The sequence below is a fragment of the Silene latifolia genome, chromosome 1, assembly GCF_048544455.1.
Source record: "Silene latifolia isolate original U9 population chromosome 1, ASM4854445v1, whole genome shotgun sequence".
Classification (NCBI taxonomy): domain Eukaryota; kingdom Viridiplantae; phylum Streptophyta; class Magnoliopsida; order Caryophyllales; family Caryophyllaceae; genus Silene; species Silene latifolia.
Window position 1 is genome coordinate 22731838 of NC_133526.1, and position 71529 is coordinate 22803366.

Sequence of the window (71529 nt, forward strand, 5' to 3'; positions counted from 1 at the left end):
GTTGAGGATGACTAGGCGTCCGGTATTGGTTGATATAGATCTCTTACAATGTTCTTCCATGAATTCAGGACTAGAAATTAGGACATTGAAGGATTTGCAAACTAACTTAAAGTTGGGAAGGGATTCTGCAGGCAATCTAGGTAATATATTGGTTTCTATAATTGCTATGGGAACTCCTGCCATTGAAAGACTTTGTAGGGTTTTCTACTTCTTCTTGGGTCACAAATTCTCGTTTACAACCGTTGTAATGGGAAGGAATTTACAAAGAATATTTTGTCAGTATATATACAAACTTCTTTGACCGGGAAGCTACGAGTATTTCCAATTCTATTAGATTTTGGTGACTTCTTTATGGAAACTCCTATGAATCAATATTCTACTACGGTTATGGAAAGATTATTGGCGCATCAATCTTGCCAACAGTTATCATATCATAAACGATGTATATAACCAATCCATCAGAACAAATATCGAAGACGACTAGGACACTGAAGTCGACCGCCAACTAGGACATTATTTCCTGATTATCTCTTCTCTCTTATACAGTAACATTTTCAGTGTTCCATATATAACATCAGTGCATCACAGTCAACTAGGAGTCTAGGACATTGAAGTCGAGCCAACAGGACCTTTGAGTTTCATCTCGCTAGCATGGAGTTTCAGAAAATGGTTCTTACCATTAAGGTGCAGGGTAAAAGCATTAGTATCAGTGCACCAGATCTTACACAATTCACAGAACAGCTGCTTATCATTTGCTTCGGACATTGTCGTTCCTCCAAGAACTTTGTTAGCTTGTAAGTTTCTCAAAATAGTCTTGTGCTTATTACCCTTCAGGTGCATTCTGAAATTGATCTCACTAGTGCAGTCAACTTTACACACCTCACAGTAGAAATCTTCTGGTGAGTGAACTTTAACGCGTTTGGCTTGACAATGGATTGGTGGTTTCCTGTGTTGATGGGCCTGATACGCCGGTCTTGGAGGTCGGGTTATTCCAGGATGTGGTGAGTTGGGCCTGTATGACGGAACGTGTGCAGGTCGGCTTACTCCAGGATACGGTGGGTTGGGCATGTGTGGCGGAGCCTGTGCAGAGGTAGGTCCAGTGAGAGGAGCTGGCCTTGGGTTGGGGATGGTCACTTGGGTAGGACGACATGGAATCTGATTGAGCCCCGGAGTTAGTGCTGTCTGATTGAGCCCCGGAGTTAGTGCTGTCGGAATTTGGGTCAAAGTTGATGACTGTACCTGCTCAGTGAAACGCAAACTGAGAAAGCTGTAGGTAGCCACAATCATATTCAAGGAGGCAGGCATTGTAGCCTCTGAATTAGCGGATGATATTATTAATCAAAAATCAATATGAAGGCTATACAAATTTCAACAATTGCTGATCAACCATGTCAATAATGGAGTAGTACAGTATACATCAATCAATATGTTGCATAACTCTCATATCCATATCAAAGTCTCAAGTATCGGGTAGGGTACAGGAATAATGCAAAGAGACGGAGTACAACAAGCTCAAACAAAATGAGAATGCTAGAGATGTGACTTTTATAATGCACAAGATAACAGATCAGAAAGTGTACAGAACTTGACTACCTGAGAATGCAATGGATTTCTCTGAGGGATGATAACTGAACTGTTACTGCACTCTTCTGCTTTCGGGTTCTCCAGCTTTTTCCTAAATGCCATTTCCCTTTGCATTGCCATCTCTACTGACATCACATACTTCTTTCTGTCAGCTCCCATTTTCCTCCTCTAATCAAACCCTGTACTTTACTCATAATAGTCGCACAATAAAATTATTATCTCAAAAAAACGCAGTCTTTCAACCAGTATAAATGTAACAAGGGGTTTCCTAGAATTTCGTAGTTTTAAACATTAACACCAACTTTCCCCAATAACTAAAGCTCCTACGGCTATTATACGGGTCAAGTGATCAAATGTAATGGCATAAGCTTATTTGGAGAAAATTGAAGTGGGTTCAAATGACCGACAATGAAACCATCCTGATAAAATTATGCTACGAAATAATTATGATGATGGGTCCAAAATTCTCTTGAATATAAACGACACCATACGTATAGATACAAATCCAAAATTCTCAGATCCTGATCGGTCAATATCGGTCTAATCTTACAGAATTCGACCTTTAACAAACCCAATTCCAACCTGTATCCATAAATTCCAAACATTGGGATCCAATCTCATCCATGTAGTAGTCTAGAAAATCTAGATCTGATCCAGATCATATTATTATTACCAAAAAATAACGAGTCTTTTACTTATTTATAAATACGGAAAACATATTCGGATATAAGATGCTTAGAAATTTTGCAGTTTCTAACTAAAGAAATTGAGAAAGCTTGCAACTTTTAACTAAAGGGATACACAATTTCTCATAGATAATAATAACTACTCCCTCCGTCCCAATCATTTGTTTATCTTTGATTAGTACCCCTCACAAAGAATATAAAAAGTAAATGATTGATTGGAACGGAGGGAGTACATAGAAAAGATGGAAACATTATACTATAATAAGAAACATTCTTACCAGTGACGCAGAATTTGTAGGTGCCCAGAAATACATGCAAGTATAAAGTGAATATAATCAAGTAAATTGAGTGAAAAATAAATAGTGGTTGGTGACACCATATAGTACAAATTATAAGGGTATTTTGTCCTTTTCTCTGAATAAGCCGTACAGAATCTGATTCCACATTTTCTACCTGTTGTTAAGGTATATCATCACACTTGCATTGGCAAATGACTATATATTCAAATGTCGGACTCGACTATTTTAATTCTTACTTAAAACGTATTTTGTTTAAAATGAAGTATGCAAGTATCATTACGTTCAACTGTCAAGGTAGGACACGGGTACATAGGGCGATATGAAGTGTCGGAGTAACATATCCAACTGAACCACCTTACGCTGTCGCTGTCGCTGCCCAAGTGACAACAACAGTAAACTTTTATCATTAGTTAGTGACTCAGGATTCAGGAAACAGGATCTAATGCTACTACATAGAAGTAGATTTCTATCAGCAGAGTGGCACCATGAAACACAGTGAGTAAAAGATAGGTAAATAAAACGTTACTGTCAGTAAAAGTCTTATAAACAAAGTTACTGTAAGAAAAAATCTCACAAATGCTTGATTTGCATGCTTCTCTGAACTGTTAAAATTTCTGTCACTCTTATTTTTGAAAACAAAAATTGATACATTAGGACTTTTATTTTCTTTTTTTTAAAAAAAAAAACATTTAGCAAATTCTCCTAGTATACAATGAAAAGATGAATGATACAATGTACCCGTTGTAGTCGTCGACTTGTAGAAGATCTACATATCGAATGATCTTCAGGGACTTGACGGTTACTGATCAAATTCTTGGCTTCTTATTCTTCTCATGTTCCTGGAGTGTAAGAAGATGGTTCTTGCATTGGAGGTGGAGCCTGAAAACAAACTCATCTTTACACCAAATCCCGCAGAACTTACAGTAAAGCCGGTCTTTGGCAGTCGACAATGCACTTCCGCTTCCACTTCCACTCGGGATTTTCTTTCCCATAGGCTGTCCCAAAAGCTTTGCCATGTGCCGTTGACCCTGGTAGTGCATCATTAGATTGTAGGAAGTTGTGCAGTCAATTTTACATACTAAGCAGTAGAAAGTTCCTAAATGAGCTAGGTGATCCGGATTTATTGGCGCTTTTCTTTTTTGATCAGTTGGGTTTATTGGCCTCCATATTGGGGTTGACATTGATGTCTGACTAGTTGAGAGAATCGGGGTCCAAGTACGGGTCAGACCCGTATGGGGTCTTGGAAATGGAGGCGGTACTGAACCTTGAGGCATCCCAGATCTTTGACTTGAGATTTGTGCTGGTACCTGAAGAAGAGAAGACACAAAACATTACCTTAGTACCTCAAAGACGATGTTCATTTGCACGCACCCTCCCTGTATTGAAACAAAAAGAGATTGTTTCCAGATGATCAATACTGAAAACCTTACTGAGAATTACATCGACCCACTGCGACCTCGTGGTATAAAAGGCACAAACAATATAGTGAAATAACAGTAACTAAAGAAGACGGAATGATTAATGAAACCCAGAGGAACTAGTCATCATTGTTCTCTTCCAGGACCATATACCTACAGTTTATTAAGTCTACTCTCTGATCTAAGTTGAACAATTGATACGGTGAATAATCATTTAAGCTACTGCTGACTAATCGACACATGAAGATGCAGGTTTCCAGTTGATGAGTTTGCGATTGTGTCTTGAATATCAGAATCAGAGTTCCACCATACATAACTACAGCTTTGCCATTGCATTGAAACAACACAAATAATGAGATTATTGATTTATTACCACACGACCCACGGTGAAATTGCGTTATAAATTTCATTAACTTACTGGTACTTCATAGTATATAACTTTGCGAGTCATTTTGCTTTATTTCATCATGTTCCATTGCTAAAAAAATTAAAATTCGGAGCCATTCTAACAAGTCTAGTTAGTAGGATTGAACATTGTTATTTGTTAGTCTATGATTGCAAATAAGATGCAGTGATGCACAACTGTATGCACAGAATAGCTGATCTCTGCAATTAGCAAAAGTTCATACTCCCTTAGTCTCAATCATTTGTTTACCTTTATATTATTTGTGAGCTGTATTTAATAAAAGGTAAACAAATAACTAGGACGGAGGGAGTATTTTTCCTCTTAACCTCTTTAAATCAAACCTTAAAAAGCCCACCATCAATCTGTAAACCATGACAAAAGCAAAGCACTGTTCAAGTTCAACTAATATCACTATCACAATCACAAACAGTAGAGCATTGATACATTGACTTGGAAATGGTAGACTAGACCACACATAACCTGATCCGATTCTCATTCTAAAACCAATTGGCAATAAGACTGGCCTACTAGGCTACCACCAACCCGACTTATAAACTAGTCACTTCACTCTTATCTCGACCATTAAATCCGAGAACAAAAATAACAAATTACACAAAAAATGATTAATCAAGGAAAAGGGTATTGAGTTACTTGAGAATGGAATGGATCAGTGCTGCTGCAACTGGACTCCATAGACAATTTTTGAAGCTTGTTTTTGAATGCCATTTCTCTTGCCATTGCAATCTCAGCTGACATTACATAATTCTTCCTGTCTACTCCCATTTTTTCTTCTTAATCTTACCTTAATTAAACTTCTCAAATGGAGTAACTATTTAACATTCACAGATCTTGTAACGTTTATTACTCCTATATACTGTATGCTTGGTACCCACATACAAAAGATTGCTTATTTTTATACTGTTCTATCACATTTATCTGTGTTATGGACCCCCTCTAAAGCTTCTGTTGCAACTTGCATATATATATATATAAATACGTAATTTTTAAGTACCATTTCTTGTTTAAAACCGTTTAACGATTCTCAATCTCGATTAAAATAGAGTGGGAATAAAACCAGACCAACTGATCTTTAAGAAGCAAAGAACATCCTTTGACTCTAAATTATAATAGAATAAATTAAAGCAAGAGTTTTTTTATCTGTCGTTTTACCATAAAACCGTCTATGTACATATAAGAATACATTATTATTCTATAATAGTTATAAATGACTTAAACAAATTAATAGAATATGTAATATTCTTGTTTATATGGTAGATATTTTATATAGTAGATATTTTATGTAATGTACATATTCTAGTATGATATTATTGTAATCGTAGAAGATATGCTAGGTATATATACGTTGATTATTCATTCAATGAAAGATACGGGATTACATTCAATAAAAGAAAATTTGTAAGACGATCTTATCCTATAATGTGCTTACGACACGGAAAACAATGTATAGATGATGTTGGAAATGCATGAGAATACCTAATCTAATAACAGATGGAAGTCATGCAAAAATGCAATTAATGAGGATTAGTTACAATTTTATGAGAAATACTTCCTCTCTTCTTAAATAATTGACGTTTTTAATTTACGAGGTGAGCCTTTGAATTCAATTTAGACAAAAATATATTGGTCGGAAAATTATAAAAATTACACCATAAAATTTCTTACGAATAGAGGGAGTAACTAAAAAAGAGCTTTAATATGACTAAAAAAGTGAGTGTCTTAAAAAGTGAGAATGATAATTAAAAAAGAATCAGAGGGAGTAACTAAATAAGTAGGTAAGTATGTGACGACATAAACATTGGTTTGGTTTAGTTTGACCAGCACGAAAAAAATGATGCATTGTTTTAGTCATTACTGAACCACTAAACCATAAAGTTTTGTAGTACAAGTAACAACTTTCATGCAGCAAAAATTGAAAAGTCTAAAAGATGTCACAATATATTTGTGTTTTATTCAAGTATTGCCAATATAATACTATTGTTTTCCCACTACTTTTAAAACCTGTGGGCTAGGCATCCACTTATACTCAACATTTGGTATTCTAGCACTGTTACAAAATGTTGGCTTTGGACTCTGAAAAATAGACTGTTCCAATGACGGAGTCAGGATTTTTCATTATAAAAGTCGCAAAATTTTAGAATACACAGACAATTAAAACTTGGGTCAAGTGAGTTCTACTGCAAATCGGCCTGAAATAGTGAAATTTTGTTGTTTAGATTCGAGCCATGTAAGAGACCATGAGGACGGAAAAACTCTGCCTTGTACAGTTTAACAATGATACATTCTCAAAATTTCAAACCTGATTGATATACGAGTAGTAACCTAAATTTATCCCTCGAACAGTTAATCCAAATGACGATGCATGCAAGTAACATTCTGAAGTCTGTAAAAGAGAAAAACTTTGCAGTAACATTTGCTGAAACTATGACAGAACTGCCTATAAGAGTAGAGGTGAATGTAATTGTATTGAATGAATTGAATGTACAATGAGGTTGGTATTTATACAACTAATGACCTAGGTTAGATAGCTCTTTGTACAAGAAAGATATTATTCACAAAATATAGAAACTATATTATACATTATTTGCTTGGTTGATTTGTTGCTGTAGACGGCTCGATATGGATCTTTGAGGAAGATACGGGAGATATGGATATATCGTTAATACGCCCCCGCAAGATGGACGGAGGAGGAAGAAGTCCAATCTTGTTTCGCAGTTCATGAAAACGAGGCTTGGGCAGAGGTTTGGTGAGAGCATCGGCCAGTTGATCTTTGCTAGCGACGTGTTGAATGCGAATGTGACCAAGCTGAAGTTGTTCTCGAACAAAGTGGAAGGAAAGCGCCATGTGTTTCATCCTGGAATGGAAGACAGGGTTCTTGGCATAGAGAGTGGCAGACAGATTGTCACAATAAATAGCTGGTGATTTGGTGGTTTGAATGTGCAACTCAGTGAGGAGGTTTCGAAGCCATAGGACATCAGTGGTGACAGCTGCGACAGCCCGGAATTCAGCTTCAGTGGTTGATAACGCAAGACCTCTTTGCTTTTTTGAAGACCAGGAGATGGGGTTGCGTCCAAGGTATATGATATAGCCGGTTGTAGATAGGTAGTGATCTTTGTCGCCTGCAAAATCAGCATCACAGAAGGCATGTAGACACATAGGTGAGGTTCGATGAAGTTGTATGCCGTATGCTTGCGTTCCTTGAAGGTAGCGGAGTAACCGTTTTAAGGCTGTCCAATGAGAAGCGGTAGGGTGATGAAGAAATTGTGCTAGCCTGTTCGTGGTGAAGGCAATGTCGGGTCTCGTTAAGGACAAGTATTGTAAGCTACCGATGATAGCTCGATAGTCCGAGTGATCGTGCAAGGGTTTATGATCTTCACGGACTAGAGAACACTCGGCTGCCATAGGGGTCGAGTTTGGTTTGGCATTAGACATTTTATATTTTAAAAGTAAGTCATGGACATACTTTGCTTGGTTAAGATGAAGACCGAGTTTGTTTGGTGTGACCTCGATACCGAGGAAGTACGATAGTGGTCCGAGATCTTTAATTGAAAAACGTGTGGCTAGGTGGTTTATAAAAGTTTGTAAATGATCATGGTTTGGTCCAGTGACGATGATATCGTCGACATAGACAAGCATGTATATACATGTGAATTTTGTTTGAAGTATAAATAAAGAGGAGTCAGATATTGATTGTTTGAAACCATATTTAATAAGATACGATTTTAGTTCAGTGTGCCAAGCTCGAGGAGCTTGTTTTAAACCGTAAATCGCTTTATTTAGTTTACAAACATGGGTTGGTTTCATTTCATCGACGAAGCCTTGTGGTTGGGCCATGTATACATCGTCTGTAAGGGTGCCTTGTAGGAATGCATTGTTGACATCTAGCTGACGCAGAGACCAAGAATGCGTTACTGCGAGTGAAAGGATTAGACGAACTGTAGTGGGTTTTACAACTGGACTGAACGTTTCAGTATAGTCTAGTCCTGGTCGTTGATGAAAGCCTTTTGCAACTAAACGTGCTTTATGTTGCTTGAGGGAACCATCGGGGTTGTATTTAATTCGATAGACCCATTTACATCCTATTATATTTTGGGACGGGTGAGTTGGGACTAGAGTCCATGTACGGTTGCGTTCAAGGGCGTCGAATTCGGCTTGCATAGCTGCGCGCCACTGGGATGAAATAAGAGCTTGTTTTACAGTGGTTGGTAAGGCATTTGGTGTAGCGGAAGCGATGGCTAAATTAGCATATCTTGGATTGGGTTTACGAATGTTATTATCCAATCTAGTTACAACTGTACGTTGTTTAGAGGGTTGTGGTTGGGGTTCATGCGTGATTTCAGGAGAAGAGGAAGAGGACGGGGTGGGTTGGCTGGGTTCGACAGGCGAGGAGGTGGGTGAGGTGGTTATTGTTGGAGTGGCAGCGGGTGTTTGGCGTCGGTTGTACACATTGATGATGGGATGACGTGAGTGAGGAATGGGTTGAGAGGTGGTAATGGTGGGCGATTGTGGATGCGACGGGGACGTGGTAGCAGGAGAAAGAATTGGTATACTTAGAGGACACCATTCGTTGGGGTTAGTGGTGTCATCAGTGGGAGGGGTTTTATTAAGAAGTCGAGAGTACGGAAATTCGTCCTCAACAAATTTTACATGGCGTGAAGTATATAACCTATTTGTTTTGGGCTCGAGGCAATGAAAGGCACTTTGAGTGGAAGAGTATCCAACAAAGATGCATGGAACGGATCGATATTCAAGCTTGTGTTTTGTATACGGTCGTAGCCATGGATAGCAAAGGCATCCAAAATTGTGGAGCTTTGTATATACAGGCAATTTATTATTTAATTTGTAGTAAGGGGTTTGTCCTTGTAGCGTAGGTGTCGGAAGTCGATTGATAAGGTATGTGGCCGTGCTAAATGCAAATGGCCAAAACGAGGTGGGTAGTTTAGCGTGTGCAAGGAGAGCGAGCCCGGTTTCTACTATGTGACGATGTCGTCTTTCGGAGTATCCATTATGCTCGGGTGTGTGAGGTGGGGTTGTAAAATGACTAATACCATTGTCGAGCAAGGTGGGAATCATTTTTTGAAATTCGCCACCATTGTCGGAAAAGAATTGTTTTATGGGTTTTTGAAAGTACTTTTCTACTAGTGCTTTGAAACGAAGAAATACTTGTAATGTGTCGGATTTACGTTTTAATGGAAATAGCCAAATATATTTACTGTAATGATCGACAAAAATTACGTAGTATTTATAGTTTTCGCGAGAGTGTACGGGACTTGTCCATAGGTCCGAAAAAATGAACTCAAGTGGTGCGTGGGTTTTGAATGTCGAGTTGCCGAATGGTTGTTTCGTACTTTTGCTTATTTGACATGATTCGCAAGACAAAAAATTTGGAATTTTAAATGGTAAACTTTTATTGATAATTCTCATTACATCATTGGTTGGATGGCCTAAACGATGATGCCATGAGATTGGAGTTGAGCTTTTCTTCATAAGGTTCACTGTTGGTGCATTAAGGCTCAACTCGTACACGCCGTTTTTAACTTGGCCCTGGTGGATTGGTGCTCCCGTCATCGTGTCCTTTATAATAAAAGAATTAGATGAGAATATGACATAGGCATTGTTATCTCGACAAAGCTTAGAAATTGACAGTATATTGCGAGAAATTTTTGGCACATGTAAAACATCATTTAATTGTAAAGACGATAAGGAAAAATTACCTATATTGGCGATGTCGAGAGCGGAGCCGTCGCCAATTATGAGGTCATCGGGACCGAAGTATGGGGAGTGAAGGGCAAGGGTGTCGAGGTCGTGGGTCACATGGTGGGATGCCCCACTGTCAAGAAGGTAGTTAGGATTGGGCATAGCTCCGGTGGAGACGGTGTGAGCCTGTGGTTGGGACTGCCGAGAGGGTGGGGCAGGAAACACTATGTTGGGAAAGAGTTTGCGAAAGAAGGGACAGTCGGCAATGACATGTCCCGTCTGTCTACACCACTGACAACGGCCTTTGAAGGGTCGTGGGTTGGGGTTAGTGGTAGGTTGTTGCTGTTGGTTGGGATAAGAGTGCGGGTTGTTGGTGTTGGGTGCACGGTTTTGGTAATAGTTGGTGTATTGTCTTTGGTTATTATAATCACGGTTTTGGCGAAAGGCGGGATTGGCAGACGGGTTGAAAATTTCAGTTTCGGGTTGTTGTTGTTTTAGGAGTAATTCGTGTTGTAGTAGTTTCTCGTGTAGTGCTTCGAAGGTTATTGGGTTGTCTCGAGCACGGACGGTGTCAAGAACTGGTTTGTAAAGTTTATAATCAAGACCTTTTAAAACTTTGAAGACGATGTCTTCCGGGTCGAGTACTTTGCCCATTAAGGCAAGTTGGTCAATTATCGCTTTAATAGAATTCATATAATCGGTTATCGATTGGTCAGTGGTTTTAACAATCGATTCTAGGCGGTCTTTTAATTGTAGTATGTGCGCACGCGAAGGGTTTGCGTAGGTTTGCGCTAGTATATCCCAGGCCTCTTTCGAGGTTTTTGCCCGGACTATAAGGGCTTGAACGGCCGAAGACAAGGTTCCCATGAGGGCACCAAGTATGAGGCCGTCCTGTTTGAGCCAGGTAAAGTAGGACGGGTTTGGTTTTTCGATTTTGTCGTCACCTACAGTGGTTGGTGACGGGGTTGGATGGGAACCGTCTAGGAATCCTAGTAAACTGTATCCAAAAAGGATGTGGGTTAACTGGAAGTGCCATGAAGTGTAGTTCATGGGTGTTAACTTCACACAATGATTGAGGTTTAGTGAAGTGAGTGGCGTGGTGTTCTCGTGAGGATTTGGGACGGTGGTGTCAAGGGTGTTTGTCATGGTGGCGGTGGGTTTGAATTGGATTTTGGTGTGGCGTTTGAAGGTTGAGCGGCGGGGTTGGAGGTGTTTGTTGACGGATCGATGTGAACTCGTTGATACCATATAAGAGTAGAGGTGAATGTAATTGTATTGAATGAATTGAATGTACAATGAGGTTGGTATTTATACAACTAATGACCTAGGTTAGATAGCTCTTTGTACAAGAAAGATATTATTCACAAAATATAGAAACTATATTATACATTATTTGCTTGGTTGATTTGTTGCTGTAGACGGCTCGATATGGATCTTTGAGGAAGATACGGGAGATATGGATATATCGTTAATACTGCCTTGTTGCATTTCTGCCAGTAAACTCAGGTCATCATAACAAGTATTAGCAACACAACGACAACAACAACATTACCCCATGTCTCAATGGCTCCCGCAAATTGCAAAGTAAGGGGGAGTCGGATGTAATATGCTAACAGCAATCACCAAAAATCTGTCAGTTTTATTTCTGATAAAAATAACAAAACGAATGAGAGTGTACAAGAAGAATGATTTACAGGTCATTCTGTGCATACCTATTATTCAAATTTCTAACTCTGTGTAAAACTGTAAATAAACAAACAAAACCTAAAAATTATTAACAGTTTCCCAATTCTATACAGTACAAACTACAGACAGAAAAGAAGGATCATTACCAACATCATTTTCATACCCAAGAATTTTTACCAACATTGATAGAACCTCCTTCATGTTAGGCCTAGCTTGAGGTGACTCAGCTGTACACTTCAAACCAATCCGAAGCAATTCACCCATCTCCGTCGTTCCTTCTTCTGCCCCAGCCTCTACGACTAGACCTGGACTTACACAATGGTCCAATTCTACCTCTTCGTTTTCACCAATCACCCGCCTTGCCCACTCTAACAAACACTCTTCTCCACCATCCACGGCCCTCCTACCTGTCGCAAGCTCCATTATTAAAACTCCGTAGCTGTAGACATCACCTTTTGTAGTAGCTTGCCATGTCTGTCCATATTCCGGGGCCACATACCCTACGGTTCCAGCCACAGTAGTAGTCACATGGGTCTCACCGACATCAACCACCCTGGCTAACCCAAAATCAGTGACTCGAGCTTTGCCATCTCGGTCTAGTAGTACATTATTTGCCTTGACATCCCTATGTACTATAGATGGGTAGCATTCATGGTGCAGGAAGACGAGGGCACGAGCCACATCAATTGCAATTTCAACACGCATTTTCCATGTTAGCCTTGTTTTGTCTGCAATGAAGTCGTCAAGGGTTCCACCCTCCATGTACTCGTAGACTAGTATTTTGTCGGCTCCATCAAGACACCAACCGTAGAGGTTTACAAGGTTTGGATGAGGCCAGTTGATCCCATGTTGGCTTAGGATTTCCATTTCTGCACGAAATTCTCGCTCCCCTTCAATTCCTCCTCTTTGTAGTTTCTTTACAGCTACTTTTCTTCCATCAGGGAGGCTTCCAGCGTAAACTGTTGCATACCCACCTCTACCGATAATTCTGTCGTCTGTGAAATTGCATGTTGCTTTCAAGATGTCGGAGTATGTGAACACTGTTTTGTCGAGTCTGATGATTTTGACAGCATCTGAGATAAATGAAGATGATGAAGTGCTTGAAGTGGGTGTGAAATCATGCGCGTATGTAACGTCTTTTAGAAGATAACCCGAGTTATTCTCTGACGGCCTCTTTGCTATGCTGTAAACCAATATAGAAACCACACCAACAATCAACATAACAAGCACCAATGTGATGATAACCAGAAATGCAGCCAGTTTCGTTGTCCTCTTATGTAATTCTTGGCTTTTCGGAGATGGTTTTGGCAAGTTGCTGAAAAAAGGTGGAAGGACTAAAAGAGGGTCACCAAGATAGGAGTCTTTGTCAAAAGTCGCAAGCTGCCCTGTCGATGGAATGACACCGGAGAGAAGTGGATTAAACGACACATTGAACTTGTTTAATTCATTTAATTCACTCAAGCTTGGCGGGAAGATCCCCGAGAAATTGTTCTGAGATAGATCAAGATCTTGGAGACATTTCATGTTTCCCATCTCGGTAGGAATTGTACCAGAGAAATTATTCTCGGACACATTCAAGACAACAAGAGGCAGACTTCCAATTTGCGGAGGCAATTCACCGTTGAACATATTACCAGCAAAATGAAGCATACTGAAATTCCTCATCCTAATAATCTCTGGCGGTATTTCACCAGAAAATCGATTGCCAGACAGCTGAACATAGCCAGAAATCTGAAGGGTCTGAACATTTGTGCCAGGCCTACACATAGGGAATAGACCGTACCCTTTAAGTACTCTATCCCATATATCTCTACAACGCTTTCTAGTTAGTAAAGCAAATGCAAAGCTAAACGGGGGATAATTCGCTGGTATCCATCTCTTCATTGCCGAGCACTCACCAGACCCCGGCAGAAGTTTTTCCCGCCGATTTGAAAGAAAAGTAGGCATAGGGTTATTTCCTATATTCATCAGCTCAGGAGGTAGTTTCCCCTGAAAATTGTTGTTCGCTAAATTTAACCATAGCAAGCTGCTGCAATTTCCAAGCTCAGGCGGGATTTCACCCGTCAAGGAATTGTTCTTGAGCATAAGCCAAAGAAGGGACTTTAAATTCCCAAGAGACTTCGGAATTGATCCTGTCAAAGCGTTGAAGGAGAGATCAAGAGCTTGAAGTTGAGTAAGACGACCATATTCAGTGGGAATTTCTCCTGAAAATTGGTTAAAACATAAATCCAGGAATTGCAACGATGACATGTTGGAAATTTCGACAGGAAGTGAACCAGCAAAGTTATTGATACTGAGGTCTAGTCTCAAAATGCTAGGCAATTGCAGAATTCCCGAGGAAATTAATCCACCAGTGAAATTATTCCCGTGTAAAACGAGAACCTTCACCTGAGTAAATCTTCCTAGAATTTCCGGTATGTCATTCTGAAACCCGTTATTGCCAAGATCTAGAAACGCCAAGCTCTTACATTTCAGCAATGATTCTGGTATCTCCCTTGAGAAATTATTTCCTCCCAAAATCAGCACTTGAAGGCTAGATAACAAACCGAGACTTTCAGGAATACTCCCTGAGAAACCACTCCCACCTAAAATCAACACTGTCAAATTCTTACAATTAGAAACTTCCTCAGGAAACTCCCCAAAAAACCCATTCTCAGACAAATCCAAAACATCCAAGCTGCAATTCCCCTCAAAAAATTCCGGCAAAATCGAACCATGAAACTCATTCTCCCCCACATTGAAGAACTTCAACCGAGCAAAACCCGGCCATACACTCCCACTAAAGTGATTTGCACTAATATCAAGATACTCCAATTTAGGACACCCATCAAAACACCCATCAATAGACCCAGTAAAGTTATTACTAGAAATATTCAACACCCTCAAATTACTGCAAACTGCAGGAAAACTAACCCTAATTTCACCCCCAATTTTATTAAGCGACAAATCCAACACCTCCAAGCTGTTAAACCCAGTTAAATTCAACTGCCCACCAATAGTATTATGTGATAAATTCAATTGCTTAAGATTTTTACACAAACTCAAACCCTCAGGAATCACACTCAAAGTATTACTAGACAAATCAAGGTCTCTTAGTTCCGTCAAACCCGAAAAATTCCCAGAAATTACCCCATCAATGTTACAGCCAGAAAGATCAATCCCGGTGACGCGACGCGTATCGGGATCACAGGAAATTCCAGTCCAATTGCAAGGGTTTTTGCTGTGTACATTCCATTGTGTGTACTTGCCTCTGTTCATTTTGTTTTTTGTTTCCAAATATGACTTCAAATTCAGTAAATTATCTCTGTCACTTTCTTCCATTGTTGTCAGAGTATCTGCCTTGGTTACTGTACCTAATCATTGTAATCAATAATTATGTCTCAAAATCTTTCTCAAAACTCCAACCATAAATAAAATAAAACATTAAAAAAACACTAAAACATTGAAACCCCACATGCTAAAACATGACAAAATAAGCAAACTAAAATTCTTACTTCTGACGGTCACAAGCTCGTACCGACTCACACCCGATTTAAATAATGTTAAAAAGGCACAAGCTTGTGGCCGTCACAAGCAAAACTTGCTGAGAAGCAAAAAGGGTACCTGAAATAAGAATCAACATGATGAATGAAAGTGAGATTATACAACCATAACGACCTAAATCAGATTCTTCGTCTACCATGATCAATATGAATTCACTTGTTGTATTATTCTTCGTCGTTGTCGTCGTCGTCTTCGTCTTTCTCTAATAAACACTTTGCTCAAAACTTCAAAAAGCCTTTATTCATGGCTTAAAGCAGAAGATTTTCGATATGTGACGGCAAAATGTAGAAGAAAGTGATACTATACCAAATATGGAACTCAACACTAAAAGTTGGTTTAGTCAAAAAAAAATAAAACAAATTGTGGTATGAATTCTCCAACTTATTTTTTTCCTTAAAAAAGTAAAAGGAATAAAGTTAATTTTTTTTTGGTACTTAATTTAATTTATTTTGTTCCTTATTTAACTTTGATAATTCATAGATTAATAAAGTATATTATGAATAAAATAATAGTAATAAATACAAAATGAATATGATAATTTGATGATGAAGTTTATTAAGAATTTTGGCAAAGTTTTCCATGGTTTCAAGTTTTTGGTAAATGGTCGTCATACCGTGGGAAGACAAGAAGCCTTATGTGGAATGAGTCGCCTATTTTGACTTAGACCATTTATAATAAGTTGAATTTTGTGACATAAATTTAAGTTGTTTTTTTTTGTTGATGATAGTCCAATTCTAGAATAAATGAAACATGTTTATGTGGTGAGTGATTTGTTTTTGTTTTTATAAATATCGATATGAGCTAGATGTCAATCAGCTGAGTCGGTAAACTTATGAAAAGAGATATTTATATTCTGGGATTGGGTTTAAATCTCGTCAACAATTTCCTTAACACCAAAGAAAATGAATTTCGGCTACGACCTTACACAAATACCTGGTAGAATGAGTGATTTTGGTGACTTTTTACGTTTGTGGATTATAATATCCTGATTTATATCTTTATTTTTCATAATACTTGTGTAAAATCGTTCTACATAATGTTAAATTTTTGCTACCATATTTGGGGGACTTGAATTCTGACTTCGCCACCAATTGAAAGTGGGGAACTTTGATTGTGATAGCAAGTTTTTAAGTCAATGTTAGGTGGGTAGATTTTCATTCGTTAATGGGGGTGGGAATGAAAGGAGTAGTTTACATGGTAAGGTATATGGCCGGTGAGGGTTTGGTATGCTACGGTGTAACACAAATTAATAATTAATAAATTTTGCTTTGTTTTTGTTTGATTATTTACATGTACTTTATGTCATTATATGCATGAGACCAAAGAGTTCAACAATTATGTGCGAAGTCACAGTCACACAAGACATTATTACAACGATAATTATAAATTATTTGTTCATCTGTTATTTTCTTTTATCCCAGTCTAATACTCCGTATTTACTCTTTTTGTATATCGATAATAGTTATCTTCTCATTAGTTTCCATGTCAAGTAGTCCAACTAACGGAGACTTGAAATACCGTATAGTTATCTTTTATTACGTTCTATAAAACTTTATTTGCCAACAGTTTAGATGAACGGAGTAATAAATAATGTTAACAGATACGGTCATTATACGGAGTACATGAATAACTAGCTTGATTACGGAGTATATCATTTTATTAAAAAAATCTTAAATAATGTTGGTAAACATTTAAACTAAAATAGTTTGTCATTGAGTATGCTAATTTAATATACTAAGAATTCCAATTAATCTACGAAATTATGGACCTGTATTTAAGAATGAGACCGTGAGAGGAGATGAATTACGTTCGCCTTAAAAAATTTATGCAATTAATAACAAATTTCGTCAAATAATGTACTGAACAATACACTGTGATATAGAAAGTTACATATAATAATGGTACGTATATACAAAGTAATTCTACGGCAGTCTTCGAGATACTAAGGCAACTTTGATCGAGTATATTACTATATTGTACTCCATATAGTGATTGTTGAGGACAAATCACAAATGCTAATTAACAAAATCTCATTATAGACGGCACATATCCGTCTATAATTAAAGACGGGTCAAATATAATACCATATTTTTAATAGGAAAAGCAACAAGTGGGATGGTGGGGGCCAAAAATATCACCACTTTCAAGCTATTTTACCCGTCTTTAGCTATAAATGGATATATTCGTCTATAGCAAGACTAGATGATGCCAATATGTCATTGCTAGTTTGCTACAAATATACAATCAATAATTTTTATATGTAGTCCGTACGTATGTAGTTGTTAGCAAAATACATTTCTATTTCTATTTCTATTAAATTGAAAGTCAAAACTTATCTTAATTTCGGAAACGTCATGTGATTAAAACAGAGAGTATATGTAGATGTATGTATTTGACCAAATATCAATTCATGGATTATATTATATAGAGTTCATGTATTTGGCCGAAAATAGATTCTTTGATTATTGATAATCTTTCATCATGCTCGTTCTACTCTCTATTTTGAGCAAGGACTTATCATTTAGGCATGTGATCAACCTTACTTGATTAGTTCTTAAACTAAATTGTCGTCAAACTCCTTTTTTAAATAATGTCGAAAAAACAAACTAATTGGCAATTGGAGTTGATATATATGGCGTGTTGGTGATTTAAGTGAATCAACGGTTTTATTTAAGTGTAGTCGGATTCGGTTAAAGTCAAGTAAATTCGGATCGCTATAAAGTGTTTGAGTTTGCGATTTTTGAATAAGTTATAATGCAAATAGAACTTGTGCATTATCATACTTATCCCAATCCCAAAAGGTGCCTTTTGGGAAAAGAACTAATTTTCCTGAACTATGCAGGAGGATACTTGTATAATTACAAGACTATGAATGAGTGCTACCAAAAAAAAAAACTAGACTATGAATGATCAAATGATGATGAGAAAAATCAGAATTTCTGACTTTGAAAGAACAAACAAATTACAAAATTTTATTTGTATTTTCTCGATTTTATTTGCCTAGAACGAGAGAAAATCGATAGTCTTATCCTGCGAGAGATTTCGTGCAACCCGAGTCAAATGTAAGGGTCGAAATACTCTGTAAGAAAAGCGATTCGTGATTCTATCGTTATCCAAGTTTATCATTTGCCATTGGCGGTCGACGGAGTGTCAACCACCATAATATTTCCAACATGGCGTGTTTAAAAGACATATCATTTAATGTGGCGTGTTTTGACTCAATCTTATCTTTATTAATTCAGACGACAATACTCAATTCAGGACGTGCCACGTCATTAATTCGGTTTTTTTTTTTTTGGAAATACATGTTATGGTGGGACCCGTTAGTGTGGAATGCATTTATTTCTTCAGAATTTCAGCTATACAAACATGCGATAAATTCCGTCTTAGAACAAATACTATGAAATAATTTTATACATTCCGAACAAATGAAATTAATGACATATAAGCGGAATGAATTACTAATCGGAATAAATGAAACTAATTATAAATAAATGAATTACATAATTTAAAAACAAAATAATAATAAAATTACATGATTACGAGAAGAAATAACATTTAATTACGGGATTGAATTAAATATAATGTGAATAAATTACATGCATAATTTTTAAAAACTAGATAGTACGATATATATTTTTTTTGAAAAATATCATTTGTTATTTCCTCTTAAATCATTGCATGTGAACACGTATTTGTAACAAGTTTAAACATTAATTATGTAGATCGTTGATTTAGACCAACTAGATAAGCACAATATAAATGCAAAAAAATAAAAAAATACATCTAAAAACATTAATACCAGTCCAAATACATACCCGTGCAATTTTGCACGGGTTTAAAACTAGTAGATATTCGAGTGGCAAAACAAAAAACAAAAAATACACAATTAAAACCAATTGTGATGTTATTTTCCTTTTGACACGTCACACAGAGTGATCGACTGGTCAAGTGGTGGCGTGTCCGGTGTCTCTACAAAATCTCATATTTTTTAGATAGTTTTGTCTTATCCCCATTTTACTGATTTTCCTTTTTATTTTTGAACATTATTTTAGCAAAATGTTTATGTTTATTATACTCAATCATTACTCAATCATAGTGAATTAGTGATATCATAATATTGATAAATTCATGTGATGTACGATTATGAAATCATTTATTAGAAGAGGATTTGACAGAGATAAAAAAAAATGTTCTAAATTAGTGACTCTAATTTTTTAGTCACATGGTAACGTGGAATTGAATCCCGATTCGAATATGTGATAGTAAACTTCAATAGAAACTTTACTTAGACTCAATAATCCAAAAAAATATTTTAGATTCATACCATATGTAACAATCCGGATTTTTAATGACTTAATTAAGGGATAAAAGCGGAAAAAAACTAAGTCATTGCTATAAAAATGAATCCAGATCGTCATGGATCACTTACACATGGCTAAATAATTTAGTCGAGAGATATAATTACAAATTAAACCAACATTAAAAGCTCCTCTCATAACCCAATATGCCCTTTAAGGGTGTCCCCATCTGACTCGTTCTTGGTACCTGAAAAACATTTAAACAAAAGTCGTTGAGCGACAGTAACCTAACCATTCTCCTATCATCGGCTTAATCATTCAAAAGCAGGCATGCGAATGGAAATGGAATGCATAAATAAGAATCACGTAAAGCATATATCACATAAGTTCTCTTATCATAACATTCTGGATATTCAAATGATACAACAATATTACTCAAAGATATTAAGAAACCATTTTAGTAATACAACAACACTCAACAAAGTTAAGCACATGTGAGCACAACAAGTCCCAATCATCAAACATGTGACGTTATTACCTTGATCTTTCTTTATCATGCAGCAACATTATTCACCATATAACAATTTCAACGGTAAATCCAACAGGCATCATGTGAGTAAAAACTGTAGTCATTTCTTTAAAAACATTTGTTTTCTAATAAATAAGCACGGGACGTGACTACTAATGTCACACGCATACTCACGGCTTGCATCTCACTTTAAGTACGAATGTGAACATCAATCCCGCCAATCATACCGATTCTAGGAGGTTTACATCTCACCCCTAGTGCTCAGTAGGACCGGACAACTAAGTTGACTTGGTTTAACAACCAGAACCGTGGGGAAGAACAGACTGCTAATGGATGGTCTCAGAGGTCCCATTTAAGTGACATGTCCCATACACTTCGAGGCACCAAGACAATCGCAACCGTCAAGGTCTGCACACGATCGCAACCGTGAAATAATAATTGCCAAGATATCTGAAAGGTAGTAAAGCTGAGCAAGCTCCTGTCAATATATGCGCATATACCCACTCCACAACTTCTTGGAACACGCAGCTCCTCAGTGGCAACTGGTCGACTACTATCCTAACGACAATCCCTCCACACGCAGCTTCGGGATGTGCTGTCCGTACTTGTATAGCATAAGCTCTCTAAGCATTCTTCCATCATGTCAATCTCTAAACCTTACCAAGGTAGCGCCCAACATGTAGTACGGAAGACTCAAACTTGTCTCTTAGAGACGATGATACATCGATATGCGGACCATCTTAACATATCGACAATACAACGACACTTGGCTCAGAGGTCCCATTCAAGGGGCATACCCAAGTAAACCGGAGAAAGATTCCATGGCTCAGAGGTCCCATTTAAGAGGCATAGCCAGTTACTGTTTCACATCGATATTCGTCTCAACGGTCCCATTTAAGGGACATGTCCCAGAGTGCTAGAAACTTTTGAATAAGAAACGTAAACATACATAAATTCATCTTGCCTTATCTTTTCTGAAATCTTTAGGATTTGGCAAATCTTATTTGGAATTTATTATTTCTAAATTCTTTATTTGAAGGAGGTATTTAGATTTTTACTATAGTAAGCTTAAGTTTAAGCTTTGTTTTTAAAGAGCTTATTCAATCTTCTTTTTAATAAAAATTTGGTTATTTAATAAACATTTTATGTAAATCATTTGGAAGGGCTACTAAATCATTTCAAATATTTTTAGAAACTAGGAGTTTAATACTTTTATAAAAGATATGAACTAAGTCACTTATTTATTAAGTAACTTTCCTTGTAATTTGGAGAAACGTTTAAATCCTGTAAACCATTTTGCTTTTGAAAACATTATCGTATACTTTTAATTTTCTAACCTTTAAAAGGATTGTTATTTAAGCTTTAAAATATAAATAAAATTTAAACTTATCTATTCTAGCCTTAGCTATATTTAAAGAGGAAAGGTATAATTCTTTTAGGCTAGTAGTTAATAGCTAATATGCTTTTACTCATATAAAAGTTAACATCTCAATAGACTGCGTACTACTAAATAAAGTGAGTGCAAAAATCATGAGGTATTCATATCGGAACATACATCACACGAGCGTAATTAAATGTAGCCAATTAAGATATTACTCAATTGCATTTCCTAATCATGTTTCTAGGTGAGAAAATAGCACAAAGATAAATCACTTGTCATCATGAAATTTTAACATACAAATCCAACTAATTGAGTAATTAACTAGCGCATATGTATATTTCATGCCATTGTTAATAATTTAGCGGTCTAGTAATTCTAATCAGAATTTTAGTAGTCAAACAAGTTACGGAAATTCATATTTAAACATATTCATTAACATTAGCATAACGAGTCTTGTAAAAATTAAGGAGGGATAGAAGAAGGTCGGGTTACCGAAGTTAGTGAAATAAATGAATGTGCTTATTAATCCGATTTAATAAGAAATTAATCGTTATTAATAAAGTCACAAGTCCGTCTTGAATTCGTCATAAAAGCAGGAGAAGTCCAAGTCCGAAACCCGTCAATCAAACCTTGAATTACGAAAGGTCAAGTTAGTAAATCGGGCTCAACCCGTATCATTAAAAGAAAGGGCACCGAGTATAACTGAGTTAACATAAAACTCAGCAATCCCCAAATCGATTTAGGGATTAAGTCACCATTACTCACTATATTCTGAAATCTGCATCGGCATTGATAGCAACAGAGGGCGAGGCGTCAATGGCGGCTCCGACAGTGGTCCTATGGCGGCGGTGGAAGAACATAACAAGGAGGAAAGCAGTCAGGAGAAAGGAAACACAGGAAAGAGCGAAAAGATAGACAGAGGTGAAGGGAAACGAAGGCTTACGACGGTGGTGCTGTTTCGATGGTAACAAAAAGTGACGGCGGCAACAAGGGAAACGTCCTCTCGGTGGTTTGAAAGGGGTTAGAACGGAATGAGAGGGGAGCAGTGGGGGAGATCAGCGACCCTGTTGAACAAAGCCGAGAAGGACAGGGAGGCATACAAGGAAGTTGGTGATGGTCAGAGCTCGGGTGACCCGGGTTTGGTGTTCCGGTGATGATGGATGGTGAGGTGACGCGCGAGCAAGAGAGGTATGATTAACGACTGATGGTGGCAGAGACGGAGATGACTGGTGATGGGTGTCCGTCGATGATGATGGTTGCTGACCACGGGGTGACAGAGGTGATAGGAGATAGATTTCGTTTCCGAAACAGAGGAAAACAGAGGAGCAAAACGGAGGTAAAGGCTGCGGTTTGGAGGTCGAATGGTGGCGTATGGTGGTGGCCATGGCTTCTGTTTTGAAACAGGGACGGAGAGCAGGGGTAGGAGTACGGAGGAGAGGTGCTCACAGCGGCAGTGAAGGCGAGTTGGTGTCGGGTCGATGTTTTGTTACATGAATAGGCGTGAGTGATGGTTGGTAACGGAATTGGCGTCGACTCGGATTAGATAGCTCTCACGAAAGTAAGAATGGCGAGGCTAGCATAACGATCATGATAATAGTTATGCAAATGGTGGTGATGATGAAACGGATGGAGGAGGTGGTATAAGAGGAGTGCTATTGACAAAAATATAAACAGGGATGTGTATAGTATAGCTATAGAAGTTATCGAACACATGTGACGGGGTAAAGGTAGAGACAAAACTATAAGCAGAGGAAAAATAAACATGAGAATGTATAGTAATGCATGTGAACTAAGGCAGTTGAACAATGAAGGTGTATAGTGGAAATGACAAAACTACATGCAGGGAAAACAAGAGAAGCAAGGTTGACATAGCCAAATGTTTGATACACTACAAATGAGTGTGATAAATGTTTGGGGTGATGTGAAGAAACATTATTGAATAGGACAACTATTGTCATCGTCTTTTTATTTGAGACAAGTTTTTGATTATAATTAAAATAAACGAAATCATTTATAAAAATTTAAATTGAGAACGAATTGAGATAAACGTAACTTAATATAATTGGGAAATTATAAAAGTAGTTTAAATGGTAATTAAATCAAATTAATTTGTAGCAGTTTAACGAAGGGGCGTTACATTATGTAAATCTTTTAGATCAAAAGTAAAATTAACGAAATTATTTGTATGATGTATGAATAATTTAAATTAAAATGAAAATGCGACGAAAACAATTTAAAATATGTGTGGAAAATGATAAAAGCAGATCTATATATAATTAAGTCAATTAATCAGTAGTGATTTAATACGGGGTGTTACACCATAATTAAATCCGGAAAATAAAAATTGTCTATTAACCCGGTCAACTTATCATTTTTTAGTACTTTGATATTTAGACCCTTTTATCATTTAGCATTTGATTTATGATAAATATTACAAAAGTTGGTCATTGTGAATGATAAGGGTTTTTATCTCTTAAACAAATGGTCAGGGGGTTTGATTCATGACTCTTATGAATGAAAAAACCAAATTGAGAATGGTCTATTCATTAACTTGCTTTCAGTATCCCGAAAGAAATTGTCTCGGTTGTTGAGAGGGATATTCTCAGTCAACAAAAGACAAAAATTATGATACATATTCTTGTCACATACACCAAGTAACCAAGTAAATCAAATTCCTAAAGAGCAAAGACATAAGAAATTAATATTCTTCGACTTTAATTGCATCACGTACCACTTCATAAGCATCTTTAGCTCTAGCTTTCTTAACACCAGCATTGAACCATACTTTATCTGACTTGTAACTTTCCACATGAATACTTGTGACTTTTACCCAAACTATAACTTTTGTCTTCATACCTTCTACTCCCATTAGTTTTCCTCTAGACAATGTTGCTTTAAATCGATTTGAGTATCGTACAATGCTCGAGTCCTTGAATGATAACTCGACCGGGGATGACATGTACACTATTAACTTTGAGTTTGATTCGTCGTACTCGTAGCATATGATGTTTTGTGGGAAGAGTCCTGCCGGAAGGTTGTTCTCCCGGAGAAGCTCCGGCAATGGTTTTTGACTTTTGCCTTTGAATTTGTTGATTACCCATTTTGCTTTATCTTCAATTGTACTTGAAAAAGACTACAAAAACGGGAAAAAAAAAGTTATTTTCTTAGAAGTTAAGCAGTCAAGCTAGTACTCTTTGATTTAAATGAAATGACAAATACTACAGTGTTAGAATATCTCCAGATCGCCATATGATTGTCGATCTTGACATATCCTAACATACATTTAGTTGATGAATTGTAGCGTTCTTACATAAATAACTATGGCGTATCTTACGATTATGGATCATCTGCCTTATTCTTATGTCTCATTACCCGATCTTATCTTCTAAGTTCTAATCGAGAGCATTCAATTAAAGTAATCTACACTATGTATGCGTAAGAAAGAAGAACAGTGAGTTACAAGTCGAGACATGAAAATGAGACAGATGACGCTTACTTGGAACTAGATTGAGAGAGAAATAAATCAAAAACAAAATTGATTAAAGAGAAAGATTAATAACAAAAACATACATTAAGATCTTCAGTAATGTTGAATAATTCTTCTTTTGCCTTCTTAGAGATCCACAAGCTCTTAACTTTCAAGCTTCCAACTTTTGTTAATGCTTTCTCCATTTTTTAATTTTTTTCTTCTTCTTCTTCAATTTGTTAATCTATGACTCTATAATACTTCCAAGTATTTATGAAGTTTATGAAACCTTAATTATTATTGTCACTAATAATTTCTTTTCTCACTCTCATTATTACAAGTAGCTAAATTGCAATGCAAGCTAACACTAGTTGTCTTTGTCTTTAGTTATAATGCTTCAATCACAAGTTTATAAGATGTGCCACCCACAACGATTATCGACTAGATGATATATACTCCAAACTATGACAACTCTTTTAATTATTATGACTTCATAATACAAACTTGATCATCACATGATCTGAATTTATTTAATTTGCACCGAAAATTATGAAATACTAAATTGTACAACATTACTCAATTTAGTGATATGATATGATATCCGTAATTATCGAAACGGTCCATTTTACAGTATTCTTATATGTAAAAGTGTAAAACGTCTTTTGTGATGCCGATGCATACAAGTGTAAATGAACAAATTGAGTCGGCTCACCAACCCTAAGAGTTGGCTCGAGCTTGAGCCGAGCTCATCCAAACTCGAGTCGATCTTGATCTTAGCAATGTTTGGACTAGAAGTTCATTTAGGCTCGTTTTTAGTATGAGCTCAGCAATGCAAATATTACTCTAACATATTTTAAAATTGGTATAATTATACAAAAGAAAACTAAAAACGAACCTAAATGAGCTTTCTTTGGTATGATTATATCAATTTTATTTTTCTTTGGTATAATTAAACCAATTTTAAATGGGATCTGTCTTATTACGTCCCATGTTTTACATGTTGGAGTAATATCTTCCTATATACTAAGAGAATAAAACTTCTCTAAAATTTCCCTCTAAAGTGCTGAAACTTATATATAAAAACAAATTAGATTTTCATTTACTAAATTAATTTTCCATTTAAAATAATCTTTTCATCATTAAACTTAAAAATATAATATTTTAACAAAAATAAAATAAAATTGGCATAAAACTATAATGTATACATATAAACTGTATCTCCTACAATTAACTTCATGATGAAAAATAATTTATTAAAATAATTTGAGGTAGTTAAAATATTTTCATAAAAAACACACTTCATGAAATTACTCAATTCTCTTAATTAATTTTAAGATTAATTATTTTTTTCTAAAAATTCATGAGATATAAATCTAAAATCTATAAATAATATAGTAAAAATTAAAAGGCATATATTTACCGCGCATTTACGCGATCAGATCTACATTAATTTACATTTTTTTTTTTTTAAAAAAAAAGGGAATACTTGCACTTCTATTTGAAAGGGAGTACATGAAACGACGTAATGAGAAATAAAGCTCAATTCAAGCTCCGAGCTGAGCCCGAGTTCGAGCTCAAAAATTTAGAGACGAACCCGAGCCCACCTGATCTCGAGCTCGATTCCAGCTTGTTTACAGACACCCGAGTAGGCGAGTACCCGACCTCATTGATGCATACCAGAAATGAGGCAAAATAGAACTTGAGCATATCATTCTCCCTCCAGATTGGAAAAACTCGATGACAAATCCACTGATGAACACAATCCTGAAAAACCCAGCATTGATCACCTCAAAATCTCAAGCAAAACAATTTCATGCCCAAATCATCAAACACAAAGGATTCAACCTTTTTAATCTCTCATCAATCCTTCTTCCAATTTACTCTAAACTCAATCTTTTACATGAAACTCTCAACATTTTCACCCTTTATCGTGATTCTTCATCACCTCCTCTTATTGCTTGGAAATTTATGATTAGATGTTATACTTCTTCTGGGTTTCATTCTGAATCTTTATCTTGTTTTAATCAATTTAGGGCTTCTGGGTTGTGCCCAGATCATAATGTATTGCCTTCTGTTATTAAGTCTTGTACTTTTTTGAAAAGTTTGAATCTTGGTGAATGTGTTCATGCGGTTGTTGTTAAAATTGGGCTTGATTTTGATATGTATACCGGGAATGCGCTTATGAATATGTATTTGAAATTGGAGAGTTTGAGGGAGGAGGTTCCGTGTCGTAAGGGGAATGCCCTTCAAGTGTTCGACGAAATGCCTCATCGAAAAATAAATTATGATGATGTTGGTTTTCGGCCGAGGAACGATTTTGATGAAATGGGTAGTTATAGAGTGAGACGAAGTAGTGTTCAGAAAATATTTGAGACTATGCCGTATAAGGATCTTGTTTCATGGAACACTGTGATAGCTGGAAATGCGCAAAATGGGATGTTTGGAGAAGCTTTGGGAATGTTAAGGGAGATGGGAAATGCTGGCTTAAAACCGGATGCTTTTAGTCTTTCGGGTGTACTCCCTATGTTTGCGGAACTTGTTGATGTTGGTAAGGGGAAGGAAATACATGGGTATGCTATTAGGACTCGACTTGATGGTCACTTGTTTGTTGGAAGTGGATTGATTGATATGTATGGAAAATGTAACCGGGTAGGGGATGCGTATAAAGTCTTTATTCGGTTACCACAATGTGATATTTTCTCATGGAATTCGATCATATCAGGATTTGTGAAGAATGGTCATTTTAATGATGGCCTAAGGTTGTTCAGGGAAATGGTAATGGCTAAAGTGAAGCCTGGTTGTGTTTCATTTTCGAGCATCATTCCAGCTTGTTCTCATCTAACAACGTTACGATTGGGAAAACAGCTACATGGGTATATTGTTAGGTGTGGATTTGAGGACAATGTATTAGTTGCTAGTTCATTAGTCGACATGTATGCAAAATGTGGCTACATCAAAATTGCCAAGTGTATCTTTAGTAATATGAAAGTGCACGATGTTGTGTCATGGACGGCCATGATCATGGGCTATGCTGTTAATGGGCATGCTCATGATGCCATTTTTTTGTTCAATCAAATGGAAAATGTGGGACTGAAACCCAACTCCATTGCTTTTATAGCAGTTTTAACTGCTTGTAGTCATGCTGGTTTGGTAGACGAAGCTTATGAGTACTTCAATAGCATGATCAATGATTATAGAATATCTCCGCAATTAGAGCATTACTCAGCATTAGCAGACCTTCTTGGCCGAGCTGGAAGATTGCAGGAAGCTTATGACTTTATCAGTAAGATGCCTACTCCTGTAGGACCTGTCTGGTTTACATTGCTGGCTGCTTGTAGAAAACACAAAGATGTTGAAATGGCAGAAAAAGTTGCACAAGAAGTGTTTCGAATGGAGCCTGAGAATGTTGGAGCGTATGTTTTGATGTGTAACATATATTCAGCCGCAAAGAGATGGAAAGAAGCTGCTGAAGTGAGAATTAGCATGAAGAATAAAGGAATTGTCAAATATCCAGCTTGTTCCTGGATCGAAGTGAAGAACAGTTTACATATGTTTGTGGCCGGAGATAAATCTCATCCATCTTATATATTGATAACGATGGCTTTAGAAAAGCTTCTAGAAGAGATGGAGAAAGAGGGATACGTTCCTGACACAAGCGAGGTGCTGCATGATGTCGATGAGGAGTACAAGAAGAGTCTGCTCCATACCCACAGTGAAAGATTAGCTATAGCATTTGGGATTATAAGTACTCCAGAAGGAACACCTATTTGTGTGACCAAGAATATACGTGTTTGTACCGATTGCCATACTGCTATGAAGTTAATGTCAAAGATTGTTCGCAGGGAAATCATAGTGAGGGATAATAGCCGGTTCCATCATTTCAAAGACGGGAAATGTTCTTGTGGAGATTATTGGTAGCATGAAAAATATTTTGACTGTAGTTTTACTTCAGTACTCCACATTGTTTGACGATGGAGTACATCCCATTAGCAACCATTGTGGAGTACAATACGGTTCCATCATTTCAAAGACGGGAAATGTTCTTCGTCGTTAAAGGGATGTAGTTTTAGGTCAGTCCGGCTACACAATATTTATTCATTACACATTTAATTAGATTGTAAGCCCCACAAAAGCTTTCTTAAACAACTAATATTATGCAGATCTATCTTATTTTCAATAATAGTCTCCCTTTTGGTGAGATCTGTTGTTCCGTCCCTTCTTTCGGGGTTTTTCCATTTTTTCGTGGGATTGTTATCAATATAATAAGTTTTAATCGACGGGGTGATTATCAGATTTGTTTCGTGGATGAATACATCAAGACGGCTACACTGTTTCCCTCCATCAAGAAGGATGCAAAGACATCGATTATTCATAGATTCAAGAAATTTATGATTTTGGAGCGGCGGCGTTATTCTGATATTTAGATAGTTATTTTGAATGTATTTTTTACGGTAGCAATCTTGATTTTCCTTTGTCTATTTGTTATCTTCATTGTAACCTACGCCTAGTTGATTATTAATGAGATGACAATTTCAAAAAAAAAAAAAAAAAATTGTTTATTTTTCTATTTTTTTGTTCCGTTATTTTTAATAATAAGGTTCCAAAGTTATATGTAAAAATGTTTGGCAAATCAGCGAGACATTTGATACGTGTGATACAAAGATATAATCATGGTAAAATATTTTTATAAAATATGACCAATATCTTATGTAATCACACAAGTTCGAGCCGCTCGCGAGCTTTTTGAGTCGAGTCAGCCTTTGCTTGGCTTGACTCGTTAAGCTTTCGAGCTGATCTCGATCCCGAGCCAAGCTCGCGCGAGCCGATATCGAGTTGCTCGCGAATTGTCTCGTCTCATTAACACCCCTATATACAATGACCGAATTAAAGTCGTTTCTCAGCATGACAACTTCTATAAGACCGTCATGCAACATGACATTTTACAAGGATTCCTAAATTTGGAATTTTCGATTTATGAGATAAACAGCTGTTGTAAAGGCGTGAGGCCAGTAAGTAGTTGGCATGGAGGCATGGGTAAGGAGAGCTAGACCAGTCTCGACAATATGACGGTGACGTCTTTCGGAGTACCCGTTGAGTTCGGGTGTGTGGGGCGGAGTGGTGAGGTGACCAATGCCGTGGGTAGCGAGAGAATGAGATAATTTTATATACTCACCGCCATTGTCGGAATAGAATTGTAAGATGGGACGTTGAAATTGTTTTTCAACTAGTGTGCGGAAGCGGATAAAAATTTGTGTAGAATCAGACTTGAGTTTCATGGGATAGAGCCAAATAAATTTAGTGAAGTGATCGACAAAAATAATATAATACTTGAACCCGTCATAGGACATAATAGGAGACGACCAAACATCCGAAAAAATCAAATCCAAAGGAGCAGTAGAACGAATTGTATTTTGATAAAAAGCTAACTTATGACTCTTGTGTGTATCACAAGAATTACAGTTATTGGTAAATGAAGACGGAATTGGTAAATTAAAGTGAGTGCGTAAAAACTTCAAAATTTGGATAGACGGATGGCCGAATTTGTGATGCTAATCCGAGGTTGAAGAGGCTTGACAGGCATGTAGACGAGGGACAGAAAGAAGGCATTCATAGACTCTATCCTTAAGCTGTCCGTGGAGAAGAGTGCGGCCTGAGGTTTTGTCCTTTATAAAACAAGAATTAGAGGTGAATTCACAGACGATATTATTGTCACGACAAAGTTTGGATATGGAAAGAATATTACGAGAGAGACGGGGCACACACAAGACATCATTGAAGTTTAAAATAGAGGAGGAATGCGAAAAAACGAACGAATCTATATGAGTAATGGGTAAAGAAGAACCATCAGCAATGACAATCTCGTCGCCACCATCATAGGGTGAGTGAAGAGCGAGAGTGTCGAGGTCCCGTGTGAGGTGGTGAGAGGCACCACTATCAAGAAGGTAGCCAGAGGAGGAGGGATTGACGGGTGGAGGACCAGTGGCAGCGGTGTGAGCTTGTGGGGTAGGGTGTGGTTGGCGGTTCAAGGTGCGAGTGGGTAATACTACGTTGGGGTAATCACGCTTGAATTTGAAGCAAAAGAACAAGACATGACCCTTTGCACCGCAGTATTGGCAAGAGCCTTTGAATGGGGGGTCTTGTTTGGGTTGGTTTGCGTCATTGGCAGGTGGATTAGCAGAGGTCGAGGGTCGTGAGTAGTGAGGGGTGGGTCGGGTGTTGTATGAGGCGGCATGAACAGTGGCAGGAAAGGGTGTCGGGTTGGTGTGATGGGAAGTGGTGAGTTCAAAATTGAGGAGTTTTTCATGAAGTGACTCGAAAGACATGGGTTCGTCACGAGCTTGAATGGCATCGATGACGGAGTGATAGATGGAATTGTCAAGACCACGAATGATTTTGGCAACAAGGTCTTCGTGGTCCATGGGTTTGCCAAGAACGGCTAATTTGTCAGCACAAGATTTTATGGCGTGCATATACTCGGTAGTGTTGGGGCTGGTGTCCTTTACAGTTAGTGCAAGGACTTACAAATCTCTAAAAGGATCAAAGGGCATACTTTTGGTATTATTATCAGTTGATCCACGTTTATCAATAACGGTTGGCTTGCTAGATAAGTTTGACGTTATTGTCATACAGATGGCGGTGATCAACTGGTCCCTAAAAGTCACACCTATAGGATACGTTTGAGAGATGTGACAAGTATGAGAATACAAACCATGTTGATGCCAAATTTGACTAACCGATTAGTCGGAGTTATTGACTAGTAATTAGTCAAAACGCGATGTTGAGATATTTTATTTAATACGGATTAAATAAAATGGGCTAAGGCGAATTAAGCAGTTAATTCGTAAATTAAATATAAACGATTATATTTAATTGATGTATATTGAATTAATTATACAATATCGTCTTTGTCGGACATGTATTAATATTTCAACTAAATCGTGTTATTAGTTGATGTTTTAATATCCGATAACCGATGACGATTTATAATAAAAACCGCGTCATATACATTTAGCAATTTGTCGAGCCGGACCACGAGTTAAAATTAGGAGGAAGTGAAAGCCCACTCCCTCCCCTTGGGCTCTCGGTTTGGCCGAACAAGACAAAAGGAGAGAGCCTCTCTCCTTTTGACCTAAGCAATTCATTTGTCTCAGAAATTAGGGTTTCGGAGCATTCTTCTCTGAAATTTCTAGATCTCACATCGAATAACCTCACAATAGCTCTCTCGATATTGCAAGTCAATTAGAGAGCATTTCTAGCACAAGGGCATAGTCTCAAACGGTCTTGGGTGCAACGATTAGGAGGAAATCTCTGTTGATTTCTGTTCTTTACGCCGCACATCAAAGGACCCGAGGTTGATTCTTAATCTTTATCGTTTTCTATTGTATTTCGTTTATGACCATAAATCGCATGTTATATTTACGTTATAATCCTTAACATTAAGGGAATTTTACGGATATTTCCCTACAAGTGGTATCAGAGCGAGGCCACGTAAATTTTCATTGTGATTTTTCATAAATCGATTTGAAACGATTTTGTTTTTGTCTTAAAACCGTGCGGCATCAGCCATATTCTCACGGCAGAATTTTTTTTTTGATTCGGCTGTTGCAATTTTGAAACCGTGACATGTTTTACACGGATGTTTTATCTTGTTTTCGTTTTGTTCTTTTGCATATTGTTATTTTATACGGAGATTATAGCAATATGTTAAGTTTTGTCAATTGTAGAATTGATTTCATGCGTTTTTGATCAAAATTGAAATTGGTTTTGTGTTGACAATCTGTTTTCACGAGAGTTTTAAAGTTTCAGCATGTTTTCCTCTCGATCGAGCCATTTCCTTGTCGATCGAGAGCTTTTCAGTGATGTTTTCATTCGATCGAGCACATGCTTTACTCGATCGACCTGCTTAAAACCCCACTTTGTTCGATCGAGTAGTCCTCGTACTCGATCGAAGCGATCTTGCTTGATAAAAGTCCTTGATCGACCACCAGTTTTGTCGATCGAGTTCTTTCTGTTTGGCATACCTCTCGATCGACTAGCAGTTCAGTCGATCGAGCCCTTTTGTTCCTCGATCGAGCACTTTTGTCCCTGGATCGAGGGATTTTGTTTTGGCAGCTTTGAATTTTACCTTTTTGTTTTAAATTCTCTTTTGGCCATAAATTGTACATCATACGGATGTTGTACACTCGCTTAATAGTGACACGGTTCACTCACGTACCATTTAGTTATTTTAAAACGATTTAAAATAACGGATTATCATGAATTAAAATTAAGATGATGAAGCGGTTTTGTCACATAATTTTAATTGTTAAACGGTGGTTTGGATTAATTTTAACATAATTACGGAATTATGTCACGAATAAATTTAATTTTTAGTTGATGCATTGTTTTTATCGTTATTGTTGAATGCCTTGAATGCTTTTAATTACGTATTTATTCATTTTTACAAACGGTTGTAACTTAGTGTGGCCTTAGTAGAACGTGTTACCGTAATGATGGAACACGGTCTTGGTTGTATTTTGAGATCTCGTATCTCCGTTTTGGATTTTTCACTTGTAATTACAGTTTTTTTTATTTAGAATGTAAATAGGTTTATATTTTGTAAATTTTAAATTGTAATTTTTGAGAAGACCATAAATGGAGATCGGATGCTCACTCCCGCTGCATGGATCAAGATGGAACATCAAGACAAGCTTCTCGGGTCCAACGGTGGATTCCAAAGTTGTTTCATGTTCTTTTATTAGGATAGGCCACACTAGGATTTTTATTTTACGTATTGCATTTTTCCATTTATTTTTCGTAACGATAATATGCATCATATTCCGCCTAAAAACCAAACCACCTATTTATTGCATGAAAACTGACTCATATAGAGGTCACGCGTTAGTTTTCTATGACATTCATATGTCACACGATTTAAGCCATCATCTAAATTAATTCATTCACGCAGTTGCTAGTTTTTTGTTCACTTAAAATGAATTTAAACTAAGTTGATGGGATCTTCCTCGTATAAACCAAAATTGAGAATAGTCTTTATAGGTCAAATTCCAATGAGTCCCTTCTTCGTCGGTAGGCATAATATGACCCCTTCTACGTCGGGTAAGTTGGAACCGATTGACCTATTTTATCTCAACACTATGGTCACTCGTACGATCCTGTGATTATGGTGGACTATAGATAGGATTTACGGAAATCTATCGACCAAGAGTTCTTACGGAAGAATTAGCTAAACAGTTGGCTTATCAATTTACAGAAATTGAGTCTTGGAATCACTTGTATCATTCTTGAGGGAGATCAATTATGCAAGTGCGAGAGTCTACACGTTAAAATGAATTTTTAAATAGACTTAAATCACCTCGATGAGTTGCTTATTTCGTTTTGTTTTTCTTTCTTTTTCGATGTAGAACACGAATATTTAAACTGCTAATAACGAAATGGCTGGTCCTACTAACGACCCAATGCCAAGTGCCACATTGGACCGTGAGTCCCGGCTTCGGATCTTCATGAATCGGATGAATCGGTCTACTCGATCAAGAATGATGGATCAAACTTCGCGGACGGGAGGCGGCATTACGGAATGCTTTGCCGCTGCCGACGGAAGCTCAAATATCTAATAGAGCCCATCCCGCCAAACCCAGGTCCCACGGCTAGAGCTAATGAGATCGCCAAGTTTAACGATTTCTGTATGGAAGCGGGTGCGATTAAAAACGTACTCATTTTTGCAATGGAATTCAATTTGCAGAAACGCTTCATAGCCCATGGTGCAAACAAGATTTTCACCACGCTCACTAAGGAATTCTCGAAAGCACCGAGAATCGTGACCTATGAGCATACCACTCGCTTCTTTGATGCGAGACTCCGAAAAGGCCAACCAATTAGCCCACACATTCTCAGCATGATTGAGAATGTCGAGAAGCTGGAGACGCTTGATTGTAAAATCAGCGAGAACATTGTGATTGACCGCATGCTTCATTCACTCCACGATGGTTTTGCGCTCTTTAGAGCGAATTACTATATGAATGATTTGAAGAAAAGTCCCCATGAACTGCACTCCTTTCTCGTACAGACCGAGAAGGACATGAAGTTCAGTGGGAGCATGAAACAGGATGTTCTCGTTGTGTCAAACAAGGGCAAGGGTAAGGGCAAAGCTAAAGCAGACCTAGCAGTAGGTAAGGCGAAGTTCAAGAAGTCGGGTTCAGGTAAGAGTGGTCCTGGTGAGTCGAGCAACTCATCAGGCGCGACAAAGAGCAAGGATGGTAACATGGAGTGTCACCATTGCCACAAGACTGGGCATTGGAGGCGTACATGTCCCGTATACCATGAGGACATAAAAGCAGGTCGCGTTAAACCTGTTGGTATGTTTTCTTCCTCTTCTACTTTTATTCATATGATTGAGATTAACCACACACGTTACGGAACTTGGGTACTAGATACTGGTTGTGGTTCTCATCTGTGTAATCATGTGCAGGGGCTCCGAAACATCGAACCCCTCGTAAAGGGTGAGGTGGACCTGCGTGTCGGGAATGGAGCACGAGTGGCTGCCGTCTCGAGGGGAACATATGTGATCCAGCTTCCTAGCGGATTTGAGTTATCTTTATATAACTGCTATTATGTACCCAGTCTTTCGAAAAACATTATTTCAGTTTCTGCACTTGACAAACTTGGTTTTTCATTTGTAATAGAGAATAATTCATGCATTTTCTCATTACACAATATGATTTATGGCAACGCAGTCTCCATGAACGGAATTTATGTTTTAGATCAGACCACCGAAATATTACACGTAATGAATAAAAAGTTAAAGGTTGGTGACAAAGATCAAACGTATCTATGGCACTGCCGTATGGGACACATTAATGAGAAACGCGTAAAACAGCTCATCCAAAATGGAGCTATCTCGGCCTTTGATTTTCAATCATTTGGCACGTGTGAATCATGTCTCATTGGTAAGATGACTCGTATTTCCTTCAAAGGTGTTGGAATGCGCGCTGCTGACCTATTAGGACTCATACATACGGATGTATGTAGGCCTATGTCAATCACCGCACGAGAAGGCTATAGGTATTTCATCACTTTCACGGACGATTTAAGTAGATATGGCTATGTCTACTTAATGAAGCACAAAAGTGAATCCTTTGAGAAATTCAAAGAATACCAGAATAGGGTACAAAACCTACTGGGTAGAAAGATTAAAACACTACGTTCAGATCGTGGTGGCGAGTATCTTTCTCACGAGTTTGATCAACACCTTAAAGACTGTGGGATTGCCTTACAGTTAACTCCACCTGGAACACCTCAGTTGAATGGTGTGTCCGAACGGAGAAATCGAACTCTACTTGATATGGTTCGATCCATGATGAGTCACACGATATTACCTGATTCATTATGGGGTTATGCTCTTACACCGCTCTAATACTTAACCGAAGTCCGTCTAAAGCTGTTGACAAGACTCCATATGAACTATGGAAGGGAACGGTCCCTAACTTGTCCTTTATACGGGTTTGGGGCTGCGAGGCTTATGTCAAGTGGAGACACGAGGATAAGCTCGGCCCGCGATCGGTTAAGACATACTTTATAGGTTATCCTAAAGGAACGCTTGATCATTACTTTTATTCGCCAACCGAACAACGTGTTTTTGTTGCGGCTAGTGCGACATTCTTAGAGGAGGAATTTCTCGAGAATGAAAAGAGTGATAGAACCTTCGACCTGTCGGAGATTCCAGAACCAAATACCGAGCAACCATTGGAGGAACCAATTCCTTCAATCCCGGCTGCGGTAAATATTCCTGAGGAACCTAGGAGGTCGGGTAGAGTCTCTATTCCTCCGGACAGATACATTGGTATGGTCGAGGAACATGACATAGATGACATTCTACTCTTAACGAGTAGTGAACCCGCAACCTATAAAGGTGCCATGACCAGTTCTGACTCAAAGCTATGGCTTGAGGCCATGCAATCCGAGATGGACTCTATGTATGAGAACAACGTATGGGATCTTGTTGACTTACCTGCTAAGGTTCGTCCCCTTCAATGCGAATGGCTTTACAAGATAAAGCATTCTGTGGAAGGTCAACAAGATATCTATAAAGCACGACTAGTTGCTAAAGGTTTCACCCAAGTGCCAGGTTTGCACTACGATGAAATTTTTGCACCCGTAGTCATGTTGCGTTCCATTCGGATTATCTTAGCGATTGCCGCTTTTCATGACTATGAAATTTGGCAGATGGATGTGAAAACCGCCTTCTTAAACGGTTATTTGGAGGAAGAGTTGTACATGGTACAACCCGAAGGGTTCATCGATCCAGAACATCCTAAGAAAGTATGCAAGCTTAAGCGTTCCATTTATGGACTTAAGCAAGCATCTCGGAGTTGGAATCATCGCTTCGACCAAGTGATTAAAGAAAATGGATTTACTCGATCGGTCGAGGAACCATGTCTTTATATCAAGTCGAGTGGGAGCAAGATTGTCTTCCTAATATTGTATGTCGATGACATACTCCTGATTGGGAATGACATACCTCTCTTAACTTCGGTGAAAGTATGGTTGAAGAACCATTTCCAGATGAAAGATCTGGGTGAGGCACAAAGAATTTTGGGCATCCGTATCTATCGAGATAGATCACGACGGATATTATCTCTCAGTCAGGAGTCTTACATAGACAAAATCCTAGAGAGATTCAGCATGACTAACTCCAAGAAGGGGTTTCTTCCTATGGCTCCGGGGTGCATTTGAGCAAGTCTCGGGCACCGAGACACCGAAGAGAAAGAGCGCATGACACGGATTCCTTATGCCTCGGCTATAGGATCAATCATGTATGCCATGATATGCACACGTCCGGACGTGGCATATGCATTGAGTATGACAAGTCGATTCCAACAAAGATCCAGGTGAATCACATTGGTGGCTGTCAAAAAAAACATTCTTAAGTACCTACGGAGGACTAAAGATTGGGCATTGACTTATGGAGGCCCTCAAAAGCTATGCGCAACCGGTTCCGCAGATGCTAGCTTTCAAACGGATCGAGATGACTCGAAATCTCGATCCGGATTCGTTTTTACTCTTAATAATGGCGCTGCGATCGTGGAAGAGTTCCAAACAAACAGTTATAGCAGATTCTACGACTGAGTCCGAGTACTATGCCGCGTCTGAAGCTACAAAGGAAGCGATATGGATGCGTCAATTCTTACATGGACTATCCGTAGTGCCTAGTTCGAATGACCCGATAACCATCTATTGCGACAATAGTGGTGCCATCTTCCAAGCTAAGGAGCCAAAGTCTAGCAACAAGTCTAGACATGTACAACGGAAAGCTCATCTAATCCGAGATTACGTGGAGCAAAAGGAAGTAGTGATAGAAAAGATTGCTACAGATGATAACATAGCAGATCCTCTCACTAAACCATTACGACAAGATAAGCATGAAGGACACGTTAATTCCATGGGAATTAAACGTGTTCCTAAGTTGTAGTACTCTTTTATGGATTAGATTCATTCTCTTTTGTACTCTATACAACATCATCGTTTTGATATATATATTTTGTTTTTCATGTGGAATTGTACGACAATTTTGAACACCACAAAGTGAACTGAACAAACATTATATTTCTAGTCCTTAATTGCCCACATGAGCTGATAACTCTGGCAATTATTTTGTGACGTTGGTTGATGGTGGGTTCAACAAGCCATAAGTCAAACGGTTGACTGACCAATCACAGAGGCGAGTTATACGGATATCTCGTAGGACACAATTGTGACATCGACGTGGAGTCCTAAATGTTTTATAACATTCGGTGCCCGGTCGTGGATAGGACTTCCATGGTGATCCTAAGAGTCGATTCTTTTGACTATCGACTGTCTCTTGAGACTAAGGCAGATTTTGGGTGACTTTGGTTTCTTTCTCACGGTCATCCGTAACAGAGGGCCAAGTAGATTTTTTCTGGGTCATTTCATGCTGTGCTTAGATCGGAAGGAGTCGAGTTGAAGGAAATATTCAGCCTTTATCAGGTACTCGGTATTTCTCAGGGCCACTCGAGGAGCTGTAAATGAAATGCATGGCCATGCTCGGATACGGATTCGTTTTATCAGTTAAGTTACCCTCTAGTCGGGGAAACCACTCTTGATCCAGATTGATTGTAAAATACGACCTTTGCGGATCCGGATCTGCAAATTGTTTTACATTGAGTGGGAGAAATTTTAAATGAATATGAGAATCGGTTATCGCACATACACTTGTACGGACAAGTGGGAGTTTGTTGGAGCTGTATCCTCCAGTTAGTGCGGATAACGTCATTGCACATACACTTGTACGGACAAGTGGGAGCTTGTTGGGCTGGTGTCCTTTACAGTTAGTGCAAGGACTTACAAATCTCTAAAAGGATCAAAGGGCATACTTTTGGTATTATTATCAGTTGATCCACGTTTATCAATAACGGTTGGCTTGCTAGATAAGTTTGACGTTATTGTCATACAGATGGCGGTGATCAACTGGTCCCTAAAAGTCACACCTATAGGATACGTTTGAGAGATGTGACAAAGTATGAGAATACAATCATGTTGATGCCAAATTTGAACCGATTAGTCGGAGTTATTGACTAGTAATTAGTCAAAACGCGATGTTGAGATATTTTATTTAATACGGATTAAATAAAATGGGCTAAGACGAATTAAGCGATTAATTCGTAAATTAAATATAAACGATTATATTTAATTGATGTATATTGAATTAATTATACAATATCGTCTTTGTCGGACATGTATTAATATTTCAACTAAATCGTGTTATTAGTTGATGTTTTAATATCCGATAACCGATGACGATTTATAATAAAAACCGCGTCATATACATTTAGCAATTTGTCGAGCCGGACCACGAGTTAAAATTAGGAGGAAGTGAAAGCCCACTCCCTCCCCTTGGGCTCTCGGTTTGGCCGAACAAGACAAAAGGAGAGAGCCTCTCTCCTTTTGACCTAAGCAATTCATTTGTCTCAGAAATTAGGGTTTCGGAGCATTCTTCTCTGAAATTTCTAGATCTCACATCGAATAACCTCACAATAGCTCTCTCGATATTGCAAGTCAATTAGAGAGCATTTCTAGCACAAGGGCATAGTCTCAAACGGTCTTGGGTGCAACGATTAGGAGGAAATCTCTGTTGATTTACTTTCTTTTTACGCCGCACATCAAAGGACCCGAGGTTGATTCTTAATCTTTATCGTTTTCTATTGTATTTCGTTTATGACCATAAATCGCATGTTATATTTACGTTATAATCCTTAACATTAAGGGAATTTTACGGATATTTCCCTACAGGTAGTGCTTTGAGTTGTTTTTCGAATGGAATTGAGCCGGTCTTTTATTTGGAGGATGTGGGCTCGAGATGGATTGGCATAGGTAGAGGCAATGGTGGTCCAAACATCACGTGTAGTGGGTGCGCGCATGACGAGGGAGTGAATTGTAGGGTCAAGGGTACCAAGTAGAGCACATTTGAGAAGGTGATCTTGGCGTTTCCAGGTTGTGTAAGCGGGGTTGGGGATGGTTTTGGCTTTTGTGGTGTCGGTGGGGTCGGGAATGGTGGCCGAGGGACATAAGTGGGTTCCATCAAGGAATTTTAGAAGATCGTAACCGAATAGAAGTGACTCGATTTGATCGTGCCACGACATGTAGGTTGAAGGTGTGAGTTTGTCAACCATAGAGAGGTTGACAAGAAGAAGAGGAACGAGAGGTTCATTAGGGTTGGGTAGGGTGGCAGCGGAGGTGGCCATGGGTGTAAGGATTAGGGTTTTGAGGCTTTAGGATCGTAGTATTCTGATACCATGTAAAGAATAGGATGAAAGTAATATTTGCATTGATGAATTATATGAATACAATAGATGGGTATTTATACAATTAGAGGAACTTGACGAGCAAGGTAACAATCCTAGAATTACTATAATTACAAAGATACGGTAAATATAAAATATTCACAAAAGATTACGTAGGATCTTTAACAATGTAATCACATAAGTTCGAGCCGCTCGCGAGCTTTTTGAGTTGAGCCAGCCTTTACTTGGCTTGACTCGTTAAGCTTTCGAGCCGATCTCGATCCCGAGCCAAGCTCGCACGAGCCGATATCGATTTGCTCGCGAATTGTCTCGTCTCATTAACACCCCTATATACAATGACCGACTTAAAGTCGTTTCTCAGCACGACAACTTCTATAAGACCGTCACGCAACATGACATTTTACAAGGATTCCTAAATTTGGAATTTTCGATTCCATAACTCGAGTACGCGATAAATATTTTCAAAACCGAACCTTTTAACATCATCGAACAACCACATAATAATCAAAATTCAAAGTAGAATAAACTTAAACTTTTGAAATAGATGAACAATAGCCCCAACAAAAAGAAAATGCTTTTTCTAGTGGACCTAGTGTTGAAACCAAAAACCCTAGATTAACAATTTCCGCAGCCCAACAACACTTGTCACTATAAAACCTTCCAAAATCCCCAATTTTCCTCGTCACTTATTTCTTCACCTTCTGGAAAAATCAAATCAATTTAATTAAGAGAGAAATAAGAAAATGTCGGACGACGATCATCACTTCGAATCATCGGCCGACGCCGGAGCATCCAAGACTTATCCTCAACAAGCTGGTACTATCCGCAAAAATGGTCACATCGTCATCAAAAATCGCCCTTGCAAGGTTTATTTTCGTCTATTTTGTTTCCATTTTGTTTGATTTTGATTGAATTTTTGTGGGTTTTGTTTGTTTAGTTGTTCTTATAGTAAATCTTAGTTGCCCAGATCTGTTAATTGTGGTTTTATTTGGGTTGATTGTGTTTTGATAAATTAGGGTTTTATTTGTGGTGTATTATTTGATCGTTTTGTTGTTGTTATTCGTCTGTGTGATTGATTTAGTTGGTTTTATTTTGGGTTAAGGTTGTTATTTGAGATAATACGATAGCTCGCCAAATTGGTTGCACTTCTTTCTATCGTAAATAACAGTTCTTGCAGTTTTCATGTTGGGTCATTCAGAAATAACCTTGCTGTATTGATGACTCGTGGGTAAGGCTGGGTACATCGGACCCCTAACCCCAATATTTTGCGGGAGACATTTAGGCACCTTTGTAACGTTGCTTAACGTAGTTTTGGTTGCGTATAACTTGGTTGGTTGACCTGATGGTATTTTTGAGAAGAAATAGTAGATAACCTTTGGAATGTTTGTTTCGTAAATGAGTCTGGTTTCGATTTTGGTTGTATTTTGAGACTAGTGGGGTTTGATTATATGGAGGATAGTTTTGGTTGGTCGTGTTTTGTGCGATACTTGTTTCAATTTGCTCTGGTTTGTATCGATTCATGGTATTGTACTAGAAGGGGTAAATTATACGGCGTACAACTTTGGTTAGCAAATGTGCGGTATTATTGGATTGGTATATGGAATTGTGGTTGGAGATTTAACTGTAACCACATACTAATGTAAGAATGTGTGGTCGGTGTAGAGAATTGTTTTTGGGTTTTTGCATTTTGGCACTGAGAAAGAATTAGAGATGGCTTTGTTTCTGTTTATTTTTCTGGTTACTGATTATTAGTGTGCTCATTGAGTTACAGTAATTGATTCTATGTTCACTGAATTGTTTGTATTGTGTTTCATGCAGGTGGTCGAGGTTTCCACCTCTAAGACTGGCAAGCATGGTCATGCTAAATGTCACTTTGTTGCTCTTGACATCTTCACTGGGAAGAAGCTGGAAGATATTGTGCCTTCATCTCACAATTGTGATGTACGGAGCCTTTCATGTCTTCCTATTGTTGTTTACATGATGCGAATCTCAAGGTATCTCTTGAATGTTAACGATTTTTCTGTGTATGCAGGTTCCTCATGTCAACCGTGTCGACTACCAGCTGCTTGACATTACTGAAGATGGCTTTGTAAGTGATCTCCCGGCTCCAAGCTACTGTTTATTTATATTGAAGCTATTGCTTATCATCCTGTAGTCTATAATTTGTTCCTTTACAAAACGTTAAATAGCTTCACAAATTCTCCGGTAAGATTCCCAAAAGAAGACAGTTGAAATGAGAGGGACCCATAAGAGAACTATGGGGGATGTTGGAATGTTAAATGGGTTGACCTCCCACTATGTACCGTCAAACCCGTCCTGCAAAATACTAAGTGACATATGTTTAAAATCATTAAACTTCCACTCATCAGTAGTCATTTATTTTTCACTCCCTTTGCAAACAATGTAAATATTGTAAGCAAAAAGCATGAATCAAGTTCATAGCAGCAACCAATCACCAAATCACCATCGTATTGGTTTTATCTAAGATTCTTACACGCTTAATAAGCTGATTATTATTTATGTACCAATATTAATTTAATTAGTCTAATGCAATTTCCAATGCAATTTATGTACCAATATTATTTATGTACCAATATTCCCAATGGAGCCAAAGATTCATTACTCTTTTGTTCTGGATTATGATGGAATAAAGCAAAATGGCTCACTAAAGTGGCTACGCTTCTTTCTCTTGTGAAGTAGTGGTCCTTCGATGCAATTCTCGGCGCAATTTTCATCTTGGGTCATTCGGAAACAGCCTCTTTGTGTTGCTAACACAAAGGTAAGGTTGCGTACATCCGACCCCCTTACCCCGCAATTTGCGGGAGCCATTGAGGCACTGGGGTAATGTTGTTGTTGTTGTAGTCTAATGCAATTAGGAATATAGGCTCTTTCATTCCCAATCAAGTCTTGTATAATTCTCAACATAATAATCAAATTTTCAAGTTTCACTTCATTTTCTCTTGTTAATATTATGTGAGTAGTTTGACTCTTTAGTCAAGTGGAGGTTTTATGCACATGCATTTGCTTAAGCAATAGTTGACATGTGCTAAATTCCTTAATCTACTAATGCAGGTGAGCTTGTTGACTGACAGTGGTGACACCAAGGATGATCTCAAGGTTCCTTCTGATGACGCCCTTGCTAAGCAGGTGGATGGTTCACTCACCTTATTAACATTTAAATTATTTCTTTGGAACTGTTTGATTTATTGATGTTTAACTTTGGTTGTTAGTTATCGTTTGTTTATCTAATACTACAAGTTTGTTCATTGTGATCAGATGAAGGAGGGGTTTGAAGCAGGGAAGGACCAGATTCTGTCAGTGATGTGTGCAATGGGAGAAGAGCAGATTTGTGCTGTCAAGGAAGTCGTCGGTGGCGCCAAGTAATCTCGTTATTATCTCGATGTCGTGGTGCAATTGAAGCATAGTAGTCTAGTCTGTCATTATTGGTATATCCTACTGAAAAAAATTGATCTTAAGACCATGTGGTGAGTTGAAGTTCCTAGCTTGAAATCTCTTGCCTAATTACATGTACTACCGATTCTAGGGATTAAATGGTTTGGTTTGATGTTTGTTGTGACTACATTGCAATGTGTTCTGTTTGGCAATAATAGTTGGGGTTTTCAAGTTCTTGTGCATGTTTGGGTATATTATTAGGTGTTTTGTTGGAGTCTTGGAGATGGATTTGTTTATCCCTGAACATAAATTTCTAAGCGATGGCCGATGGGGGATTTACATGGTGGTTTATATGTTTTCAAAGGCTGTCGATTTCCAATTACGTTGAGTTACGAAAATCTGAATTTGAGATGCAATTTGTTTATGAAAAGTATTCATTTTCTTTGGGGGTGAAACTGGTATTCTGTTATGGTTTTTTGGTTTTGTTTTAAAATTTAGAGTAATGGTTGTCACAGAAAGCTAGCGACTCAAGTATGTGACCTAGCTGTGTCGGGACTTGGGCCAGCTCACACCAGGTCAGACCAAGAAACTCACCAACTCAGTCCTTAACTGGACTTTCTCGTGGATAGGGATGGGCTGGTGGCGGGCTGTTACAAAATTTTGTATTCTATTGTGCAAAATTTTGATTTTGATAATAGAGACTGTTAACCTCAAAACTCAAAACTCTTGTGACCACAAACATCCAACACCAACTCACACAACTACTACTCACACTAGTCACACCGCCATTTCTCACTCATGGTCGACTCTTGCGCCATTGACACCTCTCAGGTCATTGTTCTCTCTCATAGCCCATCAGAACCCCCGACCCCCAACCCAACCACCACGTTTACCAATAGAATCACTCCCTATCTGGCTACTTACGAAACCTCCTTCCCAATGAAGGTTCAAGTGAGAAAGTCATGAGAAACCATAGTAGCATAAGGTTCTAATTACATTCCCTTAAAAACTTGTTTGATTCATTTTAATAATAAGCATGAAGGAATGGAGTTGGAATCCAAGGGAAAGAGGTGGGTATGGATTCCAAGGTGTTGGAGTGGAGTTAGAATTCATTGGGTATCTAACTCCATTCCAAAGTAATTAAGTAATCAACCAAACACCCCCTTAATTGTCGGAATAGATTCACGAGATTGATTGCTCTATTCCGTACAAAATGGGATGTGGTGAATTTGAGTCTACGGTTACTATGGTTTTTGTATCCTTTTGTTTACAATTAACTTCGTACGAGGCTTTGTGTGTTCAGATTTAAGGATGTGATTTAATCATTGTTTGTTTTTTCACAAATACTTGGAATGTGTTTTGGGCCCATTTTACTACGCTAAATATAGGTTTAATATCACCCATTTGTATAAAATTCGCCCTAAAAACTCGATTAAAAGCCCCTGAATTTAAGATCTTTCCCAAATCCTTGCCTACTTTTGATCTCCAGTTGCTCTCTTTGAAGTTGGCATATTCATCGTAAGATTAAAATGAGTCAAATAAAACCTGACTTGGGTAGGTGGAACAAGCTGTTGGCTAGCTCATAGGCATTTATTTTTTATTTTTTATTTTTTTTGGCAGCAGAAAAGAAAGGTTCCTTACGCAGTACCTACCCGACTCCCGGAGTCGGAATTTAGTAATACATTATTAGGATACGAAATTAAACTACAGACGGGGTTGTTTTCTCGAAAAAGCTTCTTTGTGGGACGATCAGGGCTGACTAAATGAGCGAACATTTCTTTACTCTTCTTTATCAACGGAGCGACGTAGAAATTTATGGGAGAGAGATTTACTTTTTGAGAAAGTAGATAAACTTTGTCTTGAAGATTCATCCCCTTGGCTTTGATTCTTCTTGGGAGTGGCGATTCTCCACTTCTCGTGCACATGATGAGTAGAGGGGTACCTGCAAAGCATAGGAATAAAAGGGGCGCCTGATGGCTTCTTAGACGAGAGAATCTTACACATCTTAGGACGAGCTGAAAAGATGAAAGGCAAAGAGGCAGGAACGCTTGGATCATTAATACCACCCCTAGTGTTATCTTGGGGATATGAGTACTAGGAGAAGAAAAATTGTCACATATTGAAGTCGCGCTTGAAGTCACAGCCTCGGTAGATGACGCGCATAAGTCTATCTTTCTTACTCGTTTTAAGTTTAAGATGAATATCATTTGTTTAATCAAAATTTATTATTGCTTCCAAATGAAAAATTAATGTGGCATCAGCAGTACTGCAGTATCATCACTCATGAAGTTAGGAGTACTATTTTTATTTACAGAAAAAACACCAAATGCTGTCACATTAGCGGAACATGACCTCATTCTATAGATAACAATGTGACCATTTTTCTATAAAATGTAAATATATTCTGATTCTGATAAATTGTTACCATTAAGTTTATCTCACTTTTATTACTAAATTGTCACTTTTTACACAAATTCTTGTTTGTGACGGCACATATCCGTCACTCTTGAGTGACGGATACCATTTTACCTCACAAAGTACCCACTTTTTCTCTCTCTGCAACATTATTCATGTGGTTCCCTTTCTCCACTAACCCATTTTGTTACCATTTTAACTCACAAAATATCCGCCACAAACGGTAACCCGTCACAAGAGAGACCAATTGCACTTTCTATTAAACTCATAATATATCGTTACAAGATCATCTCATCATCAAAAGATTTAAGTAAAAGGTAACAAGAATTTGGTAAGTGGTCATTTCATCAGAAAAAGGGTTTAGGACATGTCAACAAAAGCCTACAAAATTCCAATACCTTTTTAATTTAAACTAATCATGCGTGTGCTTGCCGCAAGGCGTGGAGTGGTTTAAACTTTAAACCCATTAATAAAGGGAGTGATGAATTGATGATAATACACAAATCTAAAGATAATTCTACCTTCATTTCAGTAAAATCATCACACTAATTTCATCTATGGTAAACCAAATGGGTTTGGTGTAGTGGTTGTTCACTTCATCCCTTAACCATGAGGTCAGGGGTTCGATCCATGCCCATGGGAATGGATCACACTCTTTGGCCAGTCGTTTACCTCTTCGTGAGAGCACCCGCGACGAGGGGAATATACACTGTTGTCGACGGTGGACACCCCGGTTTACACCAAAAAAAAAAATTGTTTTAATTGTTAAAAGTATTACTTCTATTAAGGAGAACATTTAGTCTGAATATGTCCTAATCCTATCGACATTATTAAGGAAAACGCGAAATTGTTTATCATTGGAAGAAGATGAAATACTGAAATATTTAAAAAGGCTCATTAAGATGAATATAGTAACAGCATATTGACATTATATATATTTTCAAGTTATCACGTATACTCAGAAGTTTATCTAATACGCATCAAAGAAAGGGTTGTAGGTTTCATTGTCATACCTAAAAAACATTACATTGTTTGAAGTTTAGACGTCCAAATTTGTCAATCCTTTATGTAGTCTGGTCCAGAGCACTAACTACACAAATTAGTTAATACTAGTTTTAAACCCGTGCAAATTGCACGGGTTTGCTATTTCAAATTCGTTTTATAAAAGAAGTAAAAATAAAAATAAAAATAAAAATCATATTTGATGTGTTAATTTTTGATACGTATTAGACATAGTTTTTTTCTATTAAAAACAATAACAAATGTTCAAAAACTCGCATGATTAAATACTGCTTTATATACTTATAAGAAAATTGTATTGTAAATTTTGTTCACCCCTAGTCCCTACCATTTATGAGCTTGTGACTTGTGAGTTGTGACGATGTACGTCTTGGGTTATACTCCGTATAGACCGTATACTATAATCCAAACATGGTCCAATTTATTGTACATTATCATCCAATAATAATCATTATAGTATTATATTTGGGCTGGGCCATTTACTTCAGATATATAGTGTAAGATTCTCGAATAACTACTCTGCAATAATCAGCTAGTTTTCTTAGGATAAAGGTATTCGTCTTAATATTAAAACGGGTTAAATACCACCCCCATATGTCCATTAAGATAAATATTTTGCTATTCCCTGTGCATTTTGCATTTATCTTATTCAACATCACATGATCTATTTGACCCATTTTATTCTTAAGACACATATACCCGTCCTAAATAAGAATTTGGCCCCAAAAATAGACCTGCCAAAAGCAACCCGACCCGAAAAGGCTGACCCGAGATCCGAAGTGACCCAGAAACCCAAATTGACCCGAACATGACCCGAGCTTTCTTAACCCGCAACTAACCCGATCCAAAAATGACCCGATCCGAAACCACCAACCCGAAAATGACCCGACAAATATAACTCTAATTGAACCGAAAAGATTTGAAATGACTATTTCTTTATTATTCATTGACCCGAAAGTGACTCGATCCAAAACAACACGACTCGCTTGACCCAAAACAGACCCGACCAACAACTCGAAACAGACCTGAAACCCAAAATAACCCGTCCCGACCCGAGTTAACCCGAAATCAATGAGAATCACGAACTAACTCGACCTGAATTGACCTGACCCGTAACCCGGTTTGCCAGATCTACCCAAAAAGTAGCCCACGTAACTAAATAAGTCTTTTAAATTGCACATATACTCGTATGTCGTATCACCGTATGTATAATAAAGACATGCTGAGTACAGTTTGCCAAGTGCCAACTAAGCCCATATGACAAACCTAACCCTCACCCCACATAAATACATCTCTACCCATTCTCTCCAAATAAAATCCCTGTTTAATCCCACAATAAACCCATATTTCCGCCGCTCTCTCATTCACTCAAGATTTGTAAAATCCTAAAGGCTCTTTCTCCCTTACTCAAGATCACCATCAATACCTCGACTAAAACATTTGATCTTCATGTATTATGTTTTGACAATAAATCTTCGTGCATGAATGACAGATTATAAGGTTTTCAAAGAAAAATACGTATGCATCTTATTGCAAACAATTTCTGGCTAATTCATATTTTCCATTTTATTTTGTCATTCTTAATTCTAATAACCTGATTTTAAAAATTATTTAAGCTATTGATATGGTTCAAATTCATGATATTTATAATTATTGTTATCATTAATAGTATTCTAATTATAATATAATTGTATTTTTTTCTAGCAGTAATTTTTTTAATGAATTTAACGATAAATGCGAAATATTAGTGGCAATATATTAATCAATAAGCAATTCACATTAGTCATATACTATCACTCGTATAGTCATATGTCCGGGTAATTATCAAAATGATTCTTCTAAATAAATAGGATTAGTGAACGTGGGTGTAGTGGGTGGGGCCTTTATAAAATAAATAAAAAATACTTACTTTCAACCACAGGCTGACACATCAGCTCTGTGGTTGTTCTTTTAATAAGTAGGATTACACTCTAATTAGTGTGATGAATGAGGTAAGTTAGTTACTCCGTATAAGATACGAAGGTTTCAAAGGACCACCATTTGGAAATAATTTGTGAATAGTGATGATTACTGATAAATGAATATCCTAATTAATCTCCATTAAACAACAAACAAACTACCTATCGTATCGTGCATGGAGTATTAATTTGTAAATAAATGAGATTTGACAATCAAGGACGCCACGTTTACCACATATTCTTATTTGTGACGTGAGACAAACTTGTAAAGTTGTAAGTGGGAGGACAAGCAAGTACGGCAAGTGGAAGGGGATTGTGAGACGTCACAAGCAAGACAGATCGTTTACATTTACACACTCTACTCTTTATTCCCCCATTGATAAGCAATTACAAAGAGAACTTAATAAAAATTAGTTAAATCAATGCCAGTTAACTCAGCTTTGCTTGAATGTTCAAATACGAGATAATATACTAGCAGCCTAGTTTGAAAATTATGTTCGTAACAATTTTCGCGACTTTTAAAAAACTTTTTTATGTCAAGCTAGACTTACAATATCCGGTATGCCACAACATCATATAGATTTTATTGTATTGTATATCAATAGGTTGTGATAATTTCAAGTTTAAGCTACCGCTTTATACAAAACCATTAAACTGAATTCAATCCAGATTCTTGGATACACTATATGTACCATGTCATCGTACACCGGTATCAATGAGAATCTTATAATTAGCCATATTCTTAATAAATAATAAAACCGAATTTTATAAAAATGTAAAAATATGATTTCTCATTAACTAAGGTGTACGATAATTTTACAAACTCGGTGTTCCTTTGAAATTTTTCTTCATTCCTATGAAATTCGTTATTTTTAGGTTGATGCATTTATTGGTGTTTACCAAGAAAAATGAACAAAGGAGAGTAAAGATTAGTAAAGCCCATACAAATAGGCCTACATTTTGACTAAAATCACCAATTTGGATATTTTATTGATTGATAAGAGTATAATTGACGCCGCATACCTAAATCACTAATCTAAGTAGTTAATGGAGTATTAGATTGTTAGTATTTAATTGTTTTGGTGAAATTGGTTTGGAAGACCACGGACAACACAACCTTACTTCACTTTATCAACTTCATATTCAAGTCGGGTTCAAGTTTTGTTGAGTCTAATATACTACTAAAATATGTCGATATATTATGCTAAACACTTTTGTATCTCAATTTGCTTTTACTAATAGAATGACTTAGATAAATATTGAGAAACCATAATTGATCTTACGTAAAATTGTTGTATATATCGTATGTATTAGAATTTGGATGGAATGTATAACTGGAGTCACGTTTATGAATTGGTCTTGTGTACAATGGGTTTGCATTTGATTAGTGTAATCATCCATTAAAGATGGGTTAGGATCTGGTAAAGTTAGGGAGCTATAACCGCGATTTTAATGCTGACGGAGTTTAAACCCAGTTCATAAATTATTAACCGATTATAATTTTATCGACTAAATTAGTTGAATCCGCACATACTTGGTTAGTGTAACGAGGAACATAACAATTAGCAAAGCATAGAGATTCTAACTTTAGTAGTTACCTTTTGTGATTATGGCCAACATGTTAATCAATTTTATGAATGGGACCCTGTAAAGTTCGTTACTCGATTAAGTGGGAACTGCTAAAAGCTTACACATTGTGACCAAAAGCCAGGATTTGCAGCACTAAACATTTTTCCAACTGGTCTATTTTTTAATTTATCTTTTCGTTTTCTTTTCAATTATTTTTATTGAATTTATTTTTTCTCTGCTATTCTTTTAATTAATAATTAATTAATTAAAGCCACCCTAAAATTTCTCCTGTCTTTGACTTTCATTTGCCTGCTTTCAGTTTCCTGTGTTTCCACACATTGTGCGACTTGTGTCACAACTCACATAGCTTTTCCTGTCCAACTACAAGTCTACAGCCTCCAATTATACAAAATAAAATCACTTTGGACAAGAATTTGTGTAAAACGAATATGAAGTTCGTTTTATATTTTCTTTCTTTTAAAAATGGGTATATATTAAGTTTTGTCAAAATAGTCTGTGATAGACGATATCAGTGAAAGAAATTACTCCCTCCATACCACACTAATGGTAACATGGACTCACTTTTCTCCTCACAAAAAGTGAAGCCATGTTACCATTAGTGTGGTATGGAGGGAGTATATGAATTGTACTCTACAATGGAGTATATAAATAGTACTTAATTAATAGGTAGACAAAATGGTTTTAGGTCATGTTTTTTTGAGTTGAATGAAGGTGAACTGAACTGGGTTGAAGTGAGTTGAACTAAAGTAAACTGAATGGCCATCCCCAAGCAAGGTCACGAGAGAGGTCGTGACCTTATTGGGTCGCCTTAATCAACAATTAAGCACAAGATTATGGTGACCTCTTTGTGACCTTTTGGTGAAAGAGGTCAATTTGTGACCTCTTTGGTTGCTCTTGACCTTATTAGGTCAATTGGTGACCCAATAGGTGTCACATTATCATTGGTTATAAACAAAACAAAAAGGGTTGAAAGGTGAAAAATGATTGGTTTGATGACCTAGGTCGCGACCTTCTGCTTGGAAGCTAAAAATGGGTCAAGGTTAATAAGGTGAGATTAAAAGTAAAATCGGGTCGCGACCTAATTAGCACGACCACTGCTTGGGGATGGTCTAAATTGAGCCAAGCCGAACTAAAGTGAACTGAGCAGAGTTGAATGAGAGCTGAAATTAAGCTGAGAAGAATTTCGCATTAGTCTATGTAAGGCGGTTTTATACTAATATTCCGTATTGTTTAAAACAGATTCTAACTACTTATGACATAGCCTAAGGTGTTTTAAACGTGGTTATCAAAAGATTAGTTTCAAAATATGTATTTGTATGAGACTGTCTTTCACCATTATTTGGGTATAAAATGTATTTTTAGGATTTACTTTTAATTAGGGTTTACTTTGTAATTCCATAGGTTCCAAGATTTTAGACATGTCAAACATTGTTATTCCAACCAATCCAATAATCCAAACGACTCACGAGCCTAATAAGTTCAACTTTGAATGCTAGCACTGGATAAGCTTGCTTGGCATTTTAGGACCCATTTTATTTATTATTTCACCAAGAAGAGTATTTGTATTCTAAATTTTCAAAAATGTTCCCTCTTAATATTTTGAAAGTTGCATATTTGCAAGGATTGAATTTTCAATTCCAAAAATGTGAACAAACTACCAAATTTCCAATTTGTTCCAACGCAAGTACACGACCCATTAAATAATCATTGGAACGATTATAGTATATAGGATGATGGTTTATAGTGAGTAGTGACTACTGACTAGAGAATAGATGAATTCATTAGTAAAGGTTAAATCTAAGTATTTCGAAGCAGTTAGAGATTCGGTTTCAGAAAAATAGCACTGCTAAAATTTAGGAGTGAGTTTATATAAAGATGATGTTATGATTAGGAATGGATGAATTGATTACCAATGTATTCCAATGCGGGCATGCGACCCGTTGAATTAATGGACCGAGTTTATATAGGATGATGTTATGATTAGAGAGTAAATGAATTAACTAGTAAAGTTTTAATCTTATTTAAGTATTATGATGTAGGAGTCAGGGGCAAGGCCACTAAGGCCTTCGGTGTCGCAGCCGCTACACCAAAGGCGAAAAATTCGGTTAGAATTTTGTGATTTGCTACACCAAAATTTACTACTTCCACGCTAATTATCTATATCTGTTACCTTGAGTATATATTTTGCTACACCGAAATCAAAATCCTGGACTCGCCACTGGTAGGAGTAGTCAAAGATTCGGTTCCATAAAAACAGCACTGTTAAAAATTTAGAAGCGGAACGTTTATCGTCCTTGTACTCTATCGGATTCAAACCGGGACCAAATTAGATAATGCCTTAAAATCCTTGCCTTGATTTTTCATATAGCCCCAACATTTATGAAAGGAAACTTAAGAGTAAATAATAAAAATGTCGTGCGTAGGCCGTAAGGTGTCTTGGCAATTTGTCATCGTAAATGTTTCATGTAACTGATGAAATGATTTCCAAGTTTTCTAATGTAAGGTCCAAATCTACCAGGTCGGCCAATTTGGATCTTAGTTGCATATACGGGTCAAATTATGAGGCTACAAATCAGCTCAATTTGAATCGGTAAATTAAGGTTGGGTACTTGGATCGAAGAGTAAATCTATTAAGAAGCTTTCTCATATTAAATTAGTGCGATGAACGCCATATACTACACTAGAAACTTGAGAACAACAACATCAGAGCCTTAATCCCAAAATGATTTAGGGTCGGCTGACATGAATCATCCTTTCGAACCGTCAATGGGTGAACGCACGCCTCAAAATGAGAAACTTGAGAAAAATGATAAAAAAGAGTATGATAAACAAAAATAACTTTACTTTTTAGTGAAACGACTCATATTAATATCCGGATTCGAGTCTAGAACCACAATGGCGGTATTGCCGGTGTATGTATTTCTCATGTGTTGTAACACTACTGCATTAGCAAGATTCAAACTCAGACCTCTAGTTAACCTAGATTAACCCGCTATCAGTTGATCTAAGTGCTTATGAGTATGCTAATATTTTTGCCATATGAAAGTTAGTGTGCTTCTGTAACACCCCCATTTACTAAAGAACCTTACAAATATCAAATGGAAATATTACCACCTCAGTTGCCCGAAGTAAAGTAATATCAAATAGACCATAATGAAACATTTGTTAAGATAAACTAAAGTTTAAATGTAAATACAAGTCTCAAAACCAAAACATATACATCTGGAAACCAAAAGTGAAAAAGTCTAAAGACTCGGTGGAAGCTATGACACGAAAATGAATCGTCGATGTCCCATCCAAACCCGCAAGCTAGCTCAAACATCCACACCTGTCAAAACTCACTGCTCACCATTTGCCGACAATATCAAATGGATCACAGCAGAGCACATAAGAAAACAGCACACAGCCAAACACACGTCATCAGCAGATATTCCAACACTATAATCTCATGCATAAGTAATCATACACCACAATTAAACATCCATCTTCACGCTCCAAGTACATTATCTCAACCGCAACCTAGATTTGTCAGGTTACCCATCGCAACATGTACCTACACCGCCAGTGGGTGACCGCAGCCAGTCCACTTAAAGCCCCACCCATCGTAACGAGCGAACCAAAGTTCATTAATGTGCACATCCCCCTTACGTTGAGAGACGCAAGAAGTGGACAATGGAGGTGAGACCATCTCTCGATATGTCTCACATATCAACACAATATCACCGTCATAATATCACCATCATTGCAACACCCCCATATTCAGAGGAGCCTTAACTAGGTCTTCCTTAGCATATAAGGGCGTTCCCATCTCGGTTGCCCGAGGTAAGTAATCATCAAAAGTCGATAAAGAACATTTATAGTTATAGTACAAGCGTTACAACCAACTTAACAAAATAAAGGTACAACTCATTGGCTACACTCTATTACTATCAAATCTCGTGAAGACTCATCCCTGCCCGGTCTCCAGCTATCAACGACATCAACACCTACTAAGACAGACTGCTCATCATAAGGGATCACGGCAGACACATAAAACAACAAGACAACCACACAAGGTCAGTACTGAGATAAGACATGACAAAACCAACAACATCTATCAACACGACACAACACACAATCAGTCACACACACAAGCACACCCACTCCAACCAATCTCCGTCACCGATCGTCCACCGTTGTGCCCCACGCCGTGGGGGACCGCAGCCGTACCCACCAAATCTCCGCTCATCATACCGAGCGATAACTCTGTCCCATTAATGTGCACATCCTCTCCCGTGGCGGGTTCCACGGAGGGCGAAACTAGGGCGTGAAGCCACTCCCGCAAGTGACTCCACTCAGCCGAGCTGAGGACGCACCTCGAGAACCAGAGACAAACAATCATAGATAGCTGCAATACACAACAACCAACAAACTGTATACACCAACCGACTATCGCATATATGCTGCCACACAAACACAACTACAATACAACAACCACAACACGACAACCGACACACTAGACTATTCACAGAAACTGAGTAGGCGAACCTACCTTTAAGCAACTGCAACCACTCCATGCCAACATACGAAATATCCAGCAATCAAGCAACACCTATATCCACAACACAATCATCTATAACTACCAAGCAAACCCTAACTGCAAAGACAAGGATACGGATGATGATGACGACATACCTACAAGAAGAAACTTGGCAAAAGACCGCTACCCGACTCAAGCTATGCTCTCCTAAGGCACAAGAACCTTCAAAAGCTTCCATGGAGGTTATATGGTGAAGGGAAGGGAAAGAGGCGAATTAAGGATCTGAAGAAAAGAGGCGGAAATGATTGCGGATATAACAAAACGCGATTTTAAACCCTCGCTGAAAACCCGTTACTCGATCGAGTGGCCCACATACTCGATCGAGTGTCCCCTACTCGATCGAGTATCCAAGCTACTCGATCGAGTAGCCTCTACTCTATCGAGTACCACACATAACTCACAACCCAAGGTAACTTTGGTACGCACTTCTAAGGATTATTACCGCTCCCAAGGTCAGTCAACGCTGGTCAAAGGGTCCATAAAAGGGCGGGTATTACAATCATATTCCACAATAATCATAACCATAGTCACTACAAAAAGAAATAAAACAGGTGACCGATTTTGGCGACTGAAATCAGTCGCTAAAATCAATTTAGCGACTGACTTCAGTCGCAGACCTTGGTCGCTTTTTCTGATTTTAGCGACTAAAGTCAGTCGCTAAATTTGGCGACTGAAATTTCAGTCGCTAAATGAGGAAAATAACGACTGAAATGGTAGTCGCCAATTTGGCGACCGATACATGGTAGTCGCCAAATTAGCGACTGATTTTCGGTCGCTAAATGGCTTTTCAGTCGCCAAATTTGGGTGACGTAGCCAAAATCAGTGAGGCTCTTTGGCGACTGATTTGTGGTCGCTAAAATACAAATCAGTCGCTAAAGCTACTGATTGTTTTGGTGGTTTTTTTCGTTTTCATTGCTAGCCAAATATTTACAACCTGCATACAAACCTTTTTGCAATTCAAGCACACCCAAGTAATCGCAATAGCAATCCTCCATGAAACTGTCACCTACAAATAATAATCACATACAATTATGAACTACCCCTCAACAAACGATCTAATGTGCCCAATTACCAATTCCCCAAAATCCTAAAATTAGGGTTATGCAAACCTCTAAGATAAATAAAACTGACTAAAGATACTAGAGACTTACTAAAGCGATTGATACAGAAACGAGAGATCTTGAAACCTAGGCCACAATTGCTTAAACCTCGTCTAGGAATTGATGAAGATGACTAGAGAGGGTTTAGAGTGTGATTAGGTTTTGTGTAAAATGAATCAGAAACTGACGCGATGTTTTAAATACCTCTCCAATCATTTTAATAAAAACCGCGAAACAAACCCGTATCATACCGAACACTCGGTCGAGCACCCACCGTACTCGACCGAGTACACGATACTCGACCGAGTACCACACATACTCGGTCGAGTGCACCCTACTCGACCTAGTACTTGACGACTAGAAAAGTGTAGTATTACAACTCCGACTCTGCCGAGTTTACGCATTATTTTTCTTTAAATGGTGTAAAGGAAAAACTAATTAGCAAATTGGATTTGAGATGATATATATTTAGCATTATGCAGTCTACCTAGGATCGTAATTTTGGAAAGGAAGTAAGCAAAACCACCACGGGAGTTGGGACTTTAACAGCAAAAAACTCCTTCTCTCAATCACGGTTCTATCGTGTTAATACTCAAGAACAAGAACTCCTACTTTACAAATTTACAATTCATAATACTCCAATATAACGACCATTGGAATTGGCGAGGCGTTTATAAAATTCACTCCTAATAAGAGTTCGTTTCACATTCCATTTCATAACTCTGATTTAAATGAACATCATAATAAAATACTCCCTTCATTCAACTTTTGTCATCCCATTTCAATATAATACCCCTCACATATAATGGAGAAATGAAATGATAAAAGTTGAATGGATGGAGTAGTATTATTCCCAACCGATATTATTAAATTGCTTTCTAATTTTACACCATTTTGTTAAAACAAAGCCTCCCACATTATTCCACAAGGTGATCAATTATGTTTATGATTATGATTTGTTGTACACTATAAAATGCAAAGAATTTCTTGAAATTGTTGACTAATTGAAAAATAGAGGACTCTATATCAAATCATACGGATATATACGGAGTGGAAATAGAAGTCCTAGAAAACCACAAGACAATCAATCTAGTAGGGCAGAATATTAAGCACAGAAGAAACAAAAGAATGCGGTAAATAGGCGAACAGGGTCACCATTTCAGCATTGACTTTTTCTTTAGTCCGCTCATCTCGCTCTTTCTTTTCTATTGCTTTCTTCACTCTTTGCCACCACCTCCCCTAATTTACGCGTTAACTCCATCTATTTTTAATCTGATGTACATTCAGATAATCAAAATTATCAATACGAATATCACCCCGTCTGATTGAAGACGGTCATTATTCATCCTAAGCTAAAGACAGATAATAGCCATCTCACAAAATGAGAATTTGTGATTCTTAAATTAGTTGTACAAGGCCCTATATACTCGTAATACGAAATACTTCGTATGTATAAAAAAGTGAATTATGATCTTCTCTATTTTTTATTTATTTTCTCCAAAATTTTAACCTAATATACCTCGTACTCCCTCCTATTCTCTAAGATTTTCCACAATTCCTAAAATGAAAAATTCACAAATATCTTCCACTTTCCTTATTAGTCTATTATTTGTGGTTATCATAATTTTTGACCCCACATTCTCTTTCTTACTTCATTTATATCCACATATCACCATACCATTAAATTCTATCCAAAAAGCAATGTGGAAGAACTTAGTGAATAAGAGCATCTCCAATGGTTGGGAAAAAGGACTTGCTTGCAATTTTTAGAAATTGTAAGCTAGTAGCTTAACCATTGGAATTGTATATATTGATTAGTTTTGCTCAAATAATTTCAAGCTAGTAGCTCCATGAAGCTACTTGCTTAAATGGACCCACAAGCAAAATATAACCAATAGAAAATTAGTTGTCTCATTTATAAAGTTTTTATTTTTTATTTAGAAATTAAGAATTAAATTAATTAATACAAAAATGTGTTAGTTAGGTCTCATCAAGCTAATACTAAATTGGCTTCACCATTGGAGTAATTTGTAGCTTGAAATTGTTCTTGCTCAAAAAAATGATGTGGCAAAGGTAAACTAGTACCATTGTGGATGCTCTAAGAGAGAGTACTATTTATTTAACATATTAGATTCACAAATAATATCCTACAACCAGTTGTATAGTAGCATTGTACAACTGTCTCAAAGTTGTTGAACTTTTACACAAAGTTGTTGAGTTATTTTACAAGTTATTGAGCTATTTTATGAAGTTATTGAGCTTAATAATTATTTTGTTAAGCTCAATACTTTGTATCATAACTCGATAATTTTGGTAGTAGAGCTCGATAACTTTATAATAAAGCTCAACTACATTAAATAAGTTGTATGTACAACCAGTTGTATAATATAAATTTAACTGTTCAAAAAGGGAAAGAAATGAAGGGATCCAAATAATCAACGGAAAATTCATGTGGTACCCTCGAACTTTGTCATTTTGCACGTGGTATCCAACTTTTTAAGTTTGTGCACATGATATCCTTGAGATTTGATTTTCAACCACAATGTGCCTTTTTATCATTCTTAAAATTTTCAAATGAGCGTAAATCATAGACCAGAAATCAGAATTGACTATTTTTTTTTCCAAATTGATTACCTTTTCGAGATTTATAAATTGATAAAACGAAAATGCTCATTTGGAAATTTAAGATCGAAGATATGATTGATTTGAGATTTTCGTTTAAAAAAACCCTATAAAATGTCAGTTGGCAATTTTTTTCTCAAATCGTAGATTATGACGAGATAATCATTTTATTAAAAAGTTGGCCTATTCTGAATTTCGGTCTAGAAGTTATGAACAACTAGTATTGGTGCCCGGCTTCGCCCGGGCTACCTCTATTTACCATTAATTTTTTTTCATTAAATAAAATTACTTAAAGTTGCATAAACCATAGATTTATCATTAATACATTTTTCTATGACATATACTAAAATTACGATGAAATAAATTTTGAAACAAATTCACTACTCCCGCTATTAATATTTTATTCTTAATAATGAAACAATAGTAATAACATTTTATTACTTGCCGGTAATCATTGTTACTTTCACTACTCCCGCCGTAAATGTTAAATAATTAACATCTCTATACATCTAATAAACTATAAAGTTTAATAAAATTGAATAGATTTTAAATTTAATATGTAATTTTATGATGATTAATAATTAATACCATAAGTGTGCATGTTTATACTAATTAATTATTTTATTTTAAGGAAATTGACTATCTTCTAGTCTTCTATAAATATTTAGGAAAATAACTAAACATCTTCTTTTTTTTAGTCTTCTAAAAATTTACCATCTTATATAATTATTTTATTTTAAGAAAATTAACCATCTTAATTCATTATTTTATTTTAAGAAAATTGACCATGTTTTAGTCTCTTACAAATGTTTATAAAAATTATCAAGATTCTATATAATTTAATTTTAACCTACACTATATAATATTTGCATTGAGATCCCTTAATCGGGTCCATCACACGGTGCTAGTGATTTAAAACTATATAGTATAATTAATTTGTATAACTTTCTTTAATTACATTGAAGTCCCTTGGTTTCTGGATTTAATATATAGTATTGATTGATTGCGTTTTTTTATAGCGACAAAAAGGGTATGTTGTGCATGAAAATTAAACATGGGGGTATTATGTACACAAACTTAAAAAGTTGGGTATCAAAGTTCGAGGGTATCAAAGGGTCGAGTATTATTTACGGAGTAATATTTAATAATTAGAGTAATTTATTAAAAATGAAAATCCAACAACAACACATCACCAAAATCACTATCACTCACATTAATATTGACACCCCATATATAAACACAGAGTCACATACTCACATATCACACCCTTAAATATTCCACTCATCAGTCATCACACTTCCAAATTCAACCCCCACAAAATTCACCAAATCCAACTATAACCCACTACTCAATTTCACTCTAAATTTCATTAATTCAATTTCTTAAATTAACCTTTTTTTTTTTTTTTTTTTACAAAATTATAGTATTAAAATAATGGGGTGTGTGAGTTCAAAGGGAGGAGTACTAGTAACCCCAACATTAGACACCTCCGGCGTATTCCGCGACAATGTGGGACCCATTACTGCATTTGTAGACCCCATTAAGAAAATACCCATCAAATCGGTGGGTGGCGACTCGGTGCTGAGTCGGGGTGACTCGAGCCGAGTCAGCTCGACGTGCGGAAGTGAGTCAGTGAGTTTCAGACTCGGAAATTTGTCTAAGTATGTAGAAGGAGAGCAGGTCGCTGCTGGTTGGCCGGCGTGGCTTAGTGCTGTCGCCGGTGAGGCTGTACACGGCTGGTTGCCGCTTCGAGTCGATAAATTTGAGAAATTAGAGAAGGTGGGGTGGTAAATTATCGATGTTAGTCTTATGTGAGACCGTTTTTTCTTATCCGACTCTTTTTAATTTAAACGGATATATATCCATCTTAAACAAAAATTTGTGAATATAAAATGGGTCGTGGTATGCATGTAAATATGTAATGGTCTTATTTGAGTTTTTTGTGCTCAATTTTGGTAATTTTAGTTACTCGTTAATAATTTATGATAGTAGATGTACACCGCGTAATTCAGGATATACGTGATAGCCTGCAAAATATGTATACAGTTAGACTGACTAATTGTTGAAAGTTTTGTTCTTTTAAATAAAAAAGGTAAATAAGTTGGGGATACATAATTTTGTTTTCGATATAAGATTTAGCAAAAAGAATAATTTGTGATTTTTGTATGCTATGATCATGTGATATGTTGGGGGTCCTTGTGAATTGTTTCATGGGGAAAAAAGATTAGTAAAGTTGGAGTAAATGTTGGAGTTTTATGGAGTTGCATATGAATGTTGACATTTTATTTTTGTTTGAGAATATGATTTATACTGTATATATATAATTATATATGTCGTGTTATTCGTCGGTCTTTTGTTGTCTGTGATGAGGTTTAAACAAAATATTGTCCTTATATATTTCATGGTCCTTCCAGAATTGGATAATTTTTGTTGTATTTCTGGATTTTTTGTTTCATTGATATCTTACCATGTTACTACCCATTATCTGCTGGATTGCTGCTTTGCTGTAGATTGTAATCGTCTGCGTAAATGCTGATAGATGACCTATTTGTTGCAAGGTTTAAGCTAATCCTGCTTTGTGATAACCAGACCACTAAATCACTTGTTGGTCTAACTTTAGTGGTTGTCTCTGAATGTGACGGAGCTAGGATTTGCCGTTGGGAGGAGGAGGGGGGATTTTTAGGGAGGGCGATTACTAATGAAATAAAGTAAACCAGAAAAAAAAAAAAAAATTGATAGGAACGTTTTATGGGTTCTGGCAGCTGAGTTTTCTGGTGTCTTGTACAGTAACTGTTGAGCATTAACGGTTTCGTCTGGCATTTTTTGGTTGGTTTACTCTCTATTGGAGCCAAATCATGAACATAATCAGACCGTAAAAGTGAAAAGGCAGGATTGAAGCAATGCAACCCTTCGTATTGAAGGGATATAACTGTTCAGTTATGAAGTCATATTTGTATTCTATAAAGGAAAATGTGTAAACATCAACACTTTGGAATAAGCATGTATAACCATCATTCATCTATTTATCAATAGTATTATTGAATTTTAACACTTTTGCCTTCTTGATTTTTGTTTTACGAGCAAAAACTGGTTTTAGGGAATTTAATTGCAGTTACTATATCGAACTTGTAATGCCTTTCTATTAAATAGACTATCTTTGCAATTAGGTAGTACTCCGTAATAGATTATTAAGTTGTCTTTCATGAACTGGTCATGTTACAAAAAAGTAGATAACCATGTTTAAAATCTCATTATCTACTTTGTGTTCTTATGTGTAGATTGGTCAGGGAACATACAGCAGTGTCTTCCGGGCACGTGACTTGGAAACAGGGAAGATAGTTGCGCTGAAGAAAGTTCGTTTCGACAACTTTGAGCCTGAGAGTGTTAGGTTTATGGCTCGTGAAATTTTGATTCTTCGGAGACTTGATCATCCTAATGTTATAAAGTTGGAAGGAATAGTCACATCGAAATTATCATGCAGCATATACCTTGTATTTGAATACATGGAACATGATCTTACTGGGCTTGTTTCTTGCCCTGACATCAAGTTTACTGAGTCACAGGTATACCGTCCTTGAATTTTCGTTAATCACTCTATTTGTTGATTTGCCAGGAAACTAACAATTCTGGCTTACATTTGGGAGGGCATTGGGCTAATATTCGGAATTTTTTGATGCAGTCTATGTAGTAATAATGTGATGTCTATCCTCTGTTAACAAAATTTTATATACGACAGTTGTACCTATGACACCAACCCATTTATGGAATGCCGCATACTGGATTCACTGTTGTGTATATTGTGTTTATTGATGCCCAAATTGATTTATTTTCGATGTTAATATGTGCTCGTTATGGCTTCTAAAGCTGCTGGCGACTGCTAAATATGCAGGTGAAATGCTATATGAAACAGTTATTGTCTGGTCTTGAGCACTGCCATTCACGAGGTGTAATGCATAGGGATATAAAGGGATCAAATCTTCTTGTAAATAATGAAGGGATTTTGAAGGTGGCCGATTTTGGTTTGGCAAATTTCTGCAGTAAATCACATCGACAACCACTAACTAGCCGTGTTGTAACTCTTTGGTACCGGCCTCCTGAACTGCTTTTGGGTTCAACAGATTATGGTCCCTCTGTTGACCTTTGGAGTGTCGGTTGTGTATTTGCAGAAGTTCTCCTTGGGAAGCCTCTCCTTCAAGGGCGAACTGAGGTGATTACCTTGTCAAGCTTCTGGTTTTCTAGTATGTGATTGTTTCACCTTCTTAGAGTTTAGCTCCTCTGCCAGTTAATGCCAAGGTTGAATTTTCCGAAAATAGTGTCAGGTTTTCTTCATTTATTCTGAAATTGCCGTACTTTTCGCTGAAAAATAAATCTCCTATGCAATGTATCTTTTCAAGGCAAAAAGAATGCATTTTCCAACCAGAATAAATGAAGCAACTTTTAATGTTTGAAGATGATCCAAACAGGATTTTTCCGTTAAAATTTTTCAGAAACTGCGTACGTGGTAGACTTGGTACTATGCTAAACCTCGAGGAATAATGTTTTCTTTTGATGTGCAGGTTGAACAGTTGCACAAAATCTTCAAGCTCTGTGGATCTCCTCCCGACGAGTACTGGAAGAAATCTAAACTTCCTCACGCCACTCTTTTTAAGCCACAACAGCGCTATGAAAGTTCGCTTATGGAAACTTGTAAGGATTTGCCACAAACAGCCGTGGACCTTATTGAAACTTTGCTTTCCGTGGAGCCTTACAAACGAGGCAATGCTTCTTCCGCACTTTGTTCAGAGGTATATAGGTCCAGTTGTTTTTATTACCAATACATACAGTATCAAATATCAATTGTCTGAAATTAACTGAAAAAGTCATTGGACGAATATTGTATATGATCAACATAGTTTGTCTTAATTTCAGTATTTTACCGTGAAGCCTTTTGCTTGTGATCCATCAACTTTGCCAAAATACTCGCCTAATAAAGAGATTGACGCAAAAGGCCGTGAAGATGCTACAAGGTATGAATTCTTCACTGGTCTTCCTTTCTCTCCTTTCTCGGTATAGAGTATTAAACGCAGCTGTTTGATATGAGTACTAAATAGCTGCGTTTAATACTCTATACCGAGTAAAAAACTGGAGACTTCTCTTTTGGATACCATAATAAATTTTGTACCTGCCAACTATATTTAATTTGTGAATTTCTGTACATAAACCTATGAGACACACTGAAGTGACTGAACTTTTTAAGACCCCCATCGGCTTCTCATAGATACGATCTGATAGGTCATTTGGTGATATTACAAAGCTAAAGGTTATCACAAAATCTCATTGAAGACGGGCGATATCCGTCACAAGCTTGTGACGGATACCGTTTTCTCTAACAAAATACCATTGATAGGTGAGTGGGAAGCACATGGGGGGTGCCCCACCTTGTCCCATCTCCCTTTTTGTGAGAGGTCACAAGCTTGTGACGGGATTGACCCGTCACAAGCAAGACTAGCTGAAAGGTTATTGCCTGACGCCTGTTAATTTGATCTTTTTTTTGGAACCCCTTTTGTCCATGATCAACCTCAAGAGCTATTTTATCTTCCTTACCATTACCAGCCAATTTAACTTGCGCAAGATTATTAATTCCTTATTAATTTCCAGGAAGAAAACTAATGGCAAAGGTCGAGGGCATGAATCAGGAAGGAAAACTACAAAGAAATTAACTGGCTCTCTTAAACTGGCCCCAACTGAGGTTTTTCACTAACTTATTTCTGCTCATGATCATTTCATCCACACAAGAACTTATATGAGACGATCTCATACGTAAGACCAACCTATTGACCCTATAATTATGGAGGAAAACTCATGGACTAGACCTTTGTTACTCCGACACTTCACTTTGGTTGCGTATCAAGTGTCCGACACGACATGTGACACCTCAAGACTTCATTTTAGACTAAAAAATTGGAAATTTCGAGGAACCTTACCGTATCCGACTCTTGCAGCCGAGTTAAAGTAAAATAGGACTAGACTGGGTCTCGCATGTGAGACTGTTCATACAAAACTCACTAATTCATCAAAGATGCATCAATGTTAAAGACCTATCTTTTCTGCTACTTGTTGTGCAGGACTTTCCATTGGCAATTCATGCTCAAGATCTTCAGAGGGTCAAAATCAATGGAAATTTAGCAGTCTTTCATCCAGAGGAAGACATTAAAGGAAGGGAACCACCAAAGCCGTCTGTTGATCGCAAGGAAGAGATTTCTCATTTGAAGAATGCATCTCAAGGAGAGGTGCCATATTCGGGTCCACTTCCAGTTCCTGGGTCTAGCGGCTTTGCATGGGCAAAAAGTCGAAGGGATGATGCTAAACTTAGATCACACAGGAGGTCTGGCTCAAAGCTTAGTTTTAATGGTTTGGAGGCTTACTTTACATCACTCGATAGAAGTGATTCCGATTTAAAGAAGCCTGATGATGCGGATATTTCACATGGAGGCCGCGCCTTTTCCAAAGGGAATGATCATTATGAGACTCTAAAGAATATCGTGAGAAAACAATGGAGCCAATTTGATCGTCCCGACTCATTTGATGCCTCGGATGAATATCATTCACAGGAATTATCTTTAGCACTTTATCAAAAGGAGAGGGAAGCTAAGAGAAATCATACGGTTAGTTTATATTTCTAGACTTTCAAATGTCTTAATTTGTGAAGTTGAAATGAACATTCCATCAGATTATGTTTTGCTTAAAAAGCTACTGTTTCTGTCACTATTTTCTGGCAAGTAAGACTGTAATTTTATAGTTTGGAAACCAGCTGCATAATACTACAATTACTTGCCATATATTTTCCATGATTATCGTGCTTTCTGCCTTTCAAAAACAAATGTGGATCTTAAGTTCACTTTGGGTTTCAGGATCAAGAGGACAAGGTCGAATTTTCAGGGCCAATTTTATCTCAGTCAAACCGAGTGGATGAACTGTTAGAGAGACATGAGCGTCAAATACGCCAGGCAGTTCGAAGATCATGGTTTCAAAGAGGTAACCAACTGACTGCTGCCTTGCAAATTTGTCTCTAGACTCTATGTATAGGATAACTGTAACAATGTTCTATGTAAAATCTTCCTAATATATCACTTTTGCATTGGTAGCAGTTAAAAGACACTAATTTTTGCATAATTATAGCTTAAAAATTTTCAATAAGGCACTGAAAACAAACTTTTCTTGGCACCGTACGAGTTTATAAGCTCAAGTGTCTTTGTCATCTAAGTATTACTTTAGAAAAAAACTTACTGCTGTCAATTTTCCACCATCTAAACCTTATTTCCTGTCATATTCCCATTTCCCATTATGAAGCTTTTATGAGTGGTAATTTTCTAATTGGTGGAATTTTGCATTTATGCAGGCAGAAAACCAGACAAATGAGTATTTGAAATGTCAAGAATTCTGAATTTTGTTGGAAGAACTGGCAAATGCCAGGAGGCCATTGAACTTCTTAGACAACGCCGATAAAATCTCGCAGTCTTGATGTTTAAATGCGACACTGAGGTTCACTTGGGTGTTTCATGTCCTGAAGGCCTGTTTCATGTCCTGAGGCCTTGTCGAAAGGCCATCAAACTCATTAGACAGCGGCGATAAAATCTCGCAGTCCTGAGTCCTGACATCTGAATGTGACACTGAGGTTCAATTGGGTGTTTAATCTCCCAAAGATGCATTCATTCCGATTTTTATCAAAAGAAAACAAAATCTGGTTAGGGTTCTTCTCTAGGGAGTTATTGAGTTCCGGTCCTCCTCGTGTAGTAAATTAAGTTGTACAGATCAGTAGGGGTTAGATGCTGAGGAAATTATGTTGTAAATTAGAATGGCCCATGACATTTGTGGCTTATTTTTGTCCAAATATCCTATTTATTGAGGAAGTTATTATTTCAATAATTATGTTCCCTCCAATTTCTGGGTTGTTACCTATCAATCAATTTTCAAGTCTTGAACTACCCAGTTAGCTGTACTTGTGCCAAGCTTGTCTTACGACTTTACTCTCCAACCAAAGGAGAACAGTGTAAAACAAAAGAAAAGGAAAGAGTAGCATGGGTGATTACCTGAGTAACTTTATTCGGCATATCACACAAGTTCTAAAGGTTGCGATAAGTGTGAGGCGGTATCTGCAAAGTTAGGAGGGAAAGATGGATAGGAGATCGATTTAACAAAAGTTAAGGACCTCTTTCTGGGAGCCACATTTAAACCATTTGTGTCAGTTAGTGTGAATGCAAGTCACTGAAAAAGAATCATCATTGTGCAGTAGTTGGCACCAGAAACATTATCAACAGTATAACGAGTACACCAGATAAAATTGACCCAAAAAGCATGATCCAATTAGCCCTAAACAGGAATGACTCTAGCAAGTTCAAAAATCCGAACTAACCTGAACCGTCTCGTACTCTCGTAGAAGCCCAAACTCTTTTGAATTAGACGCGGACAAGATGTATTAACCTTGAGTGATGAGTCTAAGCACAATGGAGACACAATCATTGGCAAAAGACTGTCAAATATTAGTGAAGGCTAATCATATCATTAAGCCAATCTTCTTAATAATAGCAGAAAGATTCTCAACTTCTCTGTAGATTTCTACATTTTTTGGATGAGATCTATCATTATACATAAATTTACAGATTGACCCCCCAAGTTCTACCCAACTACATCCAACTTCTTTCTTCGAATCGCTTAATTTCATCATTGTTCTTATGTTTTCAGATTCATCCCATAATCCCTTTCCTGCATATATGTTTGATAGCAGGACATTCATCTCTGCATTTGAAGGACTGGTACTCGAGATCCTCTGCGACACCAATTCGCAAAGTTCAAAATTACCATGTAATTTACAATAGTTTAACAAGGTTTCCCAAGCATAAGATGGGAAATCAACAGGCAACTGTTTAACCAACTCATAAGCCTCATATAGATGGCCTGATCTTCCGAACAGATCAACCATGCAAGCATAATGCTCGGCTTGTGGAACAACATTCCACTCATTTTCCATAGATTTGAAGTATCTTTTACCCTCCTCGACCAGACCCGAATGTGCACAACCGGTCAATATGGATAAAAATGTAACATGATTAGGTTTATGTCCCGACTGAATCATAGAGGAGTATAGCTTGAGTGCCTCACCTGCACATCCATGGTACGCTTGTGCCACTATGATGGTGTTCCAAGTCACCGTATCTCGCTTTTCTAGGATCTCAAATAAAGTCCGAGCATCATCAATGAGTCCACATTTAGAGTACATAGAAATAAGTGAACTCGAAACCAATGTATCATTTGCATAACTTGTCTTGATTGTTCTGAGATGAACGGCTTTACCCCAGTTGTGTAGAGCAAGTGCACCACATATAGATGCAACTACCGTGTAGGTTGTTTGATCATGATTAAATCCATGTCTAAGCATATTCGAAAATAAGAACAAAGCTTCCTCTGATTGATGCCCTGAAATCAATGTATTCCATGAAGCAACATCTCTATGGGTCATTATATTCTCGAAGAAATTATGAGCATTGATCATATCCCCGTCTTGTACAAACCCATAAAGTATCGTATTTGATGAAATGATATTCCTTTTCGGCATCCTTCCATATAAATCTAAAGCCTCAGGGAACCTACCATTCTGAACAAGGCCACTGATCATGCAGTTCCAAGCAACAACATCGCGATTAGGCATCTCAGCAAACAATTTTGAAGCCTCCTCAACCATCCCATTTTGCATAAAACCTCGTATCATCACAGTCCAAGCTGTTGCATCCTTGGGGAAAGGAACACTATCAAACATGGTTTTCGCCTCCTCCATCATTCCCGCTCGAGCATAGCAAGTAATCATATTACTCCACGATGCCAAATCACGCTCAGGCATGCTTAGGAATATGTCATATGCCTCCTCAACACATCCCATTTGTACATAACCACCCAACATTCTATTACAAAGACCGACATTTCGATCAGTTGACAAATCAAACAGCTCCCTAGCCTCATCTATTCTCCCATGTTTGATGTACCCATTTAACATTATATCCCAACAAACATGACATTTCACTTCATCAGGTACATGATCAAACAAATTACGCGCTTCCTCCAATCGACCACACCCAATGTACCCACTTAACATTGCAGTCCATGAAACTAAATTCTTGGAGGGCATCACATGAAATAATTGTTGAGCTTCGGTAATCATGCGATTCTTACTAAACCCAGAAATCATACAGTTCCAAGTCACAACATTTCTATGTGACATTTCGTCGAACAGCTTCCGTGCAGCTTTGATGTCCCCATTTTTAAAGTAGGACGTTATTTTTTTGTTCAAGGAGAATGTATCACTATCAGCATTTCCAAAAGATACAATTGAGGTATTAGTACCAGAAAAACTGTGAAGAAATTTGTTTGCTTTAACGAATCGAATCAAGTTCCGAAAATTGTACGTGTAGCTACTAGAAATGTGATTAACAAGTGCTGAAACTCCCATCCTAATATTCCAAGAATTGTTCGTGTGAGACGGTATTACACAATAATATAAGTTAGAACTTAATTGAAGGGGTGGAAATTTGTAGAACATTAGTCATTTTCGATATGTCGAATTAGGGTGTTCACGGCTAACAACAATTATGATTCATTTTTTTCGAGTTCTTTAGAGAGCTGTATGATTCATTTTGAGTCAAGATCCTCTCCATTTCCTAAAAAGAAATGAAGGAACCATTTTCTATTAATGGATCGGATTGCATCTTGCTAATATCGAACAGTTTTAGATTTATACAAGGAAATAAAGGTTTAAGATGGTGTAGAGGAAAAATATTATTAAATGGGTTTGTAAGAGGAAATGGAGAGAAAGAAATGGAGAGGATCTTAATTGGATTCATTCATGTTTGTTTTGATGCTTGTACTCCCTCCATTCAACTCCACTTTGCAACTTTGGTTTTTACACGGATATTAAGGAGCGGATTAAAAAATATTAAAAGTACATGGGGAAAAAGAAAGAAGAGGTTAAAAATATTAAAAAAACATAAAGGTGAGATTTTATGGTGGGTTAGTGTGGGGTTTGGGTGGCATTTTTTGTAAATAAAGATTTTCAATAAGGATAAAATTGTCATTTTTTTAGCCAAATAAGGAAATCTGTAAAGTAGAGTTGAATGGACGAAAATGGAATACATGTAAAGTGGAGTTGAATGGAGGGAGTATAAGAAAGGTGTTAAATTCAAATTGAGTTTTAAATAGGGCTCTCATAAATCACAAATTCACTTGAGCATATGTATAGAGTCACGGATATTCTAATTAACATGTCCTTATAAAAAGTGCTTTATGGGTCCCATGTAAATTATTCACCCCCCGAGAAATATCAGTACCCTTAATTTACTGTATAAAATATCAAAGAATCATTATCATATTTTATTCTAACTGCATGTTACTATCTCAGTCTACAATGTTTTTTTAATGCAAACAAAATATATTAGGTCAGTAATAACTTTTCAGTATATTTATCAAGAATTTTTCATCTATCAAATGGAGCTGATGGCGGTGAAATGTGGTGTTTCATCATCGGCTTTATGGGCTACTTCTCACCATACGCACAAATGTACCGCAATATTTTTTTATGTTTAGAGTGTCATGGGACCCTATTTACTTGTACATAAATTCGTCACTGGCATCTGATGCTGATAAGACGATGACATGATGATTAATGAACTGTGATTCTGTTTTTGTGTGAATAAGAAAAAAAGAAGAGGACGATAAGAATAGATACTTGCTTATTTAATTGGGAAAAGACATGTGTGTACCACTTGTACACCAATTAAATATGTGTACCACTTGTACAAGTATAGGGAAAGACGTGGTTAAGTAAGCAAGTATCTATTCTTATTGTCCTCTTCTTTTCTTTTTATTCACACAAAAACAAAATCACGGTTTAAACCATGTTACACCGGATTAAACCAGATGATTTACATAGAAAAAAAACAAATTAAACCGGATAGTTTATACAAAAAAAAATTACTTAGAACCTTAGAGGTTAGTGT

The 71529-nt window shown here is 37.2% G+C and overlaps 8 protein-coding genes and 1 long non-coding RNA gene across 10 annotated transcripts in view; 3 read left to right on the forward strand and 6 right to left on the reverse strand.

The window, feature by feature from the left end:
• Nucleotides 1–183, reverse strand: part of LOC141641899 (F-box protein CPR1-like) — a 1242-nt gene extending 1059 nt beyond the window's left edge. Inside the window, exon 1 of the mRNA XM_074450545.1 lies at nt 1–183. This exon is cut by the window's left edge and continues 1059 nt beyond it. Coding sequence (XP_074306646.1) covers nt 1–183 — 183 coding nt within the window.
• A 204-nt stretch (nt 184–387) lies between these two features.
• LOC141601205 (uncharacterized) lies at nt 388–2652 on the reverse strand. Of its 2 annotated transcripts, none has more exons than XM_074421470.1 (3): nt 2549–2652; nt 1594–1768; nt 388–1239 (listed from the first exon to the last, which is right to left on the reverse strand). In XM_074421470.1, exons 2-3 carry the CDS (start codon nt 1741–1743, stop codon nt 601–603), a joined length of 789 nt encoding a protein of 262 aa, XP_074277571.1. In that variant the 5' UTR covers nt 1744–1768; nt 2549–2652; the 3' UTR covers nt 388–600. The 2 variants fall into 2 exon arrangements, with proteins under 2 accessions (XP_074277571.1, XP_074277575.1); XM_074421474.1 differs by having other exon boundaries at nt 1594–1763; nt 2549–2636.
• Nucleotides 2653–3065: 413 nt separating this feature from the next.
• LOC141601215 (uncharacterized) lies at nt 3066–5549 on the reverse strand. Its single transcript, XM_074421480.1, has 2 exons — nt 5045–5549; nt 3066–3876 (listed from the first exon to the last, which is right to left on the reverse strand). Exons 1-2 carry the CDS (start codon nt 5174–5176, stop codon nt 3376–3378), a joined length of 633 nt encoding a protein of 210 aa, XP_074277581.1. The 5' UTR covers nt 5177–5549; the 3' UTR covers nt 3066–3375.
• Nucleotides 5550–11727: 6178 nt separating this feature from the next.
• Nucleotides 11728–15943, reverse strand: LOC141601218 (putative LRR receptor-like serine/threonine-protein kinase At1g74360). Its single transcript, XM_074421484.1, has 2 exons — nt 15398–15943; nt 11728–15147 (listed from the first exon to the last, which is right to left on the reverse strand). The coding sequence occupies exons 1-2, from the start codon at nt 15474–15476 to the stop codon at nt 11900–11902; spliced, it is 3327 nt and encodes a 1108-aa protein (XP_074277585.1). The 5' UTR covers nt 15477–15943; the 3' UTR covers nt 11728–11899.
• Nucleotides 15944–19713: 3770 nt separating this feature from the next.
• LOC141655688 (uncharacterized) lies at nt 19714–23153 on the reverse strand. Its single transcript, XR_012548173.1, has 4 exons — nt 22492–23153; nt 22314–22385; nt 22041–22177; nt 19714–19885 (listed from the first exon to the last, which is right to left on the reverse strand). It is a non-coding gene; the product is annotated as an uncharacterized LOC141655688 (long non-coding RNA).
• A 923-nt stretch (nt 23154–24076) lies between these two features.
• LOC141655724 (uncharacterized protein At5g01610-like) lies at nt 24077–25393 on the reverse strand. The gene is made up of 2 exons (XM_074462805.1): nt 25119–25393; nt 24077–24681 (listed from the first exon to the last, which is right to left on the reverse strand). The coding sequence occupies exons 1-2, from the start codon at nt 25218–25220 to the stop codon at nt 24247–24249; spliced, it is 537 nt and encodes a 178-aa protein (XP_074318906.1). The 5' UTR covers nt 25221–25393; the 3' UTR covers nt 24077–24246.
• A 1277-nt stretch (nt 25394–26670) lies between these two features.
• On the forward strand, nt 26671–29414 carry LOC141601226 (putative pentatricopeptide repeat-containing protein At3g23330). The gene has a single exon (XM_074421492.1). It carries the CDS (start codon nt 26752–26754, stop codon nt 28930–28932), a length of 2181 nt encoding a protein of 726 aa, XP_074277593.1. The 5' UTR covers nt 26671–26751; the 3' UTR covers nt 28933–29414.
• A 12006-nt stretch (nt 29415–41420) lies between these two features.
• On the forward strand, nt 41421–44453 carry LOC141601235 (eukaryotic translation initiation factor 5A). Its single transcript, XM_074421499.1, has 5 exons — nt 41421–41695; nt 42648–42770; nt 42862–42918; nt 43902–43976; nt 44106–44453. Exons 1-5 carry the CDS (start codon nt 41573–41575, stop codon nt 44211–44213), a joined length of 486 nt encoding a protein of 161 aa, XP_074277600.1. The 5' UTR covers nt 41421–41572; the 3' UTR covers nt 44214–44453.
• A 16315-nt stretch (nt 44454–60768) lies between these two features.
• Nucleotides 60769–67408, forward strand: LOC141601240 (protein IMPAIRED IN BABA-INDUCED STERILITY 1-like). The gene is made up of 9 exons (XM_074421504.1): nt 60769–61285; nt 62785–63069; nt 63396–63713; nt 64063–64290; nt 64415–64512; nt 65144–65234; nt 65611–66150; nt 66397–66520; nt 66885–67408. Exons 1-9 carry the CDS (start codon nt 60941–60943, stop codon nt 66902–66904), a joined length of 2049 nt encoding a protein of 682 aa, XP_074277605.1. The 5' UTR covers nt 60769–60940; the 3' UTR covers nt 66905–67408.
• Nucleotides 67409–71529: the final 4121 nt, after the last annotated feature.

Bases quoted from the DNA above. Each gene is read 5' to 3' on its own strand.
- LOC141655724 (XM_074462805.1), bottom strand. From the start codon at position 25,220: ATGGAGAAAGCATTAACAAAAGTTGGAAGCTTGAAAGTTAAGAGCTTG. The intron at 24,682-25,118 runs GTATGTTTTTGT...CCGTTTTTGTAG, and splicing joins ACATTACTGAAGATCTTAAT to TCTTTTTCAAGTACAATTGA.
- LOC141601226 (XM_074421492.1), top strand. From the start codon at position 26,752: ATGACAAATCCACTGATGAACACAATCCTGAAAAACCCAGCATTGATC.
- LOC141601215 (XM_074421480.1), bottom strand. From the start codon at position 5,176: ATGGGAGTAGACAGGAAGAATTATGTAATGTCAGCTGAGATTGCAATG. The intron at 3,877-5,044 runs GTAACTCAATAC...TCTCTTCTTCAG, and splicing joins CTGATCCATTCCATTCTCAA to GTACCAGCACAAATCTCAAG.
- LOC141601240 (XM_074421504.1), top strand. From the start codon at position 60,941: ATGGGGTGTGTGAGTTCAAAGGGAGGAGTACTAGTAACCCCAACATTA. The intron at 63,070-63,395 runs GTATACCGTCCT...CTAAATATGCAG, and splicing joins TCAAGTTTACTGAGTCACAG to GTGAAATGCTATATGAAACA. The intron at 66,521-66,884 runs GTAACCAACTGA...GCATTTATGCAG, and splicing joins AAGATCATGGTTTCAAAGAG to GCAGAAAACCAGACAAATGA.
- LOC141601218 (XM_074421484.1), bottom strand. From the start codon at position 15,476: ATGGTAGACGAAGAATCTGATTTAGGTCGTTATGGTTGTATAATCTCA. The intron at 15,148-15,397 runs GTACCCTTTTTG...TACAATGATTAG, and splicing joins CATGTTGATTCTTATTTCAG to GTACAGTAACCAAGGCAGAT.
- LOC141601205 (XM_074421470.1), bottom strand. From the start codon at position 1,743: ATGGGAGCTGACAGAAAGAAGTATGTGATGTCAGTAGAGATGGCAATG. The intron at 1,240-1,593 runs GTAGTCAAGTTC...TTCACTGAGCAG, and splicing joins GAAATCCATTGCATTCTCAG to GTACAGTCATCAACTTTGAC.
- LOC141601235 (XM_074421499.1), top strand. From the start codon at position 41,573: ATGTCGGACGACGATCATCACTTCGAATCATCGGCCGACGCCGGAGCA. The intron at 41,696-42,647 runs GTTTATTTTCGT...TGTTTCATGCAG, and splicing joins TCAAAAATCGCCCTTGCAAG to GTGGTCGAGGTTTCCACCTC. The intron at 42,919-43,901 runs GTAAGTGATCTC...CTACTAATGCAG, and splicing joins ACATTACTGAAGATGGCTTT to GTGAGCTTGTTGACTGACAG.